The following is a 72,089-nucleotide window of genomic DNA, read 5'->3' as shown; positions in this document are numbered from 1 at the left end:
TGCATTTCATTAACAATGTCGAGCAGCGGCAGAGAGCAAAACCATCCCTGCGAAGACAACAGGCGCATTCACACAGAGCCGCACAATTCACTCGGCAGCAATTATCAGAGCGCTTTTGTTTTGATTAAAATTCGCTGTGTGCCCTTTGTAGTCCTGCGTACTTTGCATGTTATTGTTTTCTGAACACTTCCCTCGAGTTTCTGTCTCTCTTGCTCGGTATTAGTCCTGTCTGTGAACTTCTGCACTGCATCCTCTCTTTCATCTCCCCATTGTGCCCTGAACGCAACTGTTAAAAAAAAAAAAAAAAATGGAAAGAGGAAAACGATTGTCCCTGGATACCTCTGGAACTGTCTGTTTGTATTTGCTAAAGGTGGTTTAAAATGCTTCAGGGAGCAAATGCATCACGGTAATGAGAGGAAAACCTGGGACTGTGGCTCGTGGCTATCTATTTGTGGTGAGTAAAGGACGACACATATGTCCAGGCAAAAGTAGCTATGTATTTGACCGCTACGACCTGTGACCTAATCACCAGCATGCCCTTGTCAGCCCGAAAGAACATCCCTAGATATTTGATGGCTTATCTAAAGACTAGACAGGGCTTATTTGCTCCCTAATGGACTGGCCACAGGGAGTACAGGGTTTGTGGACTAAATACTGGGGTCTGATTTATGATCTTATATTGATATATTTTAAATAAAATAAACATTATGGGGACAAAATGTCTATGTCAAAAATGTCTATGGAAAGTCCCCATATAACATGAAAACACAACGTGTGTGTGTGTGTGTGCGTGTGTGTGTGTGTGTGTGTGTGTGTGTGTGTGTTGCATTTTTAAATATGTTTAGTAATTTTAAATATTGAATATGCTTTATTATTTTTGTTAAATATGTTTTATTGCATTTCTTTAAATTTTGTGTTGCTTTTGCAAATGTAAAAATGTCTGTTTCTGTTTGAAAGTGAACAACATATAGAAACTGATTAAGGGTCCTAGATTATAGGCTGTTTTATACACATACTATTTGCTGTGGGCAGGTCAATCCCTGCCCATTAGATAACCGTCATAATCCTGTTTTCATATTTACATTAATGATTTGTGTTATAATCACATCAGCTTTCTCTCCTCTGGTCACATATGTTAATCACTGCTCTCGTTTAATCAGATCTATTAATCAAGCGAGCAATTAAAAGCAATGTGCTGCTCCCTACGGTAAAACAAATGTTACACGGCACTTTTTTTGAACATACATGCTTTTGCTTTGTTTTCTGTTATTGCAGGTTTTTTTTTCAATCTTCTGGACATCCAATTACTTCCAACTAAATATTTGTAAATGAGAGCGGCACAGGAAGGCGTTTGCAGGAGTTCTTGCAGGAATCCTTTCTCCCTTCATTAAGAGATGGGTAATTAGTTTATTCCAGACTGAGCGTGAGATGTGAGAATAATTAGTTCCATCTAATCATGTGGAAAAGCGCTGGAATGGATCCATGGCTCTGATCCGTCAGCAAACATTCGACAGACAAACAGAGTGATGAACGAGGGATGAATGGATGTAATTTGTCGATTTAGATTGTCACCAAGTCTGCGATCGGCAACACGGACACTACAGAGCCACGATCATACATTATATTTACATTCCATAGCTAATACAGGTGAAGGGAATTTTGTAGGTTCCATAATATTTAAAACGTGTTTTCCACTCAGTCTTAAGATTTAAGAACCACCATAACACATGAAAAAAATATATATATATATAGGTATATATATATATATATATATATAATATATGTGGACTTTTCTTAAACTGCATCTGACAGAAGAGTCAACAGCATTCTTGCACGTCTTTCAAAATAAAAGTCTGATCAGATTTTTTTTTTTTTTTTAATGTTTTTGGTTGTTTCATGAGAAGGTAAGGGTGCAGCATGACCAAGAATGTGCTTTTTATTAGTTTATTCAAAGTCATTCCTTCATATTTAACCTTTTTATTGCCATCATGCATGCATCTCGTACTTGCAAAGTGAAGAAAATGGGTTTGGTTTCCCACCCAGAGGCAATGTGCAACAGAGGGTTAAATATGAACAAGGCATGCAATTTATAACAAACCTCTTTAATGACACACCAGTAGGAAGTGTGCCTTTTATGCTTCTTTTGAAGCTCTCCAGACAACTTAGTGTCAACTTATGAATCCGGTTAATAATACTCAGTAATTAGGTGGCTGGGAAAATACAAAGCGGTTTTCATAAATGTCCTTTTTATGAGGCAAAACCAGAGCTTTGAGCATGTTTAATGACTTCTACGGTAAATAGTCTATTGCCTCCGTACACTGTGACGAATTCCCCAAAGCTTTCACTTTGAGAATGTCACATGGTCGTAAATTTTTGGTTCCACTTCATATCCTGCTTCAATGTAGTTGGCTATTTGTAATAATGGCAGTTGAAGCAATTTGTGAGCACAGATGTTTGAATTTTTGGGGAAAACTGTGCCAAGAAATAAAGGGTTTATGAGGTATTACAAAGATATATGAGGAGTTGTTTTTTTTAACAAATGTATGGATACATCTGTGAAGTTCTCCTCCGCTGTACACTGTAGTGAAACTGTCATGCCATTTTTAAGCTGTGAATGTAAGACAACATCATCCAGATTCATTTTCTGAAGGGATGCTTGATTTTAGATTAGCTATTTCCTGCAACACAGAAACACACATATTTGCTTAATCCAGTTTGTGTGCTGTTCGATTCCATCCAGGAGCCGAGCAGATCAAGAGGAAATTCGAGGGCACAAGAGAGAGCTTCCACGAACCATCTGCGGCCATCTGCTCTCTGGTGAAACCTGACATAGCAACAGACCTCTAGTGGAGTGCAAATGTCAGTTACATCAGCCGGCGCGCCTATGATCTGAATATCAGCGACTATACACCATAATTAAATTAGAGTAAGAACTTCTGTGCATAGCTCTGAGGAACGTCGTGCACTTTGTGTGACTTCTGGGGCCCGAGGACAAATGGTCATGGAGACATGATGAAGAAAAGAAGAAGAAGAAGAAGAAGAAAAAAAAAAAACATTTGTCACTTTAATTTACAAGATGGAATAATCATATAATGGTAAAAGAGGCTTTGTTTGAGATCTGAAGACAGATCTTCACATGCAGCTTGCAGCCATTTACAAAATAGATTTATAAAATGTGGTCACATCAAAACCAATAAGTATTTTATTCATGTAAAGTATTATATGACATCCACAAACTGGTGCATACCACTTTATGTAAAATGTAAAACTATAGTAAAAAATAGCTATATTAAACAGAATATCTATCTATCTATCTATCTATCTATCTATCTATCTATCTATCTATCTATCTATCTATCTATCTATCTATCTATCTATCTATCTATCTATCTATCTGTCTGTCTGTGCAATGAATGTATGAATTATGTATGATATTATTCATATAATAATGCAATATTAATTTAATATAATTAGATTAATTAGCATATTATGTAATTAATTCAATATGTTGAATTACCATTTTTGTTGAGTGCAGTGACCGCTCTAATAATGACTTTTCTTGTATTTTTCCCTATAGATAACTCCTTTTGTGTTTCATGACAGAAGAAAAGACATTTATGGAATATAATTCACAGTTTTTAGGTGAACTGTTCTTTAAGCCTCCTTTGTTTCCTCTCAAGGTGAGTGTTTAAGTAACATCAGAGTGTCTGGGGCGGGGGGTGTAGGCCTCTTGTTGGGGGTCCCGCTGTTAGCAACACAAGAGCATTTAGTCATTGTAGACAGGCAGACAGCTGTGCCTGGGCACAAGGACCCTGTTGCTAGATTAATATCCCTCGCAAGATCGAGCGGAGACGCCGGGAAGAAGAGCTGACTCAACTACATCAACCCTGGAGCTGGATTTAGGGCCATTTTATTGATATATCAGAAATGTTAAAACTGCAATGAATTTTAAAAGACTGTATGTATAGATTTCTGCAGGCCCATATGAGCCGCTTTCACCAGATAACTGTTGTGTTGCAATATTTGTTTGCCGTATCTGTTTTGTGTAAATCGTGTGACAGCTTTAGCTTTGCCCATGATTAGGATGTCAAGAGAGGTAACATCTCACCTCCTCTTTACTGTATGACTGGAAAACTACAACCGATTATTGAGAAGTGAGGGTTTGTGAATAATTTAATGAATGAACTCAGTTATGGTGATAATATTCAAACAAAAACACCTGAATCAGAATACATGCAGGGACTTGGACAGTTGAATTTTTTTTATGTTCATTTACATTAATTGTGCCAACGAACCGATTCACTAAAATGAATCGGATTTTAAAGGGATACTTCACCTCTGGAAAGATGAATGTGTATTTAAAATGGGTCATTTATGTAGTAGAAATGTGAAATTTTTTGGCTTATGGGGATGAAAGACAAAAACTCCCAGAATGCACTTGCTTCGCTGCCCTAGGAGGCCACTCCCGAGCCACGCCTACCGGTAAGAGCGCAGTTAAACAACTAGGTTAGGCTACTAGTGAGTCTCCGTGACGAGTCTGCCCGGGATTTTGCGACCGCCCAAAATGTCCAGGATTCGGCTTTTGCGTTCTACAGTCGCCACTCATCATGTTTACTGTGGCGAGCAGGACGAGACTGACAGCCTCGGGAGAACGGCGCGAGGCCGGTGGCGTGATTACTGATGAGCGACACCTGTGAGACACACCGGTCTTGTATCTCTCACGGAGGAGCGGGAATTTTCTTAAACAAAAGGTGTGCATGTAAACTATAAATGGTGACTGCAGAAAGCAAAAGCGAATCCCGGACATTTTGACATCTCAGATGGCCGGACATGTCCGGGAAAAAGGATGTATGGTAACCCCTACTACTCAGCTTTCTCCACAGAATAAGAACCCGTTAATAGCTTCCAAATAAAAGATGGCTGACACTATATGGCTGAGATCTATGGGCGGGTTGAAAACATGTGGAACAGCTCCTTCTACTCGGCCTCTGGCCAAAAAATCCTCAGATGATGCGAAATGACAATTTTTGCGTCATCTGAGGATTTTTTCCAGACAAAAAATACATAAATCTCTCGTCTCAGGGGGATATGAGGGAGGGGGATATGAGGGAGGAAAGCAATGCAATTCGAAAATACTACAGGTTTTCTACTGATACAAAGCTTAATGCTAAATCCTGAAGTATCCCTTTAATACAATGCAATGAGAGAGAGAGAGAGAGAGAGAGAGAGAGAGAGAGAGAGAGAGAGAGAGAGAGAGAGAGAGAGAGAGAGAGAGAGAGGTAAATGATACTCAGATGATTGTTTAGGTGGGCGAGTATTATTACCTCTTCTTAAACATTAGAAACTGTATGCAGCTTGTTATTAAGTTTAATATGTTGTGTGTTGTTTATATCAGCTTTTATTAAATTAAATAAAACAATTGAATCTAATTTAAATCCAGCAAAAGAGCATCGCAAAAAAAGTATAGGCCTACACATTTAGATGCATGAAAACAACATTTTCACAAAAACATGAACTCTAAATCTGTTTCTCTCTTTACTTAAGCACTTACAGCATTTGTTTGAACCTCATGGGGGAAGCAGAGCGATTGTTTTAGGAACATTAATTCCAGAGTTCAGTGGCGATTCAGTTCAGGTCTACGTGCATGAATACCCTCTTCAGAAACCACAGTTTCATATTATATATATATATTTTTAAATACTTGTTTACATTTTGGCATCAGTTTTCTATCCGTTTTCATTTGCAGATACAGGGTTTGTATGCTGATTTCTGTGATTTATTGTTACACATTTTGCATTTGAGGATCGAAGGTGTTTACACTTAACACACTTTGAAAAACGTGATCTATGGACCCTGGAGTAACAATGTCCTACAGTAATGATGTAGTGGACGTTGCCAAGTACACACTCCTTTATCTGAGCTCATATTGGCCCTATGTTTCTCCTGCCAATCAATCTGAACTTCTTTTGTTAGGAAAATTGCATTTCCTCTAATTCAATTTCGTCAAGCGTTTTTAGGCCAAAGGCATACATTCACTTCTTTAAATCAATGGTGTAAGTGGAAAGGTTAGAGCTAAAGTGGAAATAGTAAAAACACTCAAAGCCACTACATGATGACTAATACAAAAAAAGGCAATTTGAAAGAAATAAAGTATTTTTTAAACAGAAATGGCTTTGGAGTAAACAAACTTGTTGTGACCTTCATTACTGTGATTTAATATTCAATCTTTCAGCCATAAATAATAAACAAACTACTTGAGTTGTAAGGATGATGATCAGCGAATAATTTAGATATTTTTCACAAAGCTATCATATGACTTTAGAAGACTTAAAATATTACGGATCCCCTAAAGAGACATGGAGAAGGAAAATAAAATGAGATGCAGGAAAGATGTGTCAATGCTTTTGTGTCCCCCCGAGAAACTTTGTGGAAAAACTGTGTTTTTTGTGAGGTTTTGCAAACGAACGCAAAGTTTCTCAAGGGGACGCATAACATTTGTGAGAGAAACCAAAAGTATTGGCATTATTTTTCCTCCCATCTCATTTTTTTCCCCATGCACCACCATTAGGGTCTCCATAGAATATAGACCACTTTTGACAAATAACTTTTTTAACTTATTAGGGGAAAAATGTTGTTCTTCCTCATTGTATTAACTACATTTTTTAATTACAACGAAATCAAAATTGTAAGGCAACAAAGGTAACTTGCTTTTTTAAGTTAAACCAACATTTTTTTTTTTTACAGTGTAATCTGGAAAAAGTTAATGCAACCTTCATATAACAAAAATAAAAATGCTGTGATGAATAATCGAGAAGGCCATTTTAAATAAATAAATTACTTAAACATAAAGGTTGATGGGTCTTTCTCAGGCCAGAAGTGGCTTTGTAGTGGACAAACTTGTTGTAACCTCCATTATTGTCTATATATTTTTGTATATACTGTTGTAAAGTATGTTGCTGTCATAGGAAGGCTAATTCATTGGTTTTCTTTTCTTTAAGTGTTAAAGCTGGAGACTTCCTTCCCTTGACCTCTAAGGTCCTCACGCTATTTCACATCCACTCAATAATTAAGCTTAATCAATATCAGAAGAGGGAAAAACAGGAAGTGTGCCATTATATTATTCACCATCAGCGAGATGGAGAATGGCGCTTAATCATCTCTGGCTGCATCTGTTTCAGATAACGCCTCACGTATCGATCTGTGTCTGGTGTCCACTGCGAAGCTGTGCAAAATTAATCAGAATCAAAATCAATGCAAAACAAGCCTGCATGGTGAGTAATGATAAATGGAACCGTCTTTGAAAGCATCGTAAAGAACTCGTGAACCATCAAAAATAAACAACTAAATATCACGCCATACTCTCTACAGCTGATGTGATCATTGAGCAATTAAACTCAATCAATAACTCTAAACAGGAAGTGAGCTATTCTTTGAACACTGTCGCTGAACGTCCGAGAAAGGGGAATCATGACTAATAATTTTCAAGCTTCATTTGCCCTCATCCAACACCATGTTTATCGATTTGTCGACAGAATGTTCTGTACAGCATGCAAATATCTTTCTCTCTGCTTATACATAATGCACAACTTGCATATAGTGTATCAATAGTCCCATTTGTTCAATTCTCCTCTATGTTAATTGGCTGAGACTTTGGAGCTCCAGGCTGCTAAAAGCGAAATCGCATACTCTCTTATAGGCCTAGTTACTTGTTTTGAATAAGTAATTACTCCATGACCACTAAAAAGTACGTGCTAAAAGTAGGAATGTGTGTATAGTATGAATGTAATCCAGACATAGCCTACTATTTTTTTTTTCCAATTACAATAGGCTACAAAAAAAGAGATAATACAGAACAAGAACGTGGAGATGCATAGAAAAATAATTAAATCCATACAGTACTATATTCGCATTACATTGTTGTCATTTCATGTGACCACTTTAATGTGTAAAGGGTCCGCACTTCAGAATCTCTCCGGAAGAAGGTCATCCGGGTACTTTTATCTTACTCTTTTGCTGTGAATTTGGACATCTTTTGTCACATAGGCTACTGTTTTTCGCCTACTGGGGAAGAATGTGGTTTCAGATGCAGCTCTAGTTGCCATTGGCGATAGCCTCGAAAAGTTTGTTTGCGTTCACAATATAGCCTACTGTTTGTGTTTCGTCAGATATCTCGTACATCTCGCGTGCGCCAGCCTTCACAGCGCGAACCGTGGTGTTTGATTCGCGAACGAATGACTCGTATGAACCGGATCTTTTTATGATTCAATCGAAAAGATTCACAAACCTCGAACCTGTTTGTAATTTAGCGGTTTGTTTGAATGCGATTTAATCATTCAGGAGTCTGTTGCTAATTCAGTAATGAGTCTGAAATTCATTACTGAATTAGCAACCGACTTCATGAACCTTGTATCATTTTTTTCCGGTAATCTAGCAATCAAATACATGGTCACAGAGTTTTGTTGTATGCAACATGTGTACATGTACATGTTATTCATTTAAATATTTCACAAACATATCCAAATTGTATACTAATGTCATTGTTTTATAGGAAACTTTTTGGAGTAGCCATACCGGTATTTGTCAACTAACAAAGTCAGTTTATTTTAGGAGCCAAAGGTCACCTAGTAGCCTATTTTGTTAAGTCTAGAGCTTTTTGTGTGCTAAGGCTTGTATTTGTTCATACTTAGGGTTGAGATTTGAACAAACCCTTAACACTAGCATTAAACTTTGACATGCAACCCGTCCCACACAATGTTTATGCTACAGACATGACGGTCTAGGAGAGATGTGCTATTACTTTCAGTGATTTCTGCTTGGCGGATGATAAAAATGGGAGAGAAAAAAATCCCACAGATTTACACTGAAGGAGGAACTCGAGTCAAAATATCAAAGATTCTTGGGGGTGGACTCTTTTGACTTGGGCCAGTATGCATCCATCCAGAACACCCCAGCAAACCGGATGGCTGTGCTCCGCCAAACACCCACAGGACCTTAGCAGCATGCCAGCAGCTCTCACTTTTTCTTCTGTGAAACTTTCTTAGTCGCTATGGAGTGTAAGAACACCTCTTTCTATAATACATAATAAATACTACACACATACAGCACATAATATAATAGGCCTACATAATAACTGACATTTTGCTTTCTTTAATGCATGCAAATACAGAGCTATTTTAACCTTGTGCACTGTTTGATTTCTGTGTACACCCTTTATGGTGCGGGTCAAATTGACCCTAATTGGATTCAATACAATTCCTCAAAAATCACACTATGAAAAACAATTTGTAGACTCATACAGTTCTTTTGAATATGAGGGTCAAATTGACACGAACATAATAGTAATTTTGTTTGTATATGTCAAAACACATCAGCCTGTTGAAACTTTGCATGCATGTTCATGATGATAAATGAGAAAAAGTCACAAAATATCAAGAAGAAAAACATAGGTTAACCAGTATTTCCAACAACAAGAAAATCGAAACGGGTCAAATTGACCCGCAACATGATAAATGAGAAAAAGTCAAAAAATATGAAGAAAAAAAACAAAGGTTTAATATTATTTCAGGTAGCTTGAAAAAAAAAATTATAGCTAATTTTTACAATCTGTGGCTGACAAAATATTTTTCTGTATTGAAATAAGTATGGAAAAGCTATTTTTTTTAGCTTCATAAGGTAGTAAAAAGCCACAATAACAAAATATAACCAATAAATGTTATTATTTTGGGTTGGTACAGTTGCTGTAGAGCGTTAAAATATGTGGGTCAAATTGACCCGCGAACATCACCACGAAGGTAATTTTGTTTGTATATGTCAAAACACATCAGCATGTTGAAACTTTGCATGCATGTTCATGATGATAAATGAGAAAAAGTCACAAAATATCAAGAAGAAAAACATAGGTTAACCAGTATTTCCAACAACAAGAAAATCGAAATGGGTCAAATTGACCCGCAACATAACACAAGAGTTAAAGCATTATTCAATTCAATCAATGCATTCAATCCTCTAATTTAAACCAACTAAAATAATATACTCTACATTAAAAATATATATGTTTTTGAAAGAAGCCTGCATTTAAGTGATAAAAAATACAGTAAAGACAGTAATATTGGGAATTATTATTACAATTTAAAATAACTGTTTCCTATTTATTCCTTATATAGTATTTATTCACATACTGAGAGTGAATGAGATTCATGTTACATTGCAGTTCCTTGTAAAATCACCAGGCAAAGCCCATTTTTGTTCACATTGTGACCTGTGGGTTCAAGTATGGTAGTGAAGTTTTCGGAGTAGACCGTAATATGATATCGAAAAAAAAAAGTCATTAAATAGCCAATGAACACGATCGTTTCCATTTTCAAGACCGGCATTCAGAAATGTTTATGAGGTAATCAACTTTTCCATCACAATGAAATGACAATAGTTCATGAACCATCTATGGTTTTCGTAGGAAACTGTTAAATGTCATCGTCCACTTGATATGATATCCACACTATCAATTCCAACAGGGCAGAGAAATCCCATCAGAAAAGCCATCTGGACAGAACAGAGCCCTCCCTTTCTCCAGAGCGCCTTGTGAAAAACACTCAGCTGGTATTGGATTAAGGAAAGCAGCCAAAACGTCAATGAACAAACCCCAGCACCTCTTGAAAGGATTACATCTATTGACATTTTGACATTTGTATACACAAATTATATCCACGTTTTGGAGAATTGAGATGTCTGTCTGGCTGCCAAAAAGAGGAGAGTTTTAGTCTTGACTGACAGGAGACAAGTTTCCCCCCAGTGACATAATACAGTGGGAATTGAACTCAATGTCAAGTCAAAATGATGTGTGAAAATGTGCCTCCTTCACAAGTTTGTTTGTTTAAGTTTTCCATGCCTTAATGTGCTTCATTCAATCATTCATTCGGTCATATGTATATTCAGTCAATCAGTCAGTCTTTCAAATAAATAAATAAACAGGTTTAGGCTATGTTTACACGGAAACGATCTGAAGAGAAAACGCAAAAGTGGTGTTGTGTTATCACTTTTTATTCTGCGTTTAGACGAGCGTTATGGGGGGGGAAATCTGCGTGCATATGGTGACGAAAAAGTGTGTGAAATTCGATGTAGTGTGCACTCCAGACGGCTAGGTGGCAATGTGAAGCACTGAAAGTGAAAGAGACGCTGACAGTTTTTCATGTTTAATACAGTAAAGCTGCTGCTTTAACCCTCGGTGCTCTTCGCGTGTCGCTCAAAAATGAATGAAATAAGATTTTTTTTTTTTTTCAATGAAATTAATGCTATATTAGTTTGATAATGTTTTGTTATTATGCCTGTGACGTAAACGCGTACGCGTCACCTTCACTGTGTAGCAGACTTTTGCGTTTTTACCGTTTTTACCCTTTAGACGGGAACGCGATGGTGGAGCGTTTTTAAGATTTCCACTCTGGAGGGTGGTTTCACTTTTTTGCGTTTTTAAGCCCCAAAAACGCCGTCGCCGTGTAAACGAAAGGCACATCCGATAAAATATTTTTATGTTTTCCCCCGCGAGCGTTCTCGTGTAAACAGGGCCTTAATCTCCATCATTATTACTGTATAAAGTCTGCTGTTTATGTGCTTTCATAATTTCCCATCATCCCTTATTTACTTTTTGCTTCTCCTCACTGTATTATTTTGGACTGGGCCACAGCTGCCTTCACCGCTAAAAAGATTGTCCCAGCTGCAAAAACTGTTACGATTCCATGTGGTGCAATATGTCTGATTCATCCCAAGAAAGCAGGCACGGTATTTACTAATTCGTTGTTCAGTTCAGCATATTTCTAGGTGAGACACCATATGTGACATTTTGGAGGTGAGCAAGCAGGACTTTGGCATGTTGCTTTCTCCTCTGTTTTCCCCAAAGGAGTTGCATTATTTATTCACACAACTCAAAACTCTGGGCCTGGGATCACATCATAACCTTTTCCATATGTTCACAGCTGACGATGGAACATACATAAGGAAGCAACAGCCTATCTGAAATATTTAAGGAATGTGTGTGTGTGTGTGTTGGGGGGGGGGGGGGGGGGGGGGTACTCTGTTAAATCATTGATATAGCCTATGAATATTTGTGTTATGAAAAGTTATTCGTTCTACTGACATTTCTAACTGCATATTCCAGGTACTATCTCGCCTGTAAACATTTCACACTACTGTGCACAAGATAAACAGCGTCTGCAAAGTAAACGGATATAAGGATAGATGTATCTTGTTCGCCTCTTGAGAGATGAATACATGCGACAGCACACACCATCCATATATTTGAAAATTGTGGCTCAGTGCAGTCAGTTAACGTAACAGATTTACTGTATAAGAGAGACCGGGGCTAGTTGTCACAGGCACTGAAAAAACAATTGGTGTAGGATTTACTTTACAATGTTCCATTTTGATAGTAAATTTCACAAATAAAAAAGAATCAGCAAGTGCACATTAAAATAAACATGAAATTTTGAAGTAGAAAGACCCCAATAAGTTTTATGACTCTGTTTTGTATATACAGTATATATATAAAATTAGATTAAGATTATACAATTAAATAAGATTGTTCATATACAATTTATGTTTTGTTAAAATACAATTTAAGCAAAAGCCCTTTTTCTCCTATCACGTTAATAGTTCTTGGGGTTTTAAAAAAAAAACTTGACCACTAAGATTATTATATTTTGCCATTTTAGACAATTTAGTAATTGTTAAAGAGCAAACATTTGTTTAACATTCTAACTTTTTTTTATCTTTCATGAAATTGTTTAATAACTGTTTTATTGATTCGATCTGTCTGAAAAAAACTAAAACATATCCTAACATATTATATGTTCATAAAATTTACAAAAAATATATTTAATTATTTTGACTTTAGATAGCATTTTAAATGTAAAAAAAGTATTCTCAAATCTGTGTCAGATATTGTGACAACATATCCTGTTATTTTCAGAAGGTCAACATTTATTCAGTGTATTTATAAGAGTCAGCTTAGAGAAATGCCAGGCTGCAAGTTTACTTTTTTTTAGATGAAATAACTTAAATAGTTTGCATGGCAATTATAAAAAGATGCCAGCAAGAGTAAAAACTCTTATTTCAGCACTTTAGCCAAGTTTCTGCAGTAGGTGCATATGGATATATATATATATATATATATATATATATATATATAATGCAAATACCACACTTAGGCTAACTATATTACTTAATTCATACATTCATATTATTAATTCATTTGTGTCATGCTTAAGACCCCTTTAAGTCATCATGAAACGGATGTTGTGATAGTATTTGCTTCCCTATTCTGAAGTATATCTGAATGAAACGGCTTCTCAAACAGGAAACCATGTAAGAAGGGACTAGATTTTGTCCAGTGGGAATTGAATGGACGGTTGGTGTTTGCTATTGGTCGATCTCAGGTGAGCGACAAGTTGCCTCATTTTTTAAAAGTGCTACCTTCATCTCAGGGGCATGAAACTCTGTGACTTTTCCTAAATAATCTATCTAAACATGCACAAAAAACTGGACTTGATTTGGTTGTTCTAAAGGTGTGTAAAAAATGTTTAACTTTTAAGGTGTTTAGGGTCAAAATGACCCCACATTGAAAATGAATGGGAAAATGAAAAAAATGACTTTTGTCAAAAAAATAAAAGTAAATCCATTATAAATCTGAAAATTTCTACAAACAAACCAAGGTCTGGTCCTAGAGCATAAATAAAAAGTAGAACGAACTTTCTATCTATACACACACACACACACACACACACAGACACACACACACAAACACACAAATGTGTGTGACTGCAACAGAGAGCATTTTTACAGAAATTGGCCAATAAAATAAACAAAACTGGCATAAATCTGAAAAAAAAAAAAAAAAAAATCAAGGTCTGGTCCTAGAGCATAAACCCAAAGTGGAACGAACTTTCTATCTCATACACACACTGCATAATAATAATAACACACACTGATAATTCTGTAAAAGCAGATCATTCAAAATATATCAGAAAACAACAATAAATTCTAACTCTGACAAAACTACAGATTTTTTATGTATTTCAAAATGTTTAAATAAATATTCACAAAATATATATCATAAAATTGTGAGGAGAAGTTGAAGCATCAAGAAAAATCTCTATCCTCTAGTGTCATTGCACTTTAATTCCGTAAATAGGTAAAAAACTTAAAAATTTCCACAAAACACAGCATAAATGTATAGTTGAGAAGTAAATAAAAAAAACTATAAATAGTTTTCCGTATAAAAAATGTATATTTCCTTATGCAATCGCTCTTTAAAAGTTTGGGGTCAGTCTGACCCCAAACATCTTAAGTGTTATCCTTTTTTTAACAGTGATTAAGGGTTAAGGTGACAAAGTTACACGTTACATGTACTTACTATACTGTATAGTAATAAGAGTAAATTGTGCATAATTACAAGTAATTTACCCTAAACCAAACCCCAACCCTATAACCGTAACTCTATAGTAAGTACGTACATGTAGTTAATTAATATTACTCAGTACTTATGTAAGTACAATGTAACCAAAGTGTAACCAAAGATTATGAGAGCACATGAATTTAAAAATAATAATAACAATATGATGCAGGGATATATCATATAATAAATACTGCAATAATCTACTGTATAATAAATAAGAATTGTCAATTTTTATGTCATTATTACTTCAACTAAAATTTCTGATAAGATATTCTTTCATATCTTATTGCTTTAATAAGGGGATCTGATATTCTGTTATAACCAAACAAAAACACTTTAAGAAAGCCTCCCAACATGCTGTGCATCTCCAGGAGGCTTCTTTTGAAAACCTACGGATCAGACAAAGACTTTAAAAACAGCATGGATTCAGCGTGTATGAATTTGTTTGTAAAAGAAAAAAAAATCCAGATTTAAACAGCCTATAATCATTCAATCCTATTTTTCTTGCTATTCCCCAACCTGCAACAATTATGGAAATGCTGTTTTGACTTGTGAAACAGGCAAACTAGTATGTAATATTTTCAATTTTAGCCTATTGCAACGTGATAACCAATCAGGGCGAGCTTCACACCGCACACAGGCACACGAGAGAGGACGACGACTTCATACATTACATTACATGACTCTGAGCGGGGCATTTATTGCCTTCGTGGCGACAGAATACACTGGCCGACTGCATTTACCAGATGGCACGGATTTCACTCTGAGGGGGCCATAAAAGTCGATATATTTCAGAGGGAATATCAAAGCATGTCTGATCTATTCTTCATTGCGGAGCATTGAATCAGCACCTTCCCCCTGTGCTTATTATAGGCGGCGAAGTGAGGAAGAGATTTCCATGATAGGGTGCTGGAAAGACATAAATGAATAAGAGAATAAAGTGATTTGCCCAGAGCTCGTGCGAGTTTAATTTGCATGAGTAGTGTATTTTGTTTGTCTCCCCCAAGCTTGATAGATTACACCATGGACTCTGACGGAATTAAATGCATCAGCTAATTAGTTTTATACGGTCAGTGCCATAAGGGTTCTCGGCCTAGCCGTGAGTTCCTGGAGCATTCTCTATCTATGCTAGCATCCAATATCTTTATTACAGGTGAAACCAAACAATGAATGAAGATACAGCAATAGTCCATAAAGAATCATAGTGACGATAAAGAAAAGAATGGCTCCCCTTGTAATGGGAGAAACTGCGCTTTTCAGAACTTTAAATCACTCTTTGCATGAACAGTGCTTATGTTCTTCCAGTAGAATCTCAGCCAGTGACTTCCCTGTAGCCTACTAGTCAAAATGCTTTCACAAGATTCATTTAACAACGATTCATTAAATAAAGGCCCACTGAAGTTCCTTGAAATGCATTGCATTATGCATTGTGTTGACATAAGGGGCTTCCGCACCGGAGTAACATTTTCATAGTTCTTAGAACTATTGGCGGAAGTTCCCGGATTTTGGCGTGTTCGCAACGCAGGAACTAGGAATGATTTTCTAGGAACTCTTTTTGGAGGGACTAATGGTCTCTAAACCAGCACTATAGGAACTAATAAGAATGTGAGCACTGTGAGCTCAGGCTCTGGCGTTCTCAGCGCTGTCAAAATAAAGGCCCGCCGCGCCATCAAAATAGAAGTCACATGCGTGGTTACGTCACTTCAGAGTTCCTATACTGGCGGTGCAAATGCAACCCGGGAAAATGTTCCTAAGGGAACCATTAGTTCTCGGGGAACCTGGTGGCTAGTTCTTAGAACTAAGTTCCTAGAACTACCAGGTGTGAAAGCCCCTATAATTTCCACTGAAACAGGAAGACAGGGTGGGACATATCGAGCAGCTCCTCCCCCTTTTTAAAATAGCCAATAGCGTTTCGTTTACATCCCAGCTCGCCAGAGCTGTTGAGCTTGGCAAAGCCGCATTTGACATGCAGCTAACGTCTAATAGATTCCCCTTTTAGATTTAATATGAAACTATGAAAATGAAACTTAATATGAAAGTTGGAAAAGTGTGTAATTTATGTAACACATTTATGTGTTATCTCTTCTATGCGTCAGTGCTGTTTCTAATTCCTACTCTGTCTAACCATTTCTCCTCCTAATCTGCTTCATCGATAGCATTCTGTGAAGAACACAAATGGGTCTGATACGTTTTTGTGGTCTGTGCCGACTACTATCCACTCCGTACTATCATGTCTCTGGGCCGAAGCGCTACGTATGTGCGCGCTACGGCGGTTCGCATGACATTAACGTGAAACCAGACTTAATTCGCCCCAAGGGAAAGCATATTTGCACTGTCTGAATCATTCCCTATCCTCTATATAGTGCAGTATGTGTCATTCACCATATATAACATAGTAATTGTGTGAACAAGTGACCGATTTCAGCCGCAGCTTCAGCGTCTATTGATGGCGTAGGGGGCGGAGCTTCAGATTCTAGAGAGCAATTAAAAATCTGATGAGAAGCTGAAGTGCAGAGTGATGTCATTAAAATAATTTATCCATATTGGCGGAAGTGAGATTCTGTACACTTTTAACACTAATATATATATATGTTTTAAATTCATTGTTTTTTAGCACTATCTTATAGATACTCACTTAAAAAAGTTGGGTTAAAAACGACCCAACAACTAACCCAATGGTGGGTTGATATAGCACCGACCTAATGTTGGGTTATTTTAACCCAATAAATTAGGTAACTAGTTTTACCCAATAAATTGGGTTACAAAAAACTAATGTGTTGGGTTATTTGGCCAAAATTATGCTTTAACCAACCTAGTATTATTATTTTATTATTATACTATTATTGCCATGCAAATAAATAACTTACAACTTCAGTATATTGACAATGCTTTATTTACATTCAATGGCATTACATTCAAAGGCATTACATTCAAAAGTTATTATTGCAATTGTTTTAATTTATTTCCTAAAGGTAAGAAATTGTTTCAATAAATAAAAAAGGTGACCGTGTTTTGAGGGAACACCTCTAGGCACCGAATGTTAATGTTAAAATTAATTAATTTAGAATTATGTTTTAAGTTCTAAGAAACATGGAGCACAAAAACAAATAAACAGTTGTAAACATTACAAGTTGTAAAAAAAATAATTAAGTCATTGTTGCAATTGCTTTAATTTACTTCCTTAAGGTAAGAAATTCTTTCAATAAATAAATAAATAAATAAAAGTAATGCAATTATAAACTGCCTCATAAGACAACATTGTGTTGAGGGAACACCTCCAGGCACAGAATATTAATGCTAAAATTAATTTATTTACAATTCTGTTTTAAATTCTAAGAAACATGGAATACAAAAACACAAATAAACAAACAAAATCAAGTCCACTTTATCCAATTATAAACTGCCTAAGTAGGCGACAGTGTGTTGATGGAACTCCCCCTGGCACAGAAACTGCCAAACAGGCTTTGGATACTCAGGCCTCATCCACACTACTGCGTTTTAGTTTAAAAACGGAGAATTAAAACGAATACGATCTCCGTCCACACCAGTGTTTTAGCTGCGTATTAGAATTGATCTCCGTCCACATTAAAACGACTGAAAACGCGGATCACGTGACCATTCACCAACACTGGGCGTGTGTGTGCCGGTGTAAACAGGAGCATGTAGGCGGTTATAGCGTTGTAAAATGCAGAATTTACTTGCACAACAGCTGCTAGCAAAGACATCAACATCAGTAACGCTTGTAATTCGTTATCCATGTTGCAGTCGCTAACGTTACGTAGTCCAGGCTGTTTGTATGTTTTCTTCCCGGGGACGGGTCATGTGATGGGTGGCTGACGAATCAGGGAAGGATATGCCATGACTGATGACACCCAATCATAGAGCCGAGCGTGAGTCTCTGCGTCAGCGTTTCTAAAGTCCTCCATTTTGACCGTCTTCACTAAAACGCCCTCTGGGGATTCAAAACGCAAAACGGGGTCGGAGCGTTTTTAAACTTCTCCGTTTTAGGTCTTCATTTTTGCCGTTGTAGTCTGGACGGGAGGTGCAAACGTAGCAAAAGGTCTCCGTTTCTAAACGAAAACGCAGTAGTGTGGATGGGGCCTCAATTTCTAAAACATAAAATTATTTAAAGCATGTATCCACAGCTTGTAAAAGTCTGTCTTGCTCTAGTGCCGCTCCTCCCACAATGACGAAGGCTTTTGAGCAGTTGAATTTATCCCCAAGCTGCAGGACATGAGGGAATTGCCTCCGTTGCTCCTCCTCCTCCAAATATTGAATGATGTTTGTTCCAACCTTTAAATAGAATTTAGAAATGGTAAATATGCACACATGGATCAAATATTACCCAAAATGTGTTGTCATAAATGATGTACCTACAGGCTATAAATCAACAAATGCTTGTTTTGCCTCCTGGTAAGAGGGCCGAACCATCTTGCAGCCAGTTTTGTATGGCAATGGAGGAAGGATAGCTGGCAGGGTTTTCAAAGCAACATCTCCAAGAGTGTCTTTACATTAAACAAAAAGAACAATGGATTAATCTTTAAACAAGTGCATTATATTATAGACAACATATTACAACTTGACATGAAAGTACAGAGCTGTTGTGCAAGATTTTCTCACCAGAAGAAATGTTAGTCTGAACAGGAAGATCCAAGGCTCTCTTCTCGGTCTTGCGATATGAAATGATTCGTTGAGATGCATGTCCCCAAATTTCAAAGTCCTGAGCAATCTAAAAATGAATAAAGAAAAAGAAAAGTTAAAATCACACCAACACCTCATATGGTGCAGTAATAAAGAAATTGTGGACATTTGTTTTTCAATATGAAAAATCAAGCTTGGTGAATCAAATCAAGTGGGATTAATTTTTTTTAAATATAGAAAAATATAATTAAAATGCCACTAAAAGAAAAGATTTAGATTCCGATCCTATACCTATTTATTTTAAGGAATCAAATCTAGAAAAAAATTATACATTTTAAATAAAAAAACGTGTATATAAAACCAACACCAATAAGCAGAAATGAAGTTGCGTATGCATGTATGTGTCTCACAAATGATGCCCTAAATGTTAGGGCGCTGTTCACAAAATGCACTGTTGCACCTGCGTGTGTTTGTGTGTAAGAGCAAGCATTGTTCCAAAATGCATTTGTGACTCAAAGCTTTCCTTTCTGTGTGAACAGAAATGTTCTGATTTATTCTGGATTTATTTTTTAAAAACTGAAAAAACCCTCGTGGGAATTGTAATAATGTAATAAATTCATACAGGTTAGTAGGGACATGGTGGGAAAGTTATGACAAAAGTTTGTGAATGCATCAAACACTATTTGACAAATGCGCAACCATCTATGTTATTGAACTTAAAGGAACACTTCACCCATTTGCATTAGACTTTGTATCTTTAGAAACCCAGTCACATTTTCGAATGGTCATGGTTTATTCCCTTATTTTCCCCTGAGATGGGAGAAATAAGGATTTAAGTGTTCCACTTCCTGCTTTTTATGACGCAAAAATCGTCATTTTGCGTCATGAAAAGCAGGAAGTCAAATTTCTTTGAATAAGGGTAAGACTACAAACACTCTCATCATTTATCCAGTAGAAGGCGCTGTTCCGCATGTTTTCAACCCGCCCATAGAGGGATCTCACTCACAGAATGTACATATAGTGTCAGCCATTCTTTATTTGGAAGCTAAAGCTAACAGTTTCTTATTCTGTGGAGAAAGCTGAGTAGTAGCGGTGACCATCCTCTTTTTCCCGGACATGTCCAGCCGTCGAGATGGTCCAAATTGTCCGGGATTCGGCTTTTGCTTTCTGCAGTCGCATTCATAGTTTACATGCACACCTTTTGTTTCAATCTAACTGAATTCATTCCGATTGGTGAATCTGAATGTAGTGTTTACATGAACGCTAAACAAGTGATCGTTTGATGTGCGTTTTAACATTGCTAGGAAAATTCCCGCTCCTCCGTGAGAGATACGAGACCGGTGCATCTCACAGGCGCCGGCGCCGCTCATCAGTAACGTTAATCACGCCACCGGGCTCGCATCGTTCTCCGCGGCCGTCAGTCTCGTTCCTGCTCGTCACAGTAAACATGAGGAATGGCGACTGTAGAACGCAAAAGCCGAATCCTGGACATTTTGGGCAACATCAAAATACTGGACAGACTCACGGAGACTCACTAACGTTAGTAGCATAGCCTTGTTGTTTACTGCGATCTCTTACCGGTAGGCGTGGCCTCCTAGGGCAGCGAAGCAAGTGCATTCTGGGAGTTGTTGTCTTTCATCCCCATGAGCCAAAAATACATTTTCTGGCTTTTCTCAGTCTAGAAGGCTCCAAATTCAAAAATAATTTCACATTTCTTCTACATAAATGACCCATTTTAAATACACATTCATCTTTCCAGAGGTGAAGTGTTCCTTTAATACATGAAGTACATTCTTCCATTCAACTTGTGGCCCACAACAATAAAACAATAACAAACAAATAATAAAATAGTTGATCTTTTACACAGGAATTTTCTCTGTAAATCGTTTGTGAATTTACATTTGAGATTTTTTTTTTTACGCTGTTCAGGAGCCATGTGCCACTGAAAAGTGATGATTGAGATGCAGTTTGACCAATGTTTGCGTTACGTACATTACGTAACTTACGTTACGAAGGCAATGCAAAAAGTCACACATTGAATGGCGTATTGAAGGAGTGCAAAAAGAGGACGTATGATCACCCTAGTTTAACACTTTGTAGTATTTTAAATTCACACTAGTTGGGATAGCCCAAGTAGACATTTGCGCTACAATGTAGGCCTTTATATAACACAGCATAACGTTACCTTCTTCCTGTAAGTGACTGCGACACTGGATGGACCAGGCTTCCGCTGGGTCTTGAAGCCGAGCGCGTCGGTCAAATATCTGAAAATATGAATAACTTCCCACAAAGTATTAGCAGCTAGAAAGAACATAGACAGTGAGGAAGAGTATCACAATCGAGTATTAACGTTAAGAAATACCATCGGTGCCGTTAGTCGCAGATAGCGGACGAAAAGCAGTCGACAGGGGAGATATGAACATGGAGATAATCTAAACAGAAAAAAAGCGGCAATAATACTATGTAAGAGCTTAAATTCACTTCATAACGAAAAAAATAACATATGTATACAATATGCATACTGTATAGTGTAATATTAACTCACCCGTGCCGTATCTTCTATCACACTTGCGGTGGTCAACCGTTGAAATTTGAATTTTAACCCAACGGACTGCGTTGTTATGGAAACAACCCAATAAATGTTCCGAATAACCCAACAGAACGACCCAATATTTTTAACCCAGCTATTGGGTACGCAAAATAACCCAACGTTTTTTAGAGTGTAACCTTAAGGCTATATTCATTCTAAAAGCCCAAAAACTTAAATTTTGATTTCATTGGGACTTTAAGAATTTAGGTGTGTTTGACTTGAAGCGATCGGTGTATGACATCAAAATACAGTGAAGAGCAGACGGCTTCATTTGCTTTCGAATCACTCTCGCTGTACTCTGATGTACATAGGAGGTACAGTACTTTAATGACAATAAATACCAAACAATGACTGAGTTCCGTGATTCCATCTGCATTTTCAGCATCATTTAGAATCATAGCTCTATTTTATGCGCGAGTGATCAAACAAACAAATGACTGTTTGAAAAGAATCACAAACTGGAGTCACCGGTCAGATTCCTTCTAGGATTACATCCAGCGGAAATTGAAACAGTCTGTTCAAATACCATGGTGTCAATCATTGAGCTAACGAAGCATTAAAATGCAGAAGCATCCAGAGAACCTAAATGAAGGAAAGAAAAACAACAAAAAAGCTTGAAATTATAATGACCAAACAATGAGCATATGTTTGAGCTATAATATTATATCCAAAAAGAAAGTAAACCACAGTCAAATGGAGGGCAACCTCGGGCATTTTAAACTATGAAAAATACTAAGGTGCCACATTAAAAGTGACTGATTTATTCATTTACGTTCAGAAAATACCGCTCTGGGTTCTCTATTATTCATTTGCACAGATCTCAAAGATCTACACAGCGTCCTACTGTTTACATCTCTGTGACTGTGCAGATGAGAAGGGTAATTGAAATATAGCACTCTCTTAACCCGTATTATTAATAAGGATCTAAAGCGCTAGCAAGCTGGACATTGAAATAATGAATGTTCCCATGTTCCCCTGTATGCTGGAGCTCGTCATTGAAGGAGATAAAGTGCATGTTTGCTGTGTGGAATCCCATTATCAATTCATATGCGTCTTCTCTCAGGTGGAAATGATGTTTTCAGGCAGTAGGTATATGTTCTCAGAACAGATGAAGGGATTATGGCCTCGCTGATCCAGACAGACATGTGCTACATTAATATCATGGCTTATGCAGCTGAGATCTATACTTACACAGCTGCACCTGCTTCTGCAATAATAGGAAGATTTTACCACACTACAACAATCCATTTAGCCTATGCCTTAAGGATTTTGAATGAATTGCATTGACAGCCCTAATATATGTAGGCTATAATATTTTTCTGTAATTTATTTTTCACGCTTCACTTGTTGTCATATAATTTTGATTACAACTGAATGTATATTATATATATATATATATATATAGGGGCGGGGTCAGGGGTAGGCCATTCGTACGAATTCATACGAATTGGGCAACTCGTAAAATATGTACGTTTTAGCAAAAATCGTACAAATTCGTACGAGTGAGGTCGTATGAATTGGTACGAATTAGCCGCCTCGTAAAATTTGTACGAATTGGCGTGAGATCGGGTTAAAATATAGCAACGATATCTCACAACCAATTTGTGTGAATTCGTTCCATTTGTCTAAACCCCAGTCATGGGTTAGGGGTGGGGTCAGGGGTTGGTAATTCGTACGAATTCATACGAATTGGGCAACTCGTAAAATATACACGATTTAATAAAAATTATTTAGTCCACTTGTGTTTTTAATTTTGTAAAAAGCACTGGCACATTAAGGCATTTGTTCACGGATAGGATTGCACTTTGCATTGCTTTTTTTTGTGTGCTAACAATGTTAGATGAATGTCAAATTAAACCATTTCTTGAACTGTTTATATGTTTTTGCGCTAACGTTTTGAGGCCGTTATTAAAGACCAACATTATTATAATTATGTAACTGTTATTATAATTATGTAACTGAAAGAACATGTTCATAACTTTGAAAGAACGTGTTCGAGACAACCTTGCCAGAACGTTGACCAAAGTTCTGAGAATGTTTCCTTTTAGCTGAGTAGCAGTGTGTGGATCCTACAAAGATGGCTGCTGAGTGAACTAACTTTGTCTTGATAGCGGTATACACAACCGGTTGAGTAAATGACTCAGTGACTCGCTCTTAAAGGTAAGTTGTTTTGTTCTCGAACGAATCAGTGTTTTTTGAACGAATCGGTTGAACAAATGATTAACCGCAGACACCTGTCTCCACACCTACTGGCGTAATGGTAAAACCTGCCGATGAGAGTCGCTGAAAAATCCCTACCACTAATGACAGCCTGTCAGTCAATAAAAGTTATGACAGAAAATGTTATTTCTGGCAATACCCCATCCACCCCAAAAATGAAGGTTTGTGATTTGGTTCACGCTGTGTTAGAAGTAGCCCAACAGCAGCACAAAGCAAAGAGTTCTCAGAGCGACCGTGATAGGCAGTGATGATGTCTGCCATCTCCCTCGAGAGGGCAGAGAGAGAAAGCGTTCGTCCGACATGGCTCGAATTAGCATAAAACATCCTACAGGTGGCTCCTCTAGGGCTCCTGTGAACTTTACTTTGCCTGTATCATGCACCTCCCTGGAGAACCGGTCCACAGGAATGTCTGCGGGAGGCTGTATGCATGCAGTTCAGCTCTAAAAAGGTAGACAGAACAGACAAAAAAAAAAAAAGACAGGTGTGACGTCTTTGATTAGTCATATTACACCTTTGCACAGTCTGGGATAAAGAGCACAAAAGCCCAGGAATATTACTCAGTTGCACACTGTGAGCTGTCAATGTCTCAGGATGTTTAGATCAGATGTGACGGGACAGCAAGGGTGACGGGACAGCAAGGACCCCGCGTAATTGCAGTAACTTAATATATCATTGTTGTGCGCACAGAGCCAATTTGTTCCTCAATTTTTAATTAATCAGAAATTCATTAGAAAGTTATTAGCAAAATAGGAAATGCTGCAGGATTTGTTGGCATGTTTGTTGGCATCTGTTCACAATTTTATTTTATTTTATATAAACGGAAAAAGGTTTTCATTGTTTTAGGTTTAGTTTACAGTATAGCACTGGGCCAAACTCTGTTGAGCTTCAACTGGCGGATAGATTTACTTTTCCTGCAAAATGCCATTGTGACCGGGTGCTCTACTCCCATGTTCTTTAATAATAAATGATGTAATTAACTCAAGCTGCTGCCGATAAACCCTTTAAACTCTGTGACGCGTTATTTCCGATCTGCTATAAATAGCCTCCTTTTCATTTCTGTTGAGACACGTCACTTCCGATTGTCCCGGGGGTTCCCTTTTGCTTCCAACGTGCGGGGGATTTGATTGCGGCTGTACGCCAGCGTTTGCGTGTTCCTGAAATGGCGATTTCTTTGGCTTGTTTCAGGCACCAGTAAATCTGTTTACGCAACGCGGCAGTATCAAAACAAATCAACCAAGCGATCTAATAAGAGTTTACAGTTCAGAGTGCTGGACTGGTTCTATCGTCGGGTAAGTCTTCTTTATCATAGGAAATTATGGATACTGTGTGTTTAGGCATTGATCTGGAAAGTGGGTATTATTTAGCTCGTTTCAGACATATGCAAACTGGTTAATACGTTGCTGCAGGATCAAAACAAATCAACCAAGCGATCTAAAAGCGGGTTGTTCCGAGTGAGTGACGTGGGTCTATCGTCGGTAAGTCTTTTCCTGATCGGGTGGAGAATATTGGGCATTCATGCTGGCGTTTAACCATTGTGTTTCCCTTCTAAGGTGTTCGAGATCTCTCCACGCTGCCTCGTTGTCAGTATGTAACGCGAGGAATCGCCGTTGTCCTATAACTTATTATTTTCGATTGTTTCTTTTTTTTATGTTTCTTTATGTGAGTTGAATAATGGTTCTATTCTTTTGGTTTGCTTTTCTCTGATCTGAGACTATTTATTAGTGGGAATTATAGTCTTCAGTCAAGCGGTTGTTTTGTCTTTTATTATTATTGTGTCTGTTGCTGTTACATTTGATTTATTTTCTAATTGTGATTTTTGATGTGTGTGTGTGTGTGGGTGAGAGAGTAATTGTGAACTTCTTTAGCTAGACGCTGAGGGCTTCAGCCAGGACTGCTCCCTTGTTTTCTCCGCGTGCTGGTGGTGGTTTGAACACTGGGTGCTGTGTGCAGTGAGATGCACGGATTTTGTGTGTGAGTGATAAGCGTTTACTCCAAAGTGTGTGGCTGTATTCCTTGTCTTTTAGCCCTCAGCCAAAGCTTTTGAATGTACTGTTGATTGTATGTTAATGTTGTAGTGACTGACTTTTGAAGGACCATATTGCTCTGACAACCTAACCTGTCTTTTTATGGTCAGATGGTGTGGCGTGCCCAGCCTGGTACACTAAGATAATTTTAATGTGTTTTTAGTATTAATAAAGAACTTTTGTACGATATTCCTGTCTCTGCTCCTTACTAGTGCAACCAACTTGCGTGCCTTAAGATGAAGCGTATTAATTATTCTCTGTGTGATGTCAGAGTGGCGTAGTCGGTTTTCTAAAGTTACATTTGTTCCATTCTAAGTAGTACGGCCCTAGTGCCACTAAGAGTACGGTTCCTTCCTGCCACACCATGATAAACTCAATTTTTAGAAATCATTTTTGTTGATGTTAGTTGTCCAGGCTTTGAGGCACCAAAACAGCCCCAAACCTTGATGGCCCCGGTTTTCTTTTCTCCACACATAGCCGTGTGTGTTTTCCCAAACAACTCAACTGGATTCAACTTAAGAATGTTTTGCCAGTAGCTCCGTGTAACATCCGGGTGCTTTTTTTTTTTTTTTGGGGTGACTTCAAACAAGAAGAGTGTTTTTCAGACATGGCTTCTATACCCCCTTTAGATTTTAGAGCTATATTTTATGACTAATAAATGCACAAAATCACTCTTGCATATTGTTCTTGCATACATTTTAAAAGTGTGTTGCAGTGAATAAAACCCACGACCTTGGTGTTGCTCACACCAAACTCTACCAGTCGAGCAAAAAGAACATTTATTCATGAACTATTCACACTGATAAATAATCTACTTGCTCACAAATAAAATATGTCCAACCAGATGCTTTCAAAGACCCGTTAAGATCACTTTGGACGGCCTTGCTCTTTAATGTTTGCTTTTCTGCTTCCTGCTCTCTCCCAGATCACTTGTACTTTGAATGAGAGCGACACAAGCCAGGACGCCGGAAAGCTCTAATGTGTGACTCTGAGAGTAAACAATTTCATTTATTGATAAAAACTTAAACACCCCTGACTATGTTTCAAATGACTCCTGCAGACATCGAGAGATAAACCGGCCTCACCGCACAGTTCCTAACCGTTTTCCTCTCTAACCCCTAAGGAATTTCTTTGGCGCAACTGCTTTGGCTCCGTCTCAAATCACACCTACGAATTAAAAATAGTGATGTTTCCTCATATCTAATGGGTGAAGATTGAATTGCCCACACAAAGCGGTATACGATGAAACATATCACACTATATCTGTGTGGTTCGGAGGAGATCTAACATATTCTAAATTACATTTACAGACTACTGGGAACAATGGGTGTATCACAAATCTCTTAGATAAAACCACAGCATGTACTGTGCACACAGCTTCTGAATTTGTACTAGCAGTATTATTGCTGTTGCTGACACTATTATTTATTCGTTTTTGTATTAATGTTATTTATAGTATATGTTTTTGCTATCAGGACATTGTAGAAAACTTGCAGTACTGTCTTCTATAATGCATTATTTTTTTAGGTTTTTAGATTCAAACAAGATATGATACGTCCACATGGTGTAAACCAAAAAATGGATACTTTTATTCATAAAGAATTCATCAAAGAATCTTGAAACAAAAATCATGGTTTCTGCATGGTTTGAGCAGCAAATCAGAATGATTCCTGAAGGGTCATGTGACACTGAAGACTTGGAGTAATGACGCTGAAAATACAGAATGGCCATCAAATGACATTTTCAAATATATTACATTGGAAAACTGATCATATAAATGGTGAGCAAAGAGACTTATTTCAAAAACATTCAAAAATCAAACCCTAACTATGTATATATATAATCATTCCAGTATCACATTATCTGAGTAAACCATGAGCGAGACACTCTTAAAAATAAAGGTTCAAAAAGGTTTTTTTTACAAGTGTTATAAGACAGCATCTCCCCAAAACCCCACAATAACACTCATAGTAGCTGTTTTTGGATGCAAAGTTGTATTTCAGAATTTACATCTGTTCAGGCGCCAACATGTTTAATTCACAGTTCTATTTTTTTTCCCTCCCAAACTTTTAGTGGAATCGGTGTGAAAATATACCTTTATTTCCTAGTCACAGCACACACCTGAGCGTCCCCTTCTAGCATTTATCACAAAGATTCATTTTCCTTCTTAGTAACAGCTCAGATTAATGAATGGTACCGAAGAGCAAAATTCACCTCTTAAACCGTGACCTTCAAACACGCAGTTCCAGAGCAGCTTAACAAATGTATACACCAGCACCCTAGCTAGTGTCATGTAAGAGTCATTATTTATTTATTGAGTTCACAGTTGCCATTACCACCCATTTTCTTTATTGCCTAAAGCACAAAAGCAGCCCCTGGTCACCCTCCACTTTCATTGTATGGAAAAAAAGCAGCATGAACACTCTGCTAAACATCTCTTTTTGTATTCCACGGATGAAAAGAATGTCAAATGGCTTTGGAATGAAAGAATGTAAAATACAGGTCGCTAAAGAAGCACATATTCTCAAAAGCATTATTTATACCTTCTGTGGTAATATAAGCTACTACTGGCTCGATACAGATGATGCAACGGCGGCCAATTCTTTGCAGACTCGAGTTTCAAGATGCTCCTTAATCAAGTTTATTAATAACATTGACCAAATATAGCTAGAGTAGAAAAGACCACACTCCATCCCACTTGTACTTTAGTTGAGAGGGAATAAAATGTGGACTGACTTTGTCCCTCTTTCTTTTGAAGTGAAGCTCTCTGGCTCGCACCTTTAAAAGCATTCGCTTTAACAAACAAGCCAGGAAGTGCTACACCGTCTGGTTTGTTATGAGCACACATGGAGTCAGTACATTCTTGATTAAAGTCCAAACATAAAATTGAGATGTCTTATATTTTTCATGGTTTAGATATTTACCGTTGGCAGATACAGTATGGCTAATGCAGTATGTATAATGCGTATACACTGATGTGTCTCAAGCTGTTTTTGAAGGGCTTTAGTGTATATTTCTTTGAAAATCCATACATTGTACACAAATATCTTCACTGTAAATAATGTTAGCAGATCTTAAATAATGCTGAAGGAGGCTGGAAGTATTTGGAGGAGGGATCTACTACATTTGGGTACATTAGGCTGGAAGCCAGGCCAGTCACTGCCATATTTGCTGACTGAAGTTAACAGAGCCTTTTTGAGAATAAAGAGTCCATCACTTTAAGTTTCTCTGACAGGTTGATGTAAGGGCAACAGATATTGCACTCCATCTCCTCTATGAATTAAGTTTTCCTGTCTCATGCCTGCCTCCGCGCCAGTTTTACCGTATGCCGCGGTAAGTGCCTGATCTGTCATCGTAATCATAATCAAGTAAATGGGAAAGATTTTCTCTTAAGTTAGTTTTTTTTTTTTGAAATTAGACTGTGAAAAATAGCAGAAAAATTGTGAATCTGTGTGAACGGGGATCGTTCTGACGACGTCGTCGTCTGTACGTGAAAAACACAAAGGAACATTTTTCAGTTTTTCATCATTGTTGTGTAAACATACCATTCTACTTTGTGAGTCTTTCACATTGAATCGGTTGACCTGGTAACACTTTTTTTTCATTAGGCTACTTAACTACATTACAGTAGTTAACATGAACTAATAATGACCTACAACATTTGTTATTTTTTTGTTCATGTTAATTTTAACATTTAATAATACATTATTAAAATCAAAAGTGAACATGCACAATGAGCTGTATTTGTATCAACAAATGTATCGCTCATGGTTACTTCATGTCAGTTAATACATTAACTAATGTTAACAAATGACACTATTGTAAAGTGTTACCGTTGAACTAGATCACAAAACAACTGTAAAATGATTTGTTCACAAACTGAATTAGCCTGAAAACAACTTGATTAGTTACATGTCATGACAACACTGTTAATATTTTGCTATTTAACATGCAAAAGGCTACAGAGACTTTTACGTAGAGACTTGACTTTAACCTGATTCATTTCTGTGAAGGGTCTAAAACTGATTCACTAAAGTGAATCCATTTTCACATTGATTCGGCTATAAAGCTGCAGCAAATACTTTTTTTTTATCTTGTTAATATGGGAGAAAGTGCAATATGCAATATGCCGGAATAAGTCCCACCTTCTATGTTAAAGAGCCAATCACCAACTAAAGTTGCGGCACTGCAGCTGCCATTAGAAGCTCTGGTTGCCATTTAAAAGTAGAAGTCTGTTTTCTGAGTTTTGTGCTCTTGCGTTTATGACTGAACATGCCCATTGGTTGATCCAGCCTGAAAAATGATTTTCAAAATATAGTATTTTTGTCATGACTTGATCATTTAAAACACAAAATCCATGAGACAGTTGTTGTCAGTTGTTTCAAATATAAAAATGTAATCATAAGCTTGGCGAACAGCTTTGGAGAATTTGATGTTTCCCCATTCATAGAGATAGGAGATCTACTTGCATTACTGAAATAGCTGCCCGATAGGCGTTTCAAAGATGGCCGCCAAAGTGAAATGACTTGCCTGAAATTAAGGGACATTGGCTGCATGCGCAATACAGTCTAACATTTAAATATTATGACACTACAGAAAAACACTAAGAAAGTCTGTAAAAATACAGCCCAATGTACAGTGTTAATTTGAATTTGAAGTCACTGGATATGATTATGGAAGACAGCAGCGAAGTTAGTCAGTGAGCTGTCTTCAAAATGCTGCCTTCGGATAATCCATTCCAATGTAGGAAGGCATCAAGGCACATCCAAATCCAATGTTAGTTTCACTTTCCTGTCTCCTGAGATACCTTCATCTGATGGATTTTTGAAGGCAGCATAGATATATCCTTTGCTGCCTTTGATATCCCACAATCCTGTGCTTTCCATTCTGTGACAGTTGAGCTAAAAAACAAAGATGGCATCTGAAAGTTGCAGTTGGTGATCAGTTTGTGTGTAGATGTACGTTTTTGACCAACGTTTTCCACTTCTGATGTCATTGCTAGAAATAAATTACTATTGTAGTGATTAAATATTTGCTTAATTCTCACCAAAGCTCTCTCTGTTTTCTGTAGATTATTAAACCGTTATGCTTCCTTAGAAGTCAGTCTGAAAACAGTTTTGTGAGGTGCGTTTGTGCGCAAAACACTGCCTACAAAGTCATTGCCTGATAATGCAGCGAGACAAGAAGTCAGCAGCCTAAGTTTTCGGAAGCAGGAATTACAGTGACAGCTCTACACAAGCAAAACTTGGAAAAACTGTGCAAGAAAAACTTTCCTCTCTATCTCCTCATCCTTGTCGACTTATCGCATGCGCACAACTTTGCTGGTTTCCATTGCACATCACCTTATAAATGAACAAGTATGCTGACTTCAGTATGACGTGCTATGTGCCATCTATGTTATTGTTCTTTTGTGCATGGGTTGAGGATCGTAACCTGTTCACACTTGAATTCGATACTAGCCACATTTTTTTTGTGATCAATTATTTATTTATTTTCTTACAATCATTGTTTACACATATACTGGCCACATTTTTTAAAAAGAAAAGAATGGGAACAGCCATACAAAAAAATAAAATCTGATCTGAGCAATAAATCAGAAATGACAGCTTCAGCGTAGGTTCTGCCAGGAAGACTCAATCAGCGTGCCACGTATTACTTCTCTCCTAACCAATCATGTGCTAACACTCACAGTATAAAAGATCGGTACTTACATTCGTCTGAGTTCGCAGATGCTGACGCTGCCAAGTACCTCCATCCTCCCCAACCACCACCCAGATGGCACCTTCCCCTTCATCCTCCCCACCACCACCAGGATGGTCCCTTCCTTAACCCCCAGGGGGGGTCGGCTGCGCCCCTGCCTTCGTCTTCAGGCAGGATATGCAGATTCCGCTACCCTCGCATTGCTCTCTAAGGACGGGGCCTACGCCAAAGAACTTTATAAATTCATGCTTGCTGGGCTGTTAATAAATATACGCTGTTATATCAATTTATCTCCCGAGTCTTTCTGGTAGAATTAAGGTTTGCAGTGTGAATGGAGCCATATCACAGTCCATCTTCCCTACCAAAAATGAACCATGGTTTTTTTTTATAGTTAAAGTGTAGTAACCATGTTTTTGTGTGTGTGTGGATTGATTACCATTTGTATAACCACAGTTCTACCACATATACCATGGTTACTGGGTTGAAATAAATACATTTGAAAAAATCATGAAAGCTTTGGGAAAAGCTTCCCTGGCAGGTTTTTCTTTTTCTTGAGCAGGAGTGTATGTTTGGTGAAGAAAAGCAGTGCATTATGGAGGTAAAGCGTCTGGCATTCTGAACACTGTTCTCATTCTGTGTCACTGTTTCCAGGGGAACGCGGGCAAAATGCCCAACCTGATTCTGCCCAATCATCCTTGCCATGTAAGTTGGGGTTTGGGTGAGTTTTGCCATATTTTTAAAAACGGCAAAGCATTTCTGTCAGGACCACCATCGTCAAATATGATTGACGATTAGCATACAGTTTGGATTGGCGGTATGGTCCCGTTCTGGGGTGCGTTTCCCGAAAGCATCGTTACTCAACCATGGTCACAAGTTCCGTCGTTATCAGCATAGTTCAACGATTTGGTGTTTCTCGAAACCATCGTTCCAACGAACGTTCGCAAACAGCATCGCAAACTTGTGTGTTTGGAACGACAGCTCTCGAGCTGTGGTTAGAAGCATAGTTTCTAGTTTACATGAGATATAGACTGAATAAATCCTTACCTTTAGCTAAATAAGCAAGCTGACATTCAGTACAACCCGTGTTATTTATTTAGAATACATACAAATGTAATTTACGTCTTTTAGTTTGTCAAGAGATTTAAAACACCGTTTTTGAAGACTGCGCATGTGCCAAATATTGAGTCTGGTAATAAAGCAAAATAACTGAGAAAAATTAGAAATGGTCTTCAGATGCCACGTCTGTAACTTATATGACAAAATCTAGCGTTAATTCGATCTCAAACAGATTAATTAAAATAATTTATTAGTCCACCACGTGCGAGACGTCATAAACCAACGTGGTTGAACGATACTTTGCGACATACGGTTTCGGGAAACAGTCGTGACGAGCTAGTTGATTTCTCCAACGATGCATCGTACTATGGTAGTTAAGCAGTGAGCTATATAGTTGAACGGGAAACGCACCCCTGGGCGAGAACTCCCTGCGCATCCATGCAGCCTAGCATGGATAAGAGCAGGGAGAGCAGCGATAACCCCCCTTGGGGTAAACAGAACAGAACCAACATGAATTTATGCAAAAATTATTCATTCAAGATTTTAAAGGATAATTCCGGTATTTAACACCTTGAGTCTATATTGTAGTTTGTTTTGGATGAACAAGAGTGGTGGACAACATTTTTTTGACAATGGTTCCTCTCTCGAGTTTTTGACTATAATAGAATTGGCCATGGACCCATTTAACATTGGAGTCAATGTGCATGTCCGAAAATGTCATTAAAACAGCCAATAATGTTCGTTTACAAAACTGTTAAACTCACCGAGTGGTTAGTGGCGTTCGTTGATGATTATAAACAATATATCGTCGCAATATATGATTCCAATCCGTTTATTTTGCTATAGTGGAACTATTTTGTCAGAACCGTGTAACTTCAGCTCAATATTTGAATCTGAAGCGTTAGCACACTCCCGACCACTTGATGGCGATAACCGATGTTTATGTCTCGCGGGACACTCACGGTCACAGTCGAGTTCAACTTCATATTGCACTGGTCAGTGGTCACGTCTTTTAATATGGTTAGAATTTGTGCAGTCAAAAACTGCGGTAAAGAGCTCTGCTCGCTAGCCTTATGAGAAACGGAAGCGAGCAAAAAGACTACATCGACCAAATGTAAACAGCCCCCTTTCCGTTTCCGGTAGCGCATTTATATTAACCTGATATTAACGAGCACTCAGTCCTTCAACAGAATTCAATGGGATTTTACAAAATGACGAATAAAACACGACAGAAACTGTATTTCGCAACACTTTTTGTTTCTGGAACATCAACTAACATCACTAATCACTCGGTGAGTTGCACAGTTTTGAAAACTAATGTTAAAGGTTGTTTTAATGACATTTTCGGACATGCACATTGACTCCAATGTTAAATAGGTCCATGGCCAATTATTTTATAGTCAAAAACTCGAGAGAGGAACCATTGTCAAAAAAATGTTGTCCACCACTCTTGTTCATCCAAAACAAACTACAATATAGACTCAAGGTGTTAAATACCGGAATTATCCTTTAAGGTACAACATAATTCGAGAATTTATTCTGATTCAAGAGGAATCAGAATGGCAAATCCTGACTGGATGAGAGGTGGAGCTGGGGATGGAGGAGGGTAATTCGCTCCTGAGAAACGCGATAGCTGCTGATAATACTGAAGGAGCTTATACATATGTATACGGTGATAGGCGTCGTATTCCTATAGGTAGATGCGGATCAGCTGAGAGTCAGCTGATGCGAGCTTGACTAACGTGACCTGCCAGAACTGACGCTACTCTTGATTTTTACGTTGACACCAGGTTCTGTATTGGTTTCCAATACCTCAATTATTTCTGCAAGTACGTAACCTGCTTGCTCACAGATTGTTTGCATATTTAATCAATTACGATTTAGGCTTGATTTCTGTTTTTCAACGGCAGGCTTGTGTTGTGAAACAAACATTCAAAGGAGACCCCATACCGAAGTGTCTTGCTGTCAGCTGAACTGAAATAGCCCATGCCCAGGAGACAGAGCAGGTAGACACTGGAAGCCTGCGGTGATCAAGGCAGACAGGGTCAGCGGGAAGCAGAGGAACAGGTCTGCCATGTCACTGACTAAAGTGCTTGCTTGGCAGTGGGAGAAATATAAATGAAGCATTGCCCAAACAAATGCCACTCAGTATGTAGATCGGCACACAAACACACCGACAAATGAGGCAAAATAAGATGCCCTTGCTAACTTGAACGTGACTTCGAACACACTTTCATGCAATTTTGTACTTACGTTCTTGAGACATTGTTACACCTGGCGCCACCGTTGTGCATGTCAGACTTTGCATTTGATTATCTACAATTTGATTTGCTCAGGGAAATCCACACTGCGAACAACATATTTGTATTATTTAATAAGGATAGTGTACCTTCAATATTATAATTCCTTTTTATATAACTTTTTTTTTGTTTCAAAACTAACAACATTTAAATAATCAATCCTTTTTCCAAAACGTGTTTTGTTCTTACTCTCATGGTAAGCCTATTGTAAGTCTTTATATTACGGTCTGTTCAAACTTGTAGTTTGGTTCGTTTGGTCTGGATAATAAAAAAAAAAGGAATAAAAAAAAAAAAACTTTAGTCCTGGTCTGCTTATGGTGCGTTCACACCGGACGCGAATAGCGCGTCAGGCGCGAGTGATTTCAATGTTAAGTCAATGCAAAGACGCGTTATGCGTGTAAAAAAATCCTGCCGGCCGCCCGAGTTGAAAAATCTGAACTTCTGCGTTGCAACACAGTCTCACTCCCTTCTCGTCAAATGTCTGCGTCAATTCGCGCCGCGTTAACCAATCAGGAGCCTGCTTGCTTCACGTGGCATAAAGTGACCTAGCATAACAAACTCCCGCGGGAAGTCACTCATTCAAAATGGAGGAGAAACTAATTTTAGCTGTGAGTGGTGAACCGGAATTATATGACTCAAGTTCATACTTTTATAGAGACAGGAAGTAAAAGGACCTCGCTTGGAAGAAGATAAGTGAGGAGATTGTACAACCTGTTAAGTTGTAAGATATACAAATTTCACTTTTGTGTCACGTTATTGACATTCTAACCAGCTAGCAAGCTGTCGTGCTGCTAGTTTACAACTATTTGTAAATCATTTATTATTTGATAAATGATCTATCAACATCAGACATCTTGTAAAAAAAGATGGCCGCAAAACGGGTTTCGAAACTTTTGCCTCTGACGGACTTTCGCTTTAAATGTATGTTTTTACGCAGGTCAATTTCGCTCTTGACGCGCGAATGGACACAAAGTGATCAAGCGTATAACTAGACGCGGCAGGCGCGAATTTGACTCGCTATTCGCGTCTGGTGTGAACACACAGTTTGCATTCACATTGGCATTTTTACACCGATCTGATAAAAAAAATCTGACAAGTACTGTACAATCTAAAATGTTTGGGAAGAAAGGAACTATGTATAGTTATATACTGGATGAAAAATGCTCAAATATTTGATATAATTGTATTGCTTATTTTTTTATGAAAATGTACATCAACAATTTAGAGCCATGTAAATAAAGGGAAATTACATAGACCTATAAGCTGATGCAACTTTAGTTATTTAATGTGCAATTGTTATAATGATGACAGATTTTAAGTCATAGCAACTTGACATTTTAAGTTGAGTCAAGACTATAAATTCAGACTAATTAAGTAAATACACCCAAAAAGCCATGCAAACTGTTCTCTTCGGTTTTATTTAAATTTACAAACTCCTCATTTTTAACAGCACACGGCCTCTTCATAAAAGCTAATGCATCATTCTGGTATCATCACGTTTTTTTTCCCTTCTTTTTTTTCAAACAGAGCAACGGGGAATTTGACTGGAGACATTAAGGAGCACGTTCTCATACCTCCTGTGATATAACTGCTGTTCCCCTCTTAATGAGTTGAGTGCTTTTTATTTTGGTTTTGTTCAGCAGGCTGCTAATTAAATTAAAATATGGAGATAACGGACAGAGAGTGGTAATTAAATTCAGGGTCCTTAAACTAAATCACATGAGTGACTATTTGCTAGAGAGGTACATTCAAGATTGAGTTAACACTGACTTCCGTAATTGTTTACTTAACAATTAAATTTTTCCTCATCACTGAACAGTAGCAATAAATCTTTTGTAAAGCTATAAAGCCATTTACATATACTCGCTGCTAGAGCATGATTGCTTTGCACATTACTTATGATGCATTTGGTACGGGTCACAATTGCGAAGACTGGAAGATTACAGTAACTCGTAATGAAAATATACCCATGTTATATTGCCTGTCCTCACTCAAAATACGTCTCATGCGGCTTTATTTTTTAAGAGATTTATGTATCTAACCTATGTTGGTATAGACTAAATCAAAGTTGCTTTAGACAGCTCAAGTGTCAAGCTTTCAACGCCCTTAATTTTATTTTAAATTATGCGGTTCGGAAGATATAATAAGTTTCATTACAAACCATGATGTTTGACATTTTAGTACTCCAAAGTCAATAAAGGTTTATTAGTTCATTATTTAAGTGTCAAATCCCAGCCCACACGTGCTTTATTTTAAGTTTTTGTTTCTTCTTTTTTTCGGGCTTTCCTTATGCTCTCCATGCAATGCTGAACTCCACAACGGTAACATTTGTAATGAAAAACTCAATACCCAGAGATGAACTCCTCTCTGAATTAATGACAACTATCGATACTTTTTATCATGTCCGACTCTCACTCAATATTTTTTCTGGTTTTATATTACAACCGAACAAACAGTAAATCAAACAGTTCAAAATTATGATTTATTAGCAAGCAACAGTTCCACCAAAACAACATTGTCTGTCTGTCTACTTTTTTAAATGTACATTTTTCCAGTTGAAGTTTGCTCTCTCACTCTATAGTCAGCATCATTGGTGCATCAGATAAGCAGTCACATCATGAAAATGAGGCCGATAATTCAAGCTAAAAGACATTTCTTGTCCATCAGGTAATTTTCTGATTATGGGCTCCAGATTTTTATTGCGCCTTCAGCAGCCCCCGAAAAGTCATTTAAGACTTTGAGTGAGAATTTAAGACTCTGTGTCGATTTTATGAGATTTTTAATATTGTGCCAAATGTCAGCCCCTCTTAGTCAAAGACAAACCATTTGGGGATGTAATGTCCTTTTCACGATGCCACCGCAGGGACGGGGTTAAAAAAGGGAAACGGCCGTTTAGCACTTCAAAAAGACGTCAAAGAAAAACTGTAAATATCAAAGACAGCAGCTAGATTCCCGAAACAAACTAATTAACTTTAACCAAACAGCTTAAAGGATTGGAAGTCGACAGTTTAGGTTAAAGACGGATCTGAGGGAGAGTGACCTTTCCAGTAATGACTCCACACTTCAGTGTCAGGGGACTGACATCCTTCGTGTCAGTACGGTAGGAATGACACGTCCACACTTTTCTCGCACGTCAATGAGAAATGGCAGGAGCTTGGAGAACGCTCCTCACTTCTGAGATTTAGACCATTCCTCCACGACAAGCATCCGCTCTTGTAAAGCTCAGTGGTGTGTATGTTTGTGTCATTGGATGTGCGAGGGTTGGAGGGTGAATGTGGGGCTGTTTCCCACCAGAGAATAAGAAAAGTTTGACGGTTGTTTGGTTGTTGTTTGTTTATTTTGCATCTACATTAGTGGCTAGCAGTAATGTCTGGCCCAGGAAAATTGACATTTTCAACCTTTATTAAAATCTAATTAAAAAAAAAATGTAAAAGATTTTGTAAGCAGTTATAGTTGTGCTTGGGGGTCAATTGTTTTATTTGTGATAATGCAATTCATTTTTGGCCAGGCTGTTATACAAACAAATTATGAACACATGCAAAAACGAGAGAACCAACAAAATATTTATAACGGATCATTTTGTAGTAAATTTTTGTAGTCAATATATGCTTTTTTTTAAAACTTGTAGCTGTTTTTTTTTTTTTTTTTTTTTTTGCTGAATAATAATGTCGGATAAATGCTACCTTAACCAAGTTTGGTGTTTTGTTCTTCCCTCAGTTGGAATTGGAAGAAATAAAACAGGTACAAGAACTAGAACTAGCCCAAAACATAACATACAGTACACATGACAATAGGCCTATAATAGATTACATAAATGTGTTATGTTTATCTTATTCTTGTTCTGTTTCTTGTAGACTGTTTCTCTGAAAGAAGTAGGCCTTCTGTCTATCAAAATAGTCTCACTCAAAAAAAAAAAAAAAAAAAGGATCTGTAGTGTGTAATCTAATAAAATTAAATAAAAATCTTTACAGTGTGTAAAAAAACACTTTATAAACATATACCTTCTGCCTGAATTAGCTTTGTATCACAACTAAATCATGCTTCCATCTGCTAAATAGAGCATCTGCAATTAGTCATATTTGCTACAGACAGTGCAGATGCATCTCTGTTAAAGCGCTGCTGTCAGTGATCATTGCCCAAATCAAGGAAGTGAAGTAAACATTCCAATATTTCTCATTACACAAACCCGCTGAAACATGATTCCCGTGATTGTCCCTGTGGCTCAGCTAATGTAATTATATTTGAGTTACACAGCTATCTCGGCTTGCTTAAAGACCTGTCATGTGGCTGGAACGAAGATGGAGTGATATGTTTGTTTTGTACGCCAAGTTCACTATATGCCAGAATACACATGAAAATTAGCATTTATATGATTATATAGACTGTTTAGTTTGTGCATCACACATATGGTGTGTCATATAGACTAGATTTACCATATCTAATGATGCTTTATTGTTATTTTTGGAGCTCGACTTTGTCTGTTCCTATTCACTTCTATTCTATAGAAAAAAAGTTAGAACAACGTGAAAGTGAGCCTTCATTTCTCAATTGTCAAATGTTCCACTTTGTGTTGTGATCGATTAGTAAATTGTGATATTTATTTAGTCATTTGATCCACATTTCTTATCCACAATTAGACATTGTTATTCAAAATAGCAGCTTTTAAATGTGTGGTATTCTTAAGAAACGCCTTTATCGGCTTGACTTTCCACCAGACCCCACAGAAACCACGATCAATAGTGTTTTAATTGCAATCCAATGTGTTTGTCTTTCCATCCACACAGTCAACAGGACATTATTCATCACAGCTTCTTCAAAGATTGGTCTCCATCTTTCACTATCGGCAGATGGGGTTCTGGTATTTGTCCTTCCATTGAACTTCAGTCCACCGGAGCCCATGATAATGACACGAAACGATTGTGAGACCCATTTCTATTTCCTTTCACATTCTATTGCCTCCAAACGCAGCATAATCTCCCTGACATTAGAGGCCCAATGTCTATTTCAGAAAGCATTTTGTGTCCATAATATCTGGAATGATTACTTTTATAGTTTCGAACATAAAACTCCTTTTGCCTGTAAAGAATCCCTCTCACATCCGAGCTCCAATCAATCTGTGAGGATTTTAATAAGTCTTTGCTGTAAAGAAACTTGCAAACTATCCTGCGGTAAAACTAAACAACCTGGTAAACTGCTAAATGCTATGACTCAAAGTAGTTATCATCCAGTTATGTTGTTTATTCGCTATTTTCTCCTGCAGATGGTTGTTCGGAATTGAATCCCAGCATTTGCTGTTTATTTGGGTGATTCCTCAATTAGGGGAACTTTTCTGTTCCCTAGTATTATTTTCAAAATGCTTCAAGTTTTAGTCTACTTTTAGAGAAGATATTAGCTTAATATACGTTTGCATCTTATTAATCACTTTCCCCCTCATTTATAGAAAGTTTAAATGGGTTTTCTCCTCTCCAGAAGATTTATCTTGTCCCTTTAAAATAAATGTATGAAAAGTGTTAAAAGCAGGAGGTTTCTAATTTCCACTAAGAAAATGTCCAGTTTATACTGTACATATATATAGGCCCTATGTTTTCTCTTGTATATGTACCTGGTGTGGGCCTTGCCATTTCCTCAAATATGAAATTGTGACAAAAAAATATGCCTGGCATTTGGAAAAACTGCTGAATCCAGACCTCCGTGTAAGTGAGAACACTTACTCAACTGTTACAAAAGGTTCAGGTAATTTGGGCTGCTGGCCTATTTTGCAGAATGGTGAAGGAAGGTGCTCCGGCATTAAAGAACATGTCTCCTGATTTTGCATTCTGACTGACAGGGAAATGTATGGAATTATTCATAATGGATTTAAATATGATAAAATGTGCAAAATGGAGCTGAATGTAACTTTATTCATAGAGGGAAATAGTTTAAAGGTTGCTTTTTCACAGTTTAGGAGACAAAAACGTTACTAAGAGCTCAAATTTAGCATATATATATATATATATATATATATATATATATATATATATATATGGAGACTTCAGATGCAAAAGCCTCTAAGTGTCATCTGAAATTCTCTTCTAGAATGATAATTTTTATCAAGCTTGAATGTTTATGTTCAGCTATTTCACTTTCAATTACCTATTAATTGTCATTAAAGTGAAATTACTGAACTTAAATATACGAGCTTGATAAAAATGATCATTTTTAGAAGAGAATTTCAGATGGCACTTAGAAGCTTTTGCATCTGAAGTCTCTCTCTATATATTGTCATTAGCTACCGTCACACCAAGCATTTTAGAGAGATTTTCATAAGAATTTCTAGGGGGTGCCAATAATTGTGGCCAACGTGTTTTGGAGAAAAACATTTATTTTATAATGTGATTTTCCTCCCAATTTCAATTGTTTTACTTCAATGAAAGGTTAGATTTTGTGCAAATTCAAAAGGAAACGCAAGATCAAAAGGATAAACAATGCAGATTTATTTGTAAAGCCATCTTTGATCATGTTTACCAAGGGTGCCAATAATTGTGGCCATGAGCGTATATCCTTTTTATTTTTTTATTCCCTATATTTTTTAGGATTTTCCGCCTTATTTTTAAGAACGTTTAAATATTACATATGCAAAAATATATATATATTTTTAGGGATTGTCTCCTCTCCTCTCCTCTCCTCTGCTCTCTAGGGATTTTTCACGTTCCCCTCTAAAATGAATGAAAAGTGTTAAAATCAGGAAGCTTCTTATTTTCACTTTTTCAGTCCTTTTGATATATGCATGCCCAGTCCAGTTTTTTAAAACAAAGAAATGCTGTCATTACCTAGCATTTTAGAGCGAGAGAAAATATTTCAAATCATGTAAATCTCTTCCAGGCGAGGAGAGTCCTAGTTTCAGAAATGTATCGGAATAATATCAGAAATTTCACTAATTCGAAGACTTTAGTATATTAGTAATTATTATAAAGATTATTTATGTGAATTATATAAAGTTAATTATGAATAATATTTGAAAGTAGCTGCATGTGTCATTACCAAACGGTTTATTATTTGATCTTTTTGTAAGTTCAAAGACAATTTACTGATCAAGCAAATATGCTGTTTTAGAAAGTCCATTGGATATTCAACTATTTCTCCAAAAAGAAAAAGAAAAATTAATTGCGATCACACGTGTAAAACGTCCGTCATGCATGACTGCTATTATACACATAATCTTAATGGCATTCTTTCTTTTTTGAAGATAAACTTTTGAAGTAAAACCAATGGACTTTTTGACAAGTTAAAACATTCATTTACATGACATAAAACATGAAACGAGATTTGTCAATAGTTCACGTCTCTCTAATTAAAGATCCACCCATCTACTTTATATTTGCGGTTCATTGTTCAAAAGCACAAATCCTTGGCATGCACAGCCATTTGTGCTCAGCAGACCAAGTTCGCTCGTCTTTTCAGACCTTCTTTAAATGGAGGGTCTCTGTCGCTAACTCTACATAATTAGCTATTAACACGAGAAGGCAGCTTGCAACTAAACCGGAGTTATAGCTCCCATTTACACAGAGAGGCACTCAAGGTGATTAGTATTCACTTTGTTTCGTCTGACTCGCGAGCGCTGAACCTAGGCTTTATTTCCTTGATTCCTATTCACTTTTGGCACTCCTTCCCTGCCCCAGATTTGTGCCATAATAAATTTGCTCTCAACCCCCAATATCACAAGTTTCAATTCCTCTGTGCTATTAATTAGTTTCTTTTAATGTTCCCAACCCTCCATTTGTCTCTATTTTGCCGCCCGGCTCTCAAATAACATTAGGTCTAGAAGTGAGGATTATAAATTACATAAAGGGCATGAGAAATGAAATATCTGCATGGACTTTAGCGGGCGTTTTAGCGTGAGTGTGTGGTCCGTAGCGCATGGTAAATGGTATTGATCACTTGCGTTCCCTCTAAAGGATACTGAACAAATAGCTTCAGATGGGAAAATATGTCACAAGTAATCACTTTGCCATTAGACGTTTTATTGCTAGGACGTTGATCATCAGCAATTATAATGAGATAATTAATTCTGCTCCTTAATCACAGGCAAATTAGAGAGTATAGCGATTGATGATTTTATTGAATAATGCGTCTTGCTTCAACGACGACTTCAGAATTTTGCATATTGTTTCAATACGGCGGCAAATTACTCGTGACAATTATGCCAAAACTGCCTGAAAATGGATCAAAATTCAACAACATGTAAGGGGTTTATGGAAAAATCTACTTTTCAGGCCCCTTTAGATACGTTTTAATTGACAATACAATCGCCTTTGGAAGTATGAGATATTTATCAACCCTACAGGTATGAGTTCACTTCAATTCTCAATATAAACTGGATTTTGATTCATAAAGACGGTCAAATGTTCACAGCTACAGCCTGCATTCAACACTTGTCTCAATCATTAAAATTGACAAGTCCACATTATGCTTGGCAAATCAAAGCAATAGGTCTAATAGAAAGTGCTGATAAAAGTATGAAAAGAACTATTTAGTTGCGAGAGTGTGGATGCTTGACCTTGTATCAGCACGCATGGACAATGGTATGTCATTCGGATTGCTGTCGTTAGGTTTAAGTTTTACAAGGAAGAGAAACTAGTATTATAAGGTGAGCCCAGTACACTAACTGTCAGCAGAGGTGGATCTTCCCTTTATTACTTGACATGTATACTCTTATTCTAAGGGAATCTCTTTGGAACATCATAATAGGATCTTATTCTAAAAGGGATCATTCTGAAAATGTTTGTTATCTCAAGGACAAAACAGCAAACCTACAGTAAAACAAACTTACGAAGCATTAGGAACTCCTGGCCTCTAAATGCTTCCCATAGAGCATCCGTCACTGCCACCTCTGTCTAGCTCCATGTGTTTCAGTGGAATCTCCCGAATGTTTTTCCAGTGATAAATTAGCTGCTCGGCGAAAGATACATTGATTTTTTCCCAGTCCTGAAACGCAAAACACCAAATATAAAATGCTTTCTTTCTCAGGAAAAGGGTGAAGTACATTCTGTGATGGAAAATAATATTTTTGTGATGTGCTGGACCATTTTAATGCACACATTATTTGTGTTCATGAAAATATTATCAATATTTCACATAACAATTGTAATGTACTTTAAACTGTACTTTATTCCTGTGATGCAAAGCTGAATTTTCAGCATCATTACTCCAGTCTTTAGTGTCACATGATCCTTCAGAAATCATTCTAATATGCTAAATTTGATGATCAAGAAAAAATATTATTATCAATGTTGAAAACAGTTGCTGAATCATCCTTGCTGAATAAAATAATGAATTTCTTAAAAATATATATTGTAAAAATATGTATTTCAATAGAATTATTTAAAACCAAACAAAAATGTTTAATTAAAATTATATCTCTCTTAGTATATATATATATATATATATATATATATATATATATATATATATATATATATATATATATATATATATATATATACTGTAGGCTATATATTAAGATTTATATTATACTTTATATATACAAGCTATATATACACTTTTTGTAATAGCAATTAAAGTCCATCCTTTATTTGCTCACTTTCACAACCTGAAGCCAAACCCTTTTACTTCTGATTTCCATGTATTAATAATCATCTTTTTAAAGCACTTTTGGCTGCTCTAAGAACATAAAAACCTTCCTCCAGGTGTCCAACAGTGAATTTAATTTCATTGGCCCAAACCATAAATTGACATCTGGCTGTAATGTATCATAGATGCAAGAAGCTTAAGGACAGCCAGTTCAGCCTCTGTGGTAAATGCAGTTCTGCACATAAAGTCGGGGCAGTGACAGGTTTTTTTGCGTCAAGGCAAGAACTTTGGTGGCTCTCTCCCCGGCGCATTAGAAGTTCCGACATGTGCTGACTCTGGCACGGCGCTATCGATTCGCTGAGCAACAGAATTGAGTCTTAGACGCAGGCCTCAGGGGGGTTGGCAAAGTAATCCTGGAAAACTGGGTTTCTGTGAAAATCGAATCATTTGCATATTGAATTGGGTAATGAGTTTTCGGAGGCGTCGTCCTCTAAATGACAGGAGTCCTGTGAAGGGGGCTAGAGGATAAGCCCTGGCCTGTTAATCCACTAATGTAATGATCTCCGTGTCACCTCCAACATTGCAGGGTCAAGTCAACATCCATGTATGTAATACAGAAGTATTGATGCCTGCTCCTGCTGCCTTTCAATAGATTGTTGTTACTTTTGATTGCATATTTAGCACCGGTGTTCAATCTGGCAGACGAAAAACTTTAAAATGACAATTTGTTGGTGGTGAAAGATGGATATAATTTCTTATGAAAAGCATATACATTGTTCCCTGATTTTGAAGTTTTTAAAAGGCCTAGACATCAAGCAGGGACCTCTGACATCCAAGAGTCAAAATGTTGTTATTTTTTATATGCTCTTTATGTGGTTGTGCTTGTTCTTGTGTGTCTCAGTCAGTAGCTATATCTCCGTCCACCTATTTTTATGCAAATTGTAGGACAGGTAAGCGTTCACCCATCCTCCATCCCCAACTTCATATGCAAGCTTGTGACAGTTAAGTTGCTTGTTCACAGAGATCTATCTATTCAGCTTATTGTTGCTCAACCTTGTGTAAACCCATTACTTGTATTACTTACGTGTGGATTTATGTAACTGTTGGGGGGGGGGGGGTGCTTGTGGACAGCTTGGAAGCTAAACCTTCAGAGCGAAGACGCAGCCAAAAAACTATAGTTTAGAGCCTCTACAACTAACCTTAATCTAACAGAGTGATCCTGACTGAACTATAATTAAACTGTTGAACATTTGAATCCAGAACTGACCGCCCATGAACAAAGATGGCAGGCTTCAAATCACATACTTCCAGCCATTTGATAGCTTTTCTTCAGGTATTGTAGAGCTTCTTGGTTTAAAAGTCATTGTTTTTTGCACTTTTATTTTACACATTACATGGGCCCTATCATACACCCAGCTCAATGCAGCGCTAGGCATGAGGCAAGGTTTTTTTTTGCTAGTTTTTCAGCCCGACGCAGTTATCATTTTTATGTCCTGCGCCACGTTGTTTAAATAGCAAATGCATTTGCACCCATGGGCGTGCTGGTCTGAAAACGAGGTGCGTTCAGGCGCATTGTTGGCGCGTTGCTATTTTGAGGCAACTGAGATAGACTGCGACATTGACCATCTGAAACCTTGTCTTAAGTCAATGGCGCAATATTTTTTAATGTGCACCTATAGGGGGGTCCACAACGCGCGTACACTCTGCTTATCACACACACAGGGATGTGCAGCAGCACACAAACATGCAAAATGTAAAAATTTAAAGGGTTACAATGAAAAAGATTAATATTGTGTACATAAAGATATGGTGGAATCTGGCTTGTCCTGTAGATGGTCTGCTTTAGCGATCTAACCTCGAATCCACCATTTAGAGAATAGGAATCTTTTAGACCATGCGCCGGGGGCGCCGACCATTTTTTTCATCGTTAAAATAGCAAAAGTGGATTCGGATATGCCCTAAGTGCACTGGCGCCATGCACTTTAGACCATGTGCTTAGATTGTTAAAATAGGGCAAACATCATAAATTGACTTATGATTTGATCTGAAGTGGCACTTGCTCTGAAAATTTTGAGAAGGTCCAAATGACACATTCATTAATCTACTCCCTAACATATTTCTCTACCAATGCCACTGAACTGAAGCTCTGATGTCTTCACCTAGAGAATCACGCTGAATGAGAAGTCAGGTTTTCTGAAAACGGTACGGATAACTCTCACTATTCACACAAAGGCTGACTTTCAATAGATTGTATGCCTGTGGTCTGTGAGGGTCAGTTCATATTTCTCCATATAAGAAAATCTATGGGAAGGCATATAACAATACAGCGAAAAGCTTCTGTCCATTCGTCTTCTCCCATCGCCTGACATGGAATAAAAAAACACCATGAAAGGAATGGATCATCTATTAAATCTAAAGAAAGTTTAAAAAAAAAAAAAAGTGGAAGAATCAAAGCAAATTGCCCTTTGAAGGCTTTGTGTTCAAAACAGATTTTCCGGAGCTTGTCAAAGATGACTTTCCCACGTCCGACACAGGGCCGTGACCCCCCACTGCAATGTTTTGAAAGAGTTGTTATTTCCGACGTTACAAGTGGCAGGGACTGTCACTGTGATCGATGCCACCCTCTGACCAGATTGTGTGCTCAATGTCCATAGGGCCCTCCTGCTGAAGTGAAAGACCTGAGCGCTTGTGTCGCCCCCACCTCCAGCGTTTTGACATTTTTATCCCTGTACTTTCCAAATATGCATCTTTTTTTTCAGGCCACAGCGTGCCCAGTTGCCGACAAACTCTGAGGATAAGCTCACGAGGGGGAATTATCTTTGAATAATAAATCGTCTCTGTGTATGAGCGGTGAGCGTTTCTCATTTTTTACTTTTTTATCATTGTTTAGCTTCGCACCCCCTGCAAAAATAAAAATGTGTGGGCATTTGTTGACTCAACTGAACTTGGTGTTCTGCAAAGTACTGATGTTCCATCCCGGTTAAAATTAGAAACAAAAGTGGGAGGAAAATACGAAGTTGACAACTAACATGAAACTGTGACCTCACAGAGGCTTCTGGGAGATTGAAGAGCCAGACATCGGGCATGACAGGCCTCATCTGGACATGCTTTGACCCAAAGGTGAGACAGTTGTGAGTCAGATGAATCTGTTAGTGGCGGTGTAGTCGAAAGTGCATAACAAAAACAGAAAATATGCACTTTTAACCCCTGAACTTTCTGTGGCCAAGAGCCTGTTTCTACTCCATATTCAAGTTCTTATCAATGTCCTAAAGGGATGGTTGAACCATGTTTATTTTTTATTAAAATAGAATGATTTTTATTTTTTTGTTCAGTAGTCCATAAATTCATGCAGCTATGATAGACTCAATGTAATAGTTCAGTCTCTAGAGAGCGCAGGCTGACAGGTTCTTCACATGCAATCTGAAAGCAGTTGCATCATTATCTCTTGACACAAGCTGATTGGCCTCTGCAAATCATGCAGCCAATGAGATTGCTTGCTCAACGATTATGTAGTCTGGTTTAGTGTTTGCTGTAAGCTAGTCCTGACACACTGAACCCCTCCACCTCCCCCAGCTCCACCTGCCTAGATCTGCTACAGGATTTATGTATGTCTATTAATGTAGCATCAGCATAACTTACATGCTCACAGCAGCGTGTCTGTGTATCTATTAGCAGTAGCAAGTCTATACTTGCTCTGCAGCAGCAGTAAACATCATCATAATCACATTATAATTGACTTTATATATATATATATATTATAATTGAATTTAAATTGACATAAGGGTGAGTACATTATTTCTTTAATGCACAATATATCATATGCAGATTTAGGGTTATGATTTGTTTCTTAATACTTTGAAGAGAGTACTTAGGATATTGGTGCTTATCTGCCAAGTTATAAACTCCAGCCAAAGAATCTCAAATCAGACTTCCCTAACATTGAGCCAGGTATCATTATTAAATATTTAATTGCACTAATGATGATTACAATTAGGATAACAACCACGATAATCACCGCAGTAAATATCCTTAAAGGTGGAAACTGAATGCAACGTGCCTGTCCATGTACTACATCAGCTTTCAGATGCACATTATAACGCTTAAACTTCCTAAACAGGTCGCTTGCCAGAACATGTCTGGTTTGATGAATAGTTACCAGGTGTTTCCTACTCTTACAGACAGCCATTAATCTGTTCGCTCAAGAGCAGGAGACACAATGTGTGTACAGTGAGCGATGCCATTCCTCATAATTATTCATTCACGTCTCTTTCTGATCCCTGATGATTGTAATGTGTCTTTTTCCAGGCCCTCGGGAGACTGTCGGAACATCCATTTACACACCAAAAGAGTTGAGAGACAAATATCCAAAGTCATTCCGGCTAACAACTTTTCAGCAAAGGTGAAAGAGTGAGGCGGAGGAGAAAGGGAAAGAAAGCGAGTGAGCGAGCATCTCTTTGTCATGGTAATTGTTAACAGCGAGCGAGGAGGGAGCCTCAGGTGCCCATGCCAACTTAATATCCAGCGACTTTGATTTATTGCCAGATAATCACTCCTATAATCCGCTATAAAAGATAGGATTATTTTTGCCACCTGGCCTCTCTATGTTTATTTAACGAGACGCCGTGATCAGATCAATGATGTCAAGAAGAATGGCACGTCTCCATGAACTTTGAAACCGCAAAGCCTTCCAAGTGATGTCTTCGATTGAGTCTTTGTTATATTGCATTATGGATGGCTTTTATTATACATTAGTCTCACCCTAATCTAAAATGATAGCTTGGATGATGATAGAGTCTTTCTGAATTGTGATTTTTTCCTGCTTTTTTCTTCGTACAGTGTGTCTCTGTGGTCCCTAATGGCAGGGAAGCCCTTGATAAATTCGGCAGTACAGTGAAGGATAACTTCGAAAGCAATTTATGCAGCGACCGGAACAGAATGTTTTTTATCAGATTGATGATAGCGATTTCTGTATTGTATTCCCAAGTATTTTTATAATAATCTGTGCAAACAGACAGACGGCAACAAACTAAATGAGCTGTCATTCAAGCGGGAAAATTAAGACTGCGTGAGATGCTAATACACTAGTTTGTTTCCTTTCAAGTGAGTTACACAGACTGAATATGTAAAGAATATCTATAGGCTTTTATTATTCAGACCGTGTCATGGTACAATCTCAGACTGGTGTCCTTTTTAACAAGTTAATGCATTTAGAAATAAAAAAAAAACATTACATTCCCTTTTTAATGATATGTTATCTTCCTTAATAGGATTTGTGGAGGGTTGCATTTGCATAATGCATTATTACCCAACAAGACGGCCGTCGACGGTGAGATATAGATCTCAGCCACACACACACCATTTCTCAGGTCCACACTTTATTATCCTAGATTTATTCAGCACGAGAGTCCGAGGAACATGACTTCGCAGCCAATGTTCTGGGAGGTTGAAGTAAATGGAAATAGGCATCTTACTTAATTAAGAAAGGCTTCGTGTCCTGCTCGATAAAAAGGGTCTGGAGTTATGGCAGTCATCATAGGGCCCCATAGAGTGAATAATTGGATGTTTTAGGCCGAAAAAATAAATGATCTAGAAAATCCTCTCTCGCTGAGCCAATAGAACTAATTAAAAACGAGGCCGATATCTTGCACTTGCACAAGGGGCGGATGTACGGCTCCCAGATCGTCCCTTGATTAGCACCGCAACTAATTCCAAACTGATGAATTCACTGTATCGGTTCTATATTCCATGTGCGTGCTTAATTTTATTTGATACTTTCGGTGAAGAGGGAACAAAATAGGCCCTGAGAATCCTAAAAGGGGCCTATTATACCGTTTTACATTTTCAACTTTCTTTAGTGTGTAATGTTGCTATACGAGCGTGAAAAGGGTCTCCAAATGGAGTTCAGTAAAGATATCAGTAAAGCACTGTTTTTCCCTGAAACATTGTAGTCTTGAATTTTCTTCTGGGAATGAACACGTCACAACATTCCTAGTTTATATAATTCCTGCCCAAGGCATATGCAGAATAAAGGGGACAAGGCCTGGTCAAGTTGAGTTAGTAGTTTGTTGAAAGTCACAGTTATGGTAAGGGGCCTGCCATTTACAAAACACGCTTAAAGGGGTTGACCAATTACACCACACTGGTCCAGCCAACCAATCAGAGCACATTGGGCTTTTCGGAAGGAGGGGCTTCATAGAGACAGGAACTAAACAGGGGTGCGTTTCCCAAAAACATCGTTAGCCAACTATGGTCGCAAGTTCCATTGAACTCTATTGGTAACGACAGAACTTGCGACCATAGTTGGCTTTTGGAAACGCACCCCAGAGCGTTACTGACAGACTGGGAAGAGAGGTGCCGCCACAATGTAAAATATGTGAGTTTTTTAACAGTCAAGCATGAAACCCTATTCTAGTAGACCCCAAAAACAAATACTTTTTTACAAAGGGCCTAAATACGCCCCCTTTAAAAAAAAATAAGCCATTTTTATTATTTTCAACAAATAATCAGTCAAAGAGAAGTGTTCAAACTAAATGTACGGTTCTATTATATAACCCTATTCCTAAAATTTTATTCAAACTATTTTAGAGTAACAGGGTTGAAATGTTTTGCTTAAATTAATTTGTCACTCCGTAGTGGCTATCTAGTTTGGGACCAAACTGGTTTATAGTCATTGATAAACTTATTGAATATACAGGGTTGCATCAGGCAAATACGGGCAATATTGCCATTTAAAAAAAAAAAAAATTTTAATTCTTCCCATCAGGCCAAGTGATGTCACTTGTCAGTTTCAAGTAATTGTTAGGTTTCTGAGTAAAATGTGGGACACACAGCTAAATATTACATTTGAATAATAGAATTAGATAATAATATTATTGCTGCAAATCAAAAATGTAACTATATTGTTTATAATGAATTGATTGAGGAATACTAAGAAGGCTGATAAGGCTGTCTAATAAAAAAATAAAAAATAAAAAAACGAGAAGGAGGGTAGTGAATGACGTCCCGGGTCACTAAAAACCTGAATTATGCGTTTAAGTGTTAACACCATTTTTCACGGTATAGGTATATACCAGTAATCGTTTATTGTCTACATCTAATGCAACAAAAACAGAGGAATTGTGCCTTTAATGCTTAAAAACAATGAATGGGACACCACAGTGCATCATATCCATGAAAATGACCACTTAACACACAGTCTGCAATTATACACGATTCCAGGCATAAACCTCTTAAAGTACACATCCTCTTCTTCCTTTCCTTTTTGTGTTTGTGCGTTTGTTCCTCTATGACTGACATGAGAAAAACAAGAAAATGATGGGGATTCTGAGGGCGTAGCTATTTTTGATTCCGAGCTGAACTGCTAACTGTTAATGCTGCCGACTACCTCTCATCATAGGCGGTTTATATTGGGCCATGCACATTAGCCGAAAATGAAGGTGTCAGGGCCGGGGCACGATGAAATGCCAAATTACAGTGACATCTTTCAGGTTATCGAGTGCATTATTATTTCCTCTTGAAACAACATGCAAAACACAGCATATCCGGAATGAGGAAGCAGCGCCGAGGTAGATGCGGCCGGACCATTTTGGGGTTTGTTATTCGCTGCGCTTGTCGCACCCAGTTTAGTGTCATTTATGTAAGGGTGAAAGATCCTTTTGTGCCCCTTCTAGTAGGCCCAGGTGTGAAATGGCTGATATAGAGGCGATCATGGAATTGCAGCTGGTTAATGCTATCTGTGATTGATTTCTCCAGTGCCACCCATGTCTGTAGAATTGGATTTCTGAGCTCTTGCTGATGTAGATCCCGATTCGGCGAGAAAGTCTAATCTCGCCGGCAATGTGTGTCAGCAAAGCCTTTTTGTCGAACGTGTTCATTGCGAGGGAAAGAGATGAGGTGCGGCTTTGAGATGGAGACCTTATAGCCTCTCCAAATGAAGCACAAGTTCGAACAAAATAGCCGTAGTGTGGCTGCCTGTGTTGTTAACGCCACATCAATGTGTAGTCTGTGCAGTAGCAAACAAATCGCTAATAAATTCTTTAGATTGGAGATTTTAACTTAATATATAGACTGTGCTTTTAAATGATTTGACCACACAAAGTTAGGAGCAGTATTGTGGTTAAAATACCACGTTCATTGTGAATACAGAGGTTCGATTCATTTTTTTTAATATATCTAAAAGTAATCCAAAAGTAATCCAAATACATGACCTAAAATGAGTAATCTAGATTACGTTACTAACTACAATTTCCATAATGTAATTTGTAAGCAGTTACGGACTACAATTTTAAGTTCTCATCTAAATAAGTTAAGCCATTTTAAAACTTTTGTTTTATGAGATTCAACTAATTTTTAAGTCAGTTTAATGTAATTTAAGTTGAAATATTTGTACATTTGTAAAGTTGTTAAAATTATTTTAAAGATTTTTCAATATGCCAATAATGTCAATTTTATTGCGCAAATAAACAACACTTTACATGCAAATACCTACAATTACTAACTAATGAGATCCCTTGTAGCCAGTCTTATAAATGAAGATGATTTTTATGATAGTGGCTTTGAAAAGTATGAATGGTATGATTGCCTTTGTCTCTGTTTATATATGTGTATATGTATATATATATATATATATATATATATATATATATATATATATATTGACTAGATGTCTAGGTTTTCAAACATTCAGATGCATTTTTTCTGCTCGGTTCTGTTATCACAACATTCAGGAAACTCCAAATACAAATCAGACATCTCTCATCCCTTGTTCATTTCTCTGTCTTCATGTGATTGAGTTTAGAAAATTATTTTTGACCGTCAGACAGTCAGTGCGATAAATACATTTCAATGTAAGATTTAGAAACTCATTCAGTCTTGGTTCAAAGTTGTCAAACTATATTAGAGAAAATGGTCTTCATGCATGTAATAGTAACGATTTTCTGTCAGTTACGATAGATGAAAAACTAACCGCAGTAACCTCTGACAACAAGGTACACATTTAGAACAAAACGGAATATGTTTACCTGCTACGAGTGTATATTCCATCAGATCCTGGGGTAATTGCTTGAAATGACACTGATGCTGCATAACCTTTATGAATATAACTTTTACATTTCCGCGGGCTGTTATTCCTAAAAGCTGTACTTTTGAATCGCTTTAACTGAACCTGAAAATCTATCTGTGAATAATTTGTTCGTCATAAGCAATTTTCAGCCTGTAACATTTCTCATGCTGAGTGACTCCCTTTAAATCCTTAATCATTCATAATTCATGAAATCCTTCATAAACATTCATATTTCAGATATCCTGGTTTGATAACTTTATTCATATATTAACCATTTACATTTAACTTTCACATTTGGAGTAAAATTTGTTTAAATGTATGAATTATGTATGTTTGATCACAAACCCTGTGTTGGACTAATCCAATTCTGCTATGTGACTGTGCTGAATTTCTTTAAATTACAATTCAGTGAATTACTCTTCTTCAAGTTCAACATCCTGTGGTATGTGGCTGATTTGATTACAATTCCTTGTTCGGTGAAATTAATTTTTTTGTTAAATAACATCCCTTGTGGTGAAAATCAAGCGTTTAATGTTGTTCATATGTCTATGTGGTGTTTTTAATATGCTTTAATACAAATTCATAAGTCAACACCATTGCTGAGTATTTTCTCCTTAAAACTGCAGTGAACCAAAGACAGTCTCAAAAACGCAGTTTGAAATCGCTGGTGTTTCTGACGTCACAAACTACCTTGTAACCAATCACTTCAACGTGTGATCATCAACAAGTGGATCTCTGAGCTGGTGTGAGTGAGTGGAGGCGGGGTTGATTTGCATATTCATAGGACCACGTATACTAAATAAGGAAATGGTGTAGAGTTACATTCAAGCTATTTTAAGGCATGGAGTTTTTTTTTCAAGGAACAAACTTTTTTATATGTCATTTTGGTGATCAAAGATGAGTTTTAACGGGATAAAATTCTTGACTACAGGGGGACTTTAATGTTACATTTTTTTTCTCCTTGTTAATATGCAGAGAAACCTAAGTAAGCAATTTTTGTAGGTCTATTCCCCTGAAAAGTGTAAACACTGTGGTGTTTTCAAAACATTGCGTTGTTTATTTGACTATCCCGACCAGCAACAATGGCTCAACCAATTGCGTGGGTGTGGGGCGGGGCAACCGGTTTGGCCAACCTATGGCAAACAGGCAGCAAATATTCTGGAAACCTGCTTGAAAAGAGTCTTTTTTTTTCTTTTTTTTGGTGATACTTGTGGTGCAGAAATTGCTTCACCTTTGTGAAACAGGAAAAAGTTGAAACCAGATTAGTATTCTAATAAATACACTTTCTTTTAGATGCTGGTTGTGGTTGTTTGATGGAGATTCAAGCACTGATCTAGCGATCTTCCCCAGCCCCACAATAGTTTCCTCGCGATCACCAAGGACCAGTCTGACCTCTCTTTCTCAAATCAATCGATTACACAGCAAGTGGGTATGTAGAGAGTGGGAAAATTAACTTCATCGTTTTCCTTCACAGCTGCACGTCGTGACCTACACCTCTCCTCGTTGCTCCTAATAGATGCACACGCTCTTCAGCCCTTCGACTTCTCCCTTCACCGCACTTATCAAACAAAGGCCTTCTATTTCTTCCCAGGCCCTAATGATGTACTACTCCAGCAGCTTGTGTGGCCAGAATTTCAATTCCAGCCCCGTCGCAGACGTCTTCTGAGGCAGAGCGGAACACAAGCGAGGGTTGTGTCCATCCGAGGGTGCGAATTATACACATCTCTTATCAAAATAAGGGATTCGGCCATGACAGGCCCACTCGCTTTGATGCCGCAGAGAGGCTTCGCCGCACACTCCAGCGTAATTGTTCACTTTGAAATAATAGCTTAGTGATGTTTACGGCTCAGATCTCGGAAAAGTCAGCGCGTGCGAGAGGAAATCTGTATTGGAGGCTTGCTCGTTTGAAGAACTTGTAAACAAGGCTCGGGGTCTGAGATGGATATCTGTTAAATGATCTCCTCTGTTTCGGCCCTTGTAGTGGTTTTATCAGTGCATCTTATCAATCTCAGCAGATGTCGATCAAACGGGCGCCTGCCTAGTGCCGTTTCGATGACAGATCCCTGGATGCTTGAAGGATTTGGGGTTATGCTTTTGAGGTATTTTCCCTCGCCGAATCAGGAACACATCCCGGAGCTGCGTTCGGAAAAGCAGCTGGTGTTGTTGATAGCGTGTCAGAAATATCCTTTGTCATTTATGCACAACCTTCAAAGTCATGCAAAACACCCTCCACCCATTGCTTTCGAGCTCTTATTTTCTGCGGAAGGTGCATTTCGAGATCCCACGGACTTGCTTTGTGAAGAATAAGAGGTTATTGTGAGTTGTCAGTATACTAATTGGGATTTTGCACTAAGCAGGTTTGTTGAAAAATGTATTGGCGGAAATGTCTGTCTATCATAAAAACACTCTAGTCAAGCTCAGACTATAGTAAACCTATTCACTCTGGTCAAATATTTCAGAACATTCACATTCTGTAAAATTTGTCCACCCTGTTACATGACAGTTACATGTTTTTGAGCTATTGAAGACAATTACTAGCCAGGAAATGCCAACATGCTAGCAGCAGATTTACATTTAAGAAGAATTGTAATATATATAATCACAAGTCATGTGATTTAGGGCATATGCTTTAGATTGTAAAGGGCAAATGTAACAGGGTGGACTGGAGATTTAAGTGTTTTTCACATAAAAAATCGGGATCATGATAAACTATTTTGTTTCAAAGAGTATAAGTAAATATATACTAATACTCAAAAATTGATCATTTAAATGTAACTGTATATTTCAAAGTTACGTTGAGAAAGCAAGTTTGGGGGGCATGGGAATTTGCCTGTCAAGTGCTTGAAAAAGTTAAATTATTCTTAGGTTCTAATCATTATGAATTTGCATTAATCGGGGTACATCTATGCATGAAAAACGATGTGGCATGAAAGATGATTTACATATTATGTAAAATATGCAGTATTGTTTCATGGGGACATAAAATCCGCCAAACTGCTGGAATGACCCAATCGTAAATCAAGAATGTTTTTTTCTCTGTCGATGGTTGTATGATGTCCAGGACTGTTATGTGATGCGGGAGATGGCCTGTGTGTTTATCCGTTTAGCAGTGGTTGTGCAGCTGTCCGCGCGACCCCTGAAACACACTGACTGGTTCGTTGTCCGTGAGAATTACAGCCCAATTAGTCACTCAAACCGCTAAATATTTCATAAAGTCATTAGCGTGGTATCAGTCTAGGGGTAATTTTCGTGAATGACAATGATTACCACAAATTACCTTTTCCTATTGGTGCATGTATCAATTTTTAATGACACGCGCCACGCCAACATGGTTATGTCAGCTAAATCGCTAATTGTTTAGATCTGATTACCAGCAGATAACAGACCCCACATTGACACTGGTAATTTAATGATGTTGTGCCAAATAAATCAAACTATTTGAAGCACAGAGCACATAGTTAATAGTAATCAACTGTTTCGTGGTGAAAAACTGTTGCTTCCATAACACATTGCAAAGCACTTTTAACTGTTTTCTTTAAAGAAATATTCAAGTACACCGTAACATGAATAAATCAGAAAATCAGTCAATCAAGAAGAGAAACGTTTCATTTCAAAGAGGAATCTCACATTTCTGAAAGCCGTTTCAGAGGAGGAAGTTATTATATTTCAATAAAAAGATCATGAAGATATTTTATAGGATAATAATGTGCACTTTTAAGACAAAGCGCATTTTTTGAGAGAATAAATAGTGTCGATTTTTATTTCAAGTTTACTTTACTGTACAAATGCTGAAACGGTGTACTATTAAATGCACTGATTATGTTTATGTTAAGTTATCAGCTAGACTCACTACAATCATACAACAAATCCCCCTTGTTTATGAATAACATGCTTCAAAATGGTAACTAATATAATTCATAACTGCAAGAGAGTTGCATGCGCGGGTAATTGCACAGGCACTGTAGGCAATTACAGTACAGAATAATTAATGTTATACATAGAAAAGTGATTCACTTACAAGTTTTTTTTTTTTTTTTTTTTTTGAGAACTATGCCTTGTCTTATAAGTAAATGAACTGTTAAGTTTCTGAGAAAAATCTAAATGGAAATTGCCCTCTGCAATTCACTGACCTACAGCCAAATTACATAATCCATATTTAAGAATATGCACCATTATGCAATATGCATAGTTATTTAAATGCAACATTTTATGACTTTAAAATATCATCTTGGCACTCAGGACTAAGAATTGTAAATTCTGTGCAGAAATGATGATTGACACCACTGCGATGCTTCAGTAGAAGCAGGGACAGATGACTTCACTGAGGCCTGCTCTCCAGGATGGGCTGTGACATTTTCTCCCCGCGTCTCTGCTCTCATCCGAGGCCTGACCGCCCCAGGTCAGATTCTCTTAGATGGAGTTTATTTCTGTTGGTCAGCTGGCCTTTAAGAACACAGGGTCCTTTGAACAAACAGGCCTCAGTGGCGTTTCCCTATCTCTCTCATTTCACTCCCAATGGGAAATATTTAAGAGCTGGCAGTGTTTATCTCCTGGTACCTGCTCCATCTAAGGTACATTTCACAAACAGTGTACAAAATAGTCCTTAAAAAGAAAATAACTTCAAATAAAATGGCCGCCTGTGACTGCAAGCGCATAACTGGGGTGTATTTTAAACGCAACACTTATCCAAAATTCAGATTGAATTAAAGTCATGAAGAAAAAGTAGACTACTATTTGTATTCCTGCCTTGCTTTGTGTTTTTTGGCTTTTAAAAAAGCTAAACTTTTGTTATTTAAACATTTATGACTTTTTCTATAGAGTGCAACAGGTTCTGGAAGTGAACAATCCAATTGATTTTTCTCGAGGTGAATTGATTTTTAAAGATAACTTTTAAACATTTAAAGTTAACGTACTGTGAGCAACGAGGTTATTGATTGATGGTATATGCTTTTGCTAAAGTCATCAGCAAGCATTATTTAATCTTATATTTGAAATAATTGTGTTTAACAGCGGAAAAAGGTAAAAAAAATTCAGGTAAAAAAAAAACACATGACCAATGATTCTGCAAAGAAATCTCTACAATAAGAGAAAATCATGCCAAAAGAGCACTTTAGTCTGCTCGGCTAATGTAATTAAATTATTCTCCCTATGCTCTCAACTACAATACACATATACATGTATATTTTGCAATAAACCTAAACTTGAAACCTAAACGAAATGTTGTGATAGACCTTGTAGCTGGTTGGGTTTCGTTCATGGCTTATAACTCTTTAACAAGGACTTTTAAAATCAATGTGGGGAAAATGAATGGAGAAAATACTGGAATCAAGAGTTCTAAAATAGCAATGAGCACTCTTTACAACACAAATCTACATCGTAGTTAACCTTGGCACTTATCCATGCAACACTTGCACTCCTAAACGGATAACCGTGTTTAAATGAATCGCTTGAATGAATGATTCAATGACTCATAAAGACAAGCCTGCATTCTTTTAGGGAATCGATTTTGTGAATGATTCAATGAGTTACTTAGTCACTTGTTCCATTACTGAATGAATCAGTGTTTTGAACTAATCAGTTGACTGGTATTTGCCGCCACCTATTTGGCATAACTTTGTAGCGTGCAGAAAGAATACGTGACAATCCCGAACATGAATGCTGAAAATCGGAGTGATACAAACTGTGAAAAAAACTGTCCGATCTCATGAAAGTACGTATCTATACGGCGAATGTTATTTCTCGTGCCATTTGTACATCAAAAATAGTTTTTGCTTGCATATGATGCGCAGTTTTCGCGTGCATGTGATAGGCACTTTTTGGCGTGTAATACGCATGCACTCCCCACACCTAATCCTACCCAGGGGTTTTCAGTGCGTAGCATATGCACGCCAAAAAAAAAATTGGCGTATAAATGGTAGGAGAAATAACATTCATGGTAGAGATACGCACTTTCATGAGATCGTGTTGGAAAAAAATCACAATGCTGCTGAACTGTATAAAGATCTCATTAAAAAATGAAACATGGAATTTTTTGTGCCTATTGTTTTATAGACTATAGGGCTACTAAAGTGTCATATTCGTCAAAACTTATTTTAGTTTCTGTGAAAAGGGCTCTACAGCGCGCCTTTCATTTTCTCCCTTGTAAAGAGTGTGTAATCCGTTAGATCATCCCTTTTTAGCATTTCAGCGGAGTAAGTGTCAAATTCTCTCACCTCATTAGCAACATAATGTTCATAGGGAATAACATTCAGATCTACGCCGCTAAAACCACTCGTGGGGCCAAATGCATTCTCAGTTTTCCGTCTCCTGCCCTTTTTATCTTCACCTCACAACTTTACTTACAATACAGCTACCTGATGCATGCAGCCCAAGAGATAATTTATGGTAATTGATGGCCGGTTTTGGTGTGTGACCCGGAGCAGTGTTCAAGATAATTATGAGCTGTAGTGAAGACTGCCTTACTCAGTGAATACATGCATAAAACTCAGATTAATGAGCCGATTCGATAAAATCGGGTCCGCCGTCACCTGTGTTGAAGGATGTTTCTCAGACATCAGAAGAGGTCATAGCACTTTGAGAAACTCATTATGTCATGAATTTTGATTGATGCTGTATCATGGCAGATTACTGTAAATGACATATTAATGGCATTTTCAGCAAGAAATTGAAGCAAAATGCAATACATAAACACCAACAACAAAAAAAGGATGAAAAATCTAAATATGGAAATTTCAGGGTAGACTACTTTTAAATGTGCACTGTATGAATCTCTCTGTCTGATGTCCAATAGCACGGATAATTGCTTTTATTGGCTGATACATCAGTGGAACCCTTAAAAAAAAAGTTTAAGTATTAAATAACCATGTGGAATACAAATAAATCAACTAAATTAACAAATGAAAACTACCTAATTACCCCAATATGTATACCACAGTAGAAACAGCACTGTATAAGCAGATTGACATTTCTGACATAACGCAGTATATAGGCTACTGACTTGCCTTAGTTAATATGCAGGCTACATAAAAGTAGCAACTTCATATCTATGGACCCATGACTAATAAGACAAAGCCTTTATGGTCCGGAGACTACAAACACTTAAACTAAGAGTTCAAGGGTACCTTATTAGCACATCGCTCTGGTCTGAAATAACTGCTGATTGAACTATACAATGAAAGGCGAAAGAGTATGTGAGGTGGGTCAAAATACTGTACATTGTAAAAAAAAGATTAGTTGACTCAACTTAACTAAGTCAAGTCATCTTGTTGCTTTGACTGAGTTAATTTGAGTCAACTTATAGTGTCAAGTTTATTACACTTCAAAACACGAATTGATGCATAAACTTGACACTAAAAGGTTGACTCAAATTAACTCAGTCAAAGCAACAAGATGACTTGACTTAGTTAAGTTGAGTCAACTAATCTTTTTTTACAGTACTGACCAGCCGGAACCTTGCCATCTCTCAACGTCACCGTCAACGTGGGATCACCAGGGATTCATCCTTTGTATGGACATGGTGACAGCTGACCTGTATTCTGTATTCCCACACACGGGAATCGTCCGCGTACAGGAGGGCCGTAAGCGGATGATGTAGCACTAGCGAACGACTCCAAAATCAAATGCAACTCCAGGACAATGGAATGCTGCTTAACATCCAAGACCGAATACTTGGAGTGTGGCCCAGACTGACGGTACCATCAGCATTGAAAAAAAGCACCCAATTCAAATATCTGGGATCCCTAGTCATATCAGACAACGATACCACCCTGTAAGAATTAATGCTGCGTGGTTGTACAGGTCACTGGAGTCCTGAAAATAACAGAATATCTTAAGGTGAACATCTACAAGTCTTGTACCCATTCACCCTATATGGGGCAGAATGCTGGCCAACGACCAAGAAGCATGAACAGGCCCTGCATGCCATGGCGATAAAAATGTTCCGGTGGTCGCTCGGACTGACCAGGCTTGACCATGCGATGATTGAGGGATGATCTCTGAAGAAGACTGGGAGTCGCTCCAATCACAGAGAAAATGAGGGAAGAGCGCCTCAGATGATACGGCCAAATCCAACGCAGTGAGGAACATTCTGTTGCAAGAACAGCCCTCCGTTTTCGACCCAGAAGGCAGTCGATCGCGAGGAAAACCAAATAAGCGGTGGATGGATAGCATCGGTGAAAACATGCACGCCAAGAACCTCAACTTAGAGGATGACAAAGAAAAGCGGCAGCCTTGGCAGTAGTCTTTTTGACAGAGATGATTTATCTATTTTATTTATTAATTTACAAAGTTAGTTTATGCTGGCTTTAACTCAAACTTTGAAGATCTTTCTTATTTTGGATTTTAGTCCATAAAAGGGATACATTAAGCTATTTTGTATATTGTTATACTTATAGTGCAACACAATTAGTTTTAAAATTGGTTAAAAAATCTGGAGATTCACATTGGTAAATATGATCATTCCCACAAAACTTGTAGCATATTACTCGACATATTATCTTAATTTTTTTGTCCTAAAAATTCATGACCATCATTTTGTTTGCTACATTGTGCTAAATGGCTCTATTCATAATGAATTCTCACATAGCTGTTTAAATATGATCTGGTTATCTGTGATTTGCTGCTTTGCAGTGGAATTTCCCTTTCAGTGAAAGCAGAAGGGTTGCTTGATGTCAGAAAATGTTTCCAATTTTTCAAACTTTGGAGTAGTTTGGAAGAACATGCCCTGAAAAACACTCAAAAATGTACTTTCATTGTTGTCTTTGAAATGATAATTACAGCCAGAATATAATGATGTACATTTCAATTTATGTTGCACTCAAAAGCACAGCATAAAATTAACAAAAAGCACTATATAAAGGGAAGTAATTGTTGTCATGGCAATAGCAGCAGTGCTGATGGTGTTAGCAATTAGCTGTGGATTCGTTAAAGGGCAGTCCTTCAAAGAAAGACACTGCTCATTAGCATGCATTATTACCAAGCTTACATTGGTTATTGATTCCCATACTTGCCATGTTTTATAACTCACTTCCCAGTCCTGTCTAAAACACTTTTCCTCGTCGTGTCTCGTTCCCCACACAGACATAACCAGACTCCCTTTATGTTCTCAAAACAGAATTAGTTCTGAGCCTGACATGGAGCTTTACGAATCTGACTTAAACTTCCCAGAGAGACTCCAAATTGTAATTGTCAATGCTGCTTTCCAGTTAGCATGTTTGTTCCCAGGAGTCAAGGTTTGGTTGGTCAGTGTGGCTCATGAATAGGAATGCTAAAAGATAGCTTTTTCTAGTTATATTGTTCTGTTTCATAAAATGCAATCGCTTATCTGAGACTATATAATGAAGGTTTAATGGAATGCTAAAGGTCGTGATGGCCAAGCACCCTCGCACCCATTAAACACAGTGGAACAGCAGCGATTGGAAATCAAAACTCTGGTCTCAGAAACCCAGAGGGTCGCCTGAAAAGCAAATGGAGCAGGGGGTCTTCGGTCAAACGCAGTGGGGTGTATCCAACCCCCACACTGACGTTGATGATTTTCATTCTTTCAGTGTGAAGATCACTGTTTATGTGTATTGATGTCTTCTGATGCCAATAGCGATTGGTGTGAGTTGTATTAAGTTACCAGCCTAAAAGGTTAACCGATTCTTGGATTTCCCCCCCCCCCTTCCCTCTTACTCAGTGTCTCCTTTTTTGTTATTGATTTCATTTCAGATTGTGTTATATATATATAATCAATGCAGACTAAGTAGCATAGTGTCACTGTATAGTTTGATAAAGATAACCAACTACACTGTAAACAAATATTTTCTTATTATTATAAGACAAAACTTTTGATCTTTTGTCAAATCAACTTCGATAACTAATGTTTAAAGATAACATACTATTTTGAGTTTCTGTTTATTAAACCATTCTTCTTCATTGTATTAACTCAATTTTAATTCACGAGTTTACATGTTAATGAAATCTGATGTAATGTTATAATGCGTATTTGGCTTGCTGTCCGGGGGGAGGGCTCCGAGCTCAGAATTCGGCCCGACCCCAGAGTACTCCCCCCCATAACTTTAGAGATCATAGGTATCTATGAACGGACCCAGCCGAATGTGGGGTGAAGGGGTGGAGGTGGGATGCTGAGAAATTAGTCATGAGACAGGAGGTAAGGAAAGGCTTTATTTATACTGGCACCTTCTTGTGCTGATTGGATGATTACCTGAACATGCTCCTCCCGAACTTAGTTACATAAAACTTCATTTAATGAACTCAAAATTTTAAGACAACAAGATAACTTGCTTTTTTTAAGTTAAACCAACATTTGTTTTACAGTGTAAGTGGGATCTGCACTGAATGTTATTTGTGTTACAAGTGCAAAAATGGATTCAAAATGGACACTTTTCAGACTTTCGGACCTTACTTAATGGCATAGTTCACCCAAAAATGAAAACTCTGTCATTAACTCACAATCATGTCGTTCCAAACCTGAAAGACTTCCGTTCATCTTTTGAACACAAATGAAGATGTCCGTCCGTTGACAGCCTATACGCAACTACCACTTTGACGCTTCAAAAAGTTCATAAAGAGATCGTAAAACTAATCCATATGAATTGAGCGGTTTAGTCAAAATTTCTAAAGAGACTCAATCGCTTTATATGATAAACAGATTTAATTTAGGTTTGCTCAAATGGAAGCTCAAGTGTGTTTTGTTGACGTGCGAGAACCAATGAGGTTCATTCTCGTGTTTTACGATCTCTTTATAAACTATTTGAAGCGGTGGATTGGCTGTCAATATAGGGACAGAAATCACAATTTTTTTCCCATTTGATGGAAGTCATCGTCTGGGCAATTAAAAAACATGTTTTTTGTTATTATCATTATATTTTTTATTTTAGTAAAACGATTGAAAAAATAGATAAAGCTCACAATAGGTTGTAGTATATGCATTGTTATTAAATTGACTTGAAATGGTTACTCTTTGGCTTGAATAGATGTTTTCATTTTGAAATCAATCAAGTACCCAATCAAACAGGACTTTCACTTCCCATCATGGTTTGCAAAGGGGCTGAATTTGGACAGTAAATGTTGAAAATAGTGTTATTTAGTGATTTTTTTAGCAAGATGAGAAAATGGAGAGACTTGTTAATATTTAATGTTCTATAATGTTGTTATTTAAAAGTTGCAGTTTTGTTAGTGGTTTTGGGGGTTACCATTATGGTGAAGTGATGAGCTTGTGATTGGGTTGAGGACCTGCTATGAAAATTAAATGTGATGTAATCTAGAATAAACCAATTATGGTAATGATTTGGATGTAACAGCATCATTTCTGGCCTGCAAACACTGAATATCACAAATGCAAAGAGGTGTTATATTAAGTTTGTTGTTATCTAAATCACAGGATTAAACAAGAAGCATTAAGTGTAGGATTATTTGAATAATTCAGTTTAAATTAAAACCATTTACCTAAGTTAAACTAAAACCAGTTAAATTAACACAATTGATTCTAGTTATCTGTGCATGGTTGATTCTATTGAGTTACTTGTTTTAATAAACGTGGAACCACTGTCCATGACTGAATCATGTTCAGCCAAAGAGCTTTAATCCAAAAGTGTACACATTTCATTCTTACACACCCCATTTTATGGCATAGAATACATAATATAGTTTAAAAAATGTGATTCAAATTGAATAATGAGGCATACACATCAATAAAAATAAAAAATGACCTTTCTTCAAAACCCACATCTACAGGTGCACTGAGACGAATTAATTCCCTTGAATGATGTGTAGAGCGAGCTGAGCATACAGAAAGCACATCATCACTTAACCTGGCCTCATGTGCTCATATATTGTGCCTGTCCATGTTCAACTCGGCTGCCATATTTATTGTGGACATACTTGTCCTGTCACAACAGCTATAGGCCACACGGGAACTCTTACAGCATGTTGCTTGACCGGATTGACTAGCTTGTCCACCATGGGACAAGGTTTGAGTAGGCTCTTGTGTGAAATAAGTGAGTCGAGGGGATGCTGGGAAGGGCATGGTGCTGTACAACACCCTCGAGACCAGCAGACGGGTCAGCGAACTACAGCTGAGACCCGGGGTCTGTTAATGCAATCTCAGTCACTGAGACCCCGCTCAGACTAACTAACTCCAGAGTGAGCAGCGCTGACCGCATGGAGCGGTTGGCAGGGCATAACACTGTACAAATAAACTCAAGGACACGTAATTGAGTGAGTAAGTGAGTGAGAGTGCGAAACGGCGAAAAAAGAAGAAAAAAACAAGAAGGAAAGAGTTGTTTCTCTTGTATGTACCTGGTGTGAGCCTTGCCATTTCCTCAAATATAAAATTGTGAGGGGAAAAATATGCTTGGCATTTGGAAAAACTGCTGAATCCAGACCTCCGTGTATAAGCGAGGACACTTACTCAACTGTTACAAAAAAAGTTCAGATAATGTGAAAAGAGCCGCTGGCCCATTTTGCAGAATGGTGAAGGAAGGTGCTCCGGCAGTAAAGAACATGTCTCCTGATTTTCCCTTCTGACTGACAGGGAAATTTAATGGAATTATACATAATGGATTTAAATTTGATAAAACGTGCAAAACGGAGCTGAGTGTAACTTTATTCCTAAAGGGACATAGTTGAAAGGTTCCTTTTTCACATAGGAGACTGAAATATTACTGAGAGTGCAAATTTTGCAAATATATATATATATATATATATATATATATATATATATATATATATATATATATATATATATATATATATATGCATGAAATCCAGTGCACGGTTTGATCTTTCTAATGATGACCGACCTGTGTTACTTCCGGTGCCAGAGCTTGGGATTCGATCCAATACCGTATCGGCATCCACAATACATGTAGCCTATAGTGTGGATGCCAATACGGTGCGGGTCCATTTATATGGCCACGAGTGTACACAGAGAACCGCTCCGAGGTTACTCAATAACACATGAACAGGTTTTAGCCCACTGGGCCAGCGTAAGTGAAGATCAGAGTGGATATTGGATTGATTCCCAAGCTCTGGCACCGGAAGTAACACAGGCCGGTCATTACAGGTGAAAGATCAAACCGTGCACTGGATTCCATGCATTCAGTGCACATCGACAACATCTCTCCCATGGCCTCTGCTGTTAGCTGACGTAAATATATGTTGTGCTCTTGGGGTCAGGTCAGATGGTCAGAGCCAGATTTGTAAGGAGGCAGCATGAGTTCTCTCGTGAGTAAGTATGCTTGCATTAATAATGGAACATCAGAAGAAATAACAGCTTTAATGGGCTGATTTGATGTAGATATTATACATATATATATATATATATATATATATATATATATATATATATATATATATATATGTGTGTGTATATGTGTGTATGTGTGTGCATTATGCTTTCCCAGATCTCTATCTACAATGGTAAAATCACTCTATATATCAATAAGGCGCCAAAGCTTACTAATTGCATTTATTACAAGTAATATCACAAAATTTTATTGTGGCATAAAATAAACATTCATTTTGTCCTATGTTCTATTCAGCTACAGTCTGTTTCACACCTATCTCACATCCATTTTACCACAGGGTGTAAAGTTCCTCTAAAAGCCTGTCATTTCAGATATGATTCCATTTCAGATTAGTGTTGATGGGGTCGGATAGAGGCGGGAAACCAGATCCTTATTCTGTTTGTCATTCTGACCTCACTAGACATGACTTTTCTCCTGATGGTGCTCCTCCAGGTCACTGCATGGCAAAGGAAATGATCATTCAAAGGTGAGAGGTCAGAACACAGCCGAAAGAAGTCGCATGCATCGGCAAGCGTAGTAGCTGTCAAGCCAATAAGTTGTTGTTTTGTCATGCACCCGTTTAAGTGGCCAGACAACCTCCGTCCTGAAACAACCTCTTAAACCGTTACAACTCCATGTCAGTTCAGCACAAGCGGTTACTTGGCTTATTTTACTCCTAAATCTTTTAAGTAATTTGAGAGCACCATTTCATATGCCATCTTGCAAATTATTGCACAGCAATAACTGGGACATAAGGGATTCATTGTCAATGAGTAAAATTAATCTATTGTGACTAAAGCTGATATAAAGTCAGCGAGAAGCACTTTTAATCACTCTTCGGTCTTTAGGATCTCGCTGCTGTCTGCCAATATAATACGGAAAATGCACCATAAAAATGTTTTTAAAGTGAAAATAAAACGAAGATTATTGGAGTACGTTTAAACTATTTCAGTCTTTCTACTTAAAAATACCCAAAGTTTAATTAAACGTGTTACTTTCTGTTTCTATGTAATTATTTGTGTAATTTACTAGCAATTTCTGAGTGAAAATATTTTGTAGGTCATGAACCTACATGTCAGTCGGCATGCATCGCCATAAAGAAAAAAATGAAGGAGAAAAAATCAGCTGAAAATGTAATCAACAAAATAAAACAAACTAAATTGGAAGACCTTGCCATAGTACGTCTCTATATATATAATTTAAATGCATATCATTTTTATATATACTGTTTAAAGGGTTTTGAAAAATCGTTTTGAAGTGATAAAAGAACAAAACTTTTTCTGCAAAAGCATGTATTTTCTGTGATTGGTCCAGTGTATTTTAGAGGCTCAATTTCAGACGTTAATGGCTTCTGCCGTGACCGTCCTAAGAGAAGAGCTACCTCCTTGAGAGCCTTTAATTGTCTGTGGAGCAATCTGCAGATATTTCTGTTATTTCCATGTAATTGCACACATCTTCCTGCTCAGTGTAAAAGCCCTTCAAAAACACACTCTCGTCTCAGCCTAAACATCTCTCCCGAGGTGCCTTTGCCCAGATCTTTGACAAGGGATGGAAAAAAAGCAGAATAAAGCAAAAAAAAAAAAAAAAAAAAAAAGTGAAATTGCTCTATGCTTCCGTACAGTATCAAGTTTCCAAGCTCCACAGTGCTGACGTCAAAATCATCTCTCACAAATCCCAAACTGTGTACAAGTAAAAAAAAAAAAAGAACAATGGATGTATTATGTTAAGAATTTGTTGAAAAGTTCATCGCAACCCTTGTGAAGCTAATGCTCAATGTATATTTCTGTGCAAGGCACGTAGATTTTGTTTGCACTGGGTTTGTTTGTTTGTTAGCTCTCAGTCTGAGATCTATTAAGCCCAGCAGAGTAGATATTATCGTACGAGAGTGCACATTAAATGCCACATTTCGCCTGGGAAGTCATTCTCGTGTGTGTTGGTTTATGTTGGCAATGGAAAACAATAAAACGTAATGCCACTAGAGCAGGTGGCGTGCAGCAGAAATGTCTTTACTGTATCCGAACACAGTGAATGAGAACTAAGTGCAGCACCCCGTCAGACGGGATGAGTTATCAGCGGTGGGCCGAAAGCGGGTGATTTATTGAAGATATGGCAACCTGTCACTGTTGCATCTAAGCTGCATTCTGAACCAGTAAAAATGTCAGCAGTGAGCAGTGTGAACATATATCTGGTTAAAAAAGTCAGCTTTTCTAGTCAAAGGCGTCATAATCAAACGCCAACAGTACTTAAAATATACAGTAAGTACTATAGAAATTGTAGCGATTGGTCCAGTTGTAATGCGGTTTCGTCTGCTTTTTGTTGCTTTTCACTAAATAATAGGCTACTCTATATAAATCGATTAAACAGTTGTCAACCCGTGCTCATGTTGAAGAGCATATTAAAGGGCACCTATTATGACATTTAAAATGTTCCTAATGTTGTTTAGGGAGTCCCCAACAACAGTTGTACATGCATGCAATGACAAAAAACACTTTTGTTGTCGTATAATATACATTTATTTTTACCTGATTTGCTCACCGACTCCCAAATGATTCGTTCAACGACTCATTTTTCAAACCCCTCCTTTGCGCGGCGCTAATCTGCGTTGATTGGTCAGATGACCCAGCAGTGTTTACATAGATAATACTTATTGTTTAACACTGAGTACAATGATGCTTTTATCAATTAAATTGTGTTATAATAATTATTATAGTCCACTGCTTTGTAGTTTGTAGTAAAAAACTAAAAATAAGATAAAGAATTTAATGTTACATTAGCGAGCATAGCCCAGAGTTCATATTGTAAAAGCACAATCAGTCTTTGTTTGCATTAGCCCGATGCATAAACATAACGTTTTTACAAAAATAAAAAAAATAAAATGTAGTTACGTTACTACGAGGTATTACTCTATTCTTTAAGACAACTCCGAAAACAACGACAAACACTTCACATAGGCTATCTCAATACAATTGCCATTGAAGACCTAGAAGCTAAACGGTGCTTACACAACAAACAAAATAATTATTAAGCATGCTACATAAAACATAAAAGCAACAATTATTAATAACACTTACAGGTTGTGATACGGAGGAGGAAGCTGATGCAAATACACTTGGAACTGAACCTTCCTTCAATATCAGCCGGCTCGCGAATCCCAGTTTGAGTGCATTTAAGTTGGTAAAGCAATCGTCTTCAAAATGGCGCGAACAAAGCACAAGGCTCGGACTATACTTCTGTGGTATAGTTGTATATATGAATTGTAGCCACTTAGTCTTCAAATGCTCCTCCTTGGGCAGATGAAAAAAGTTGGCTTTTGAGTCGCACTTCAGAACACAGCGTCTCGTCGCCATGATATTTTCCCTGGCCTTGGAGCGCAATAAGTGGGCGTATCGTATTCAAATAACTTGACAAGTTGACGTCATCTAGTCAGAGAAAAAGCTTCGGTCTTCTAACGATTCATAAAAATGACTCCGAGTCGACTCTTACTTTTGAAAGACATTAACTTTATATACGGTACACTTTCATATTTCAAACTTTGCAGGATGTATTTGTTCACTTAGATCTATGTTACACACTACATGAAAGGTAAATTTAAAAATTCCATAATAGGTGCCCTTTAAGATGCATTTAATTGTGATGAAAATATTATACTGAATTTAAAAATGTAAATAATCGAATTCAATGCATTGAGCGTCGGTAAAACTGAATAGCGTGTGGAAAACTGGTGAACAGTGTTGGGGAAAGTTACTTTAAAACGGTATTATGCATTACAAAAGTTACTCCCTTAAAAAGTAAATAATTAACTTGGGTAACACTTTATTTTACGGTGCCCGTGATACAGAGTAATTACATAATTAAGTACTTAGTAGTAGATGTTGTAATAACATGTAACTACATGTACTTAACATGTAATTAAGTTATGGAACAGCCTGTACTTACACATTGTAATTACACACATGTAATAGGAAGCTACTGTTACACATATGTAACAAGCCGGGTCAGTTACATATGTGTTACCAACTTGGTACAATGTAATTATATAAGAAAGTACTTAGTACTACACAATGTATCAAAAAGTGTATCAAGACTGTACTTAAGTGTACTTCATGTGTATCTACATACCTTATCCATCTGTACTGTAGTTTGGATTAACTCACTAGTTCACAGCATAAATACATGTAGTAGCTTCCTAATTACATTGCAATTACATAATATTACACAGGGATAAGCTACGTAAAATAAAGTGTATCAAGAATGTACTTAAGTGTACTTCATGTGTATCTACATACCTTATCTGTACTGTAGTTTGGATAAACTCAGTTCACAGCATAAATAGGCTACATGTAGTAGCTTCCTAATTACATTGTAAGTACACAATATTACACAGGGATAAGCTACGTAAAATAAAGTGTATCAAGACTGTACTTAAGTGTACTTCATGTGTATCTACATACCTTATCTGTACTGTAGTTTGGATAAACTCAGTTCACAGCATAAATAGGCTACATGTAGTAGCTTCCTAATTACATTGTAATTACACAATATTACACAGGGATAAGCTACGTAAAATAAAGTGTATCAAGACTGTACTTAAGTGTACTTCATGTGTATCTACATACCTTATCTGTACTGTAGTTTGGATGAACTCACTAGTTCACAGCATAAATACATGTAGTAGCTTCCAAATTACATTGCAATTACACAATATTACACAGGGATAAGCTACGTAAAATAAAGTGTATCAAGACTGTACTTAAGTGTACTTCATGTGTACAGATGGATAAGGTATGTAGATACACATGAAGTACACTTAAGTACAGTCTTGATACACTTTTTGATACATTGTGTAGTACTAAGTACTTTCTTATATAATTACATTGTACCAAGTCGGTAACACATATGTAACTGACCCGGCTTGTTACATATGTGTAACAGTAGCTGCCTATTACATGTGTGTAATTACAATGTGTAAGTACAGGCTGTTCCATAACTTAATTACATGTTAAGTACATGTAGTTACATGTTATTACAACATCTACTACTAAGTACTTAATTATGTAATTACTCTGTATCACGGGCACCGTAAAATAAAGTGTTACCTTAACTTGTTTAGATACTTTTTATGAACTTACCGGTAGTTACTTTTGCTTTACTTTTTCTCACCTGGCCTTGGCTAGCTTGTTTGATTTTTAATAACA

The 72,089-nt window shown here is 37.4% G+C and overlaps 2 long non-coding RNA genes across 2 annotated transcripts; one reads left to right on the top strand and one right to left on the bottom strand.

Annotated features, from left to right (window-relative positions):
* Positions 1 to 17,325: 17,325 nt before the first annotated feature.
* On the bottom strand, positions 17,326 to 21,493 carry LOC306993471. Its single transcript, XR_013796453.1, has 4 exons — positions 21,270 to 21,493; positions 19,064 to 19,172; positions 18,821 to 18,948; positions 17,326 to 18,736 (listed from the first exon to the last, which is right to left on the bottom strand). It is a non-coding gene; the product is annotated as an uncharacterized lncRNA (long non-coding RNA).
* A 14,074-nt stretch (positions 21,494 to 35,567) lies between these two features.
* Positions 35,568 to 47,664, top strand: LOC306993791. The gene is made up of 5 exons (XR_013796531.1): positions 35,568 to 35,695; positions 36,502 to 36,583; positions 39,759 to 39,893; positions 47,304 to 47,394; positions 47,594 to 47,664. It is a non-coding gene; the product is annotated as an uncharacterized lncRNA (long non-coding RNA).
* The last annotated feature ends 24,425 nt before the right edge of the window (positions 47,665 to 72,089 follow it).

The sequence above is a fragment of the Phoxinus phoxinus genome (genome assembly GCF_949152265.1).
Source record: "Phoxinus phoxinus genome assembly, chromosome: 25".
Lineage (NCBI taxonomy): Eukaryota > Metazoa > Chordata > Actinopteri > Cypriniformes > Leuciscidae > Phoxinus > Phoxinus phoxinus.
The sequence above is the reverse complement of the archived record's forward strand: the minus strand, read 5'-3'. Positions and strand labels throughout refer to the sequence as shown.